Genomic DNA, 72,089 nt, shown 5'->3' with positions numbered 1-72,089 from the left:
CTGGATGGCCGCTGCAGAGGGAGCTATACCGAGCACCGGACTTTAACGAACTAAAGCGGATCGTGCAGCCGCCGCAGCCATGTGAACCTCTAATTCAGTCACATGTTCAATAAAAGGACAAACCAGAAAGAGACGTGGCATTGCAAATTGGATTTTAAACTTGCTAGGTGCCGCCTGCCCCTGGAAAAAAACGAGGTTAATTCCTGCAAAAATGCGTGTGGGCGTGCATGCGCGCACGTGCGTGTTGTGTTGAGGGGGCAGTGCTTATTTGATTTCTGAGCTGGTGACCCCAACGACAAATAACTGTACTATTCATGCAGTGGTCACGTGATGTTTTGGTCATACCTGGTGGCGTTACGTATTCTTAACAGGGATGATTCAAAGGTTTTAGTTTACAGTAGCCTACCCAACGTCTTTTTGTTTAATGTTTTAACAACTATGTCATCTTTTTAATTAAGATAGTTAATTGATTTTAGGACTTCAAATTAGCAATATTTGAGCTGCACATAGGATTTTATAACAATTCACACATTATTATTATTATTACTATTATGCTATTTGCTGTTACTAAGCTAGTTATTCGGCTCTAGATGATTTATTTATAAAACCAGTCATATCTTATTTTAGAAGGGAATGTTTATAGTAACTTAAAGCGCTGCATTGCACTGCCATCTGGCGGTAAGAAACGGCGCAGCACACATAAGAAGCACTGAGGCTTAGTGACTGCTAATACCTCATAAAAAAACAATGCTAATAGTATCATTGTAATCCCATTATGAACTGAATATAGGGACGCAAGAGGAATGGTCTGGGTTTGGTTATCTGCTATGCCTCAGTTTGGTTAGATAAGTATGCCATTAGCAAGGCTGTGTCACGGTGACCAGTGGACCCGTTTCTTGACAGGTGTTGTCAGGGGTCAAAGTGCCGCTGATAACAAACCAGACTTGCTTCTTTTTCTCTGATGAAAGGAATAGCGCAAGAGTCAGAGTCTGTTGCTACATGTGATGAAATCATATGCAAACTGTAAGACTTCCATTTGCTCTAATACTGATCCTCATAACTCCCAAGAAGGGATGAGTGGCTGCATGGTCCAAAGAGCAATCTGGACGGATTAGTGAGTAAGCGAGTTGTTAAAAGCAATCTGTGACAGATGCCTTTTACTTTTTGCATCTACTTATCAAATGCCTTGTTAACTTTACATGATGGAAAGTGCTGCAGTTTTCCCAATCAAAAACACATAATTCTTAATGCTTTTACATATTTGAAATAATTAGTATATCTGTTTCTGTTTGTAACAATTGGATCGATGGGATCTGTCACACATTCCACCACACTTTGGATTGTTTTCATCCCACCTGCCTGTTTATGAACTCTCCTGTCATTTTAGCTCCTCCCACAGCATCAGCTCTCATTCCCCTCACCTAGTCCTCCTCCCCATCTTACCTGCAGCACATTCCCTCATCAGTCACTCACTATTTAGGCCCTCCACTCACACCTGTTCACTGCCAGATTGTCTCGTGTGTTTCTGCCAAGTACTCTAGCATTACCCAACTATCTGTATCTGAGTTGCTTATTCTGACCTTGCCTGCCCACTTTGACCTTGGATTTTCTGCCTGGCCCTTTTTGGTTTTGTTTGCCTCAGTGACTAATCTCCTGGTTTTGACTCCGCCTGCATACCAAGTAAACTGAACTATCCTTGTACCTCTGTCTCGTTGTCGTGCTTTTGGGTTCCAGTTTGTACCACTTTTGTGTCAAGGAAGATTACACATTACATATTATTAGGCTGATACATTCACACAGGTGAAATGAGTTTTGGGTGTATTCTCTGGTGTTTCCCCCCCCCCCAGTTTATGACACCTTATGTATTCAACTGGAGTCCTGGGTCAGCCGGTAACCAGCTGACAAAACAGGTTTAGTCTTGCTGTGAAAAAATCTATGTCAAGCGTGGGACGCATACAACTAAACATAAGAATACATAACTACAAAAAATCCATCCAATCATCACTGCTTGTGATAAACTGTTTGTTATGCTGACAACAGAGAGCGGGCTGTCGGCTTACATAGAGTTTAGGCCCAATTTCCTCTTGCTGTCTCACAAAGCTGTTGTCTGCTTATTGAGAACGTCCCTAAGCTATGACCCATTTCTCTCACCAGAAAGCAGAAGTTTACAATGAGATAATGAATGTATAATTTGCACTGTCAGATAAAGCAGCTTTAAATCTAAGCTGACAGTGTGAAAAACAACACACACTGCCGTGATGACATTTTAGTTTATGTATTTATATTTTGCTATGTTTCAGATATTAGACATTTGGCGTACAATCTCAGAGTAACCTACAGTTCAGCAATATAATAGCAGTCATATATGAAAAGAGTAGGTTTGAGCCAAAAAAACAGTAGTCCATGTTACCCTTTTTCATCACAACCCCTAAAGCTATTTTCCTACCAAATTATTAATTTTATGTCAGGTTTCATTCATCTTATTTGCCCCTTTTATTATATCTCGATTATAATATATTATTATAACAATTTCAATGGTGTTAAAGGTTGGAATCAGATGCTAGTTGATGTTTCTCTTTCATCCTTATATCATTTACATTTTAAATAGTTTTGACTCCAAAAGAAGAATTAAATGGATGATGTCCCCACAGTGTTGCATGAAGTGGGAGAATATTGTTGTCACTTCAACTTGACACTGGAGTCTGTTTCTGTTTAAATCTGCAGACATTTTGATGCTCAGATTCCAGGTTATTCTTGTCTCTTTCTGCCCTTTCAATTGTTAGCCTCGTTGAACAATTTTTTTGTTCGATGAAAAAACAAACCCTTCATACTAAATAACACCAATTTGGAAAAAAGACTACAACCTAAAAGCATGAAAGACTATTCAAAAACATAGAGTAGTCCTCTGAGCCATCTGACTGTAATAAATCAAGCTTTTTTGGCAGGCGATTGCAAATATTGAACGGTACTGTAATATACAAAAAAAACTATAAACTAACAGTTGTAAAAACGTTGACGCTGTCCAACAGTAGATATGCTGCGGCCAGAGTCAGCAGCTGGAATACGGTCAGGGCCGTTCTTGGCATGTTTTTCCTCGTGTCCCTTGTGCTTTTGGAGAAAGTAGACAGGTGCTGTGGCTGCATATGAGGAGGGGTGCTGGGCCGCCAGTGATGTCTACCAGCCTCCGAGCTATTACTGTGGAATTTCAGAAGATTGAGGCACTAAGACACGGAAGGAGTGAGGAAAGAGACAAAGAGGAAGGAATAACACATGCCCACACATGCTTTTCCACGCCAAACTTCTGTTTTTAATGTCTTTCAGCAAATCCTCCTCTCTTTTTCACCTCAAACTTTCCCCTCTCCACTTCCTCTACTGCAGCTCTGTGCTTGTAGTATTCAACCTTGTTAGTAGCAACTTCAACATCCTTCGTCAGAGCTTTCACCTATTCCCTCTGACTCCTTGTCTGAGCGCACTCCAGCTGTGCCCCTGAGCCCAAATCATCAATCTGTAACCTCTGCATCGCAGTCCAAGTCACAGAAAATGACACCGACATCTCTTCTAGCCCTACTTTTATAGCTTAACAGTCAATTTCCGGTGTACTGACTTTAAGGATACACGAGCAGATGCTCCTGCTGGACCCTTCACCGCTTTCCAAGCTGACTCTATAAAGCCATTGTCTGTTTTCACTCATCCTAATTAAAGATTGATTGTGTGATTAGGTACCGTCCTAAATGTTCAAAGCACATCAAACTATCTGTTAAAACAAATGAATGTATACACTGCATTTCAAATATGGTATATTGAGTTTAAAGTTATTACAAAAAGTTCTACAGAAATATTCCTCCTCAAGTACATCACACTGACCATCCCATTTTTTGGCCCTCCTTTTGGTGACATCTCCATGATAAGAGACTGGTTTTCTGGCTGGTGCTGGAAGAATAAGGCACTCTGGCTGTGTGAAAGGGCCGAGAGGACTGGAATGTTTGCCACAGGTCAGGAGTGGCGCTTTCTGCTCTTTTGTGTGCAGTCTGCAGAGGAGGTGTGGAATGCAAACTTCATGAGAATAAAAGGGACGAAAGGAAAAGAGTAGCTGGGGGTCGGTGGGCGACTTAAAACCAGAGAGAGAGAGAGAGAGAGCAAATGCTTAGAAAAGAGTGAGCTGGGAAAGTGGTTAAGAGGTTCGGAGGCAGACAGAGAACACAGTTAATTGAGAGAGAGTGTTAAAAAAAAAAGTGGCCCACGAGCTGCAACCGAAAAGAGGAGAGTTAAAACTGTTGCTGCAGCTGCAGACATAGCACAATGAACACGCCACAGAGAGGGCTTTCGAAGCAATGGCACTCTGGAGATCATGATGTGCCATTTCTGAGCACCAGCTAATACCATTCTGAGAAACGGTTACATCTCATCCTCTGACGTCATTCGTACAGTCTCGGGCACATGCCTGTAGGAAAGCATTACTCACAATATAGTGGAATTTAGATTGGACTCAAAACACTCTTTCATGAAGTGAAAGCAATGTTGTTTTGTGGCACAACATTTCTTAATGGGAACAAGCTAAAACATACAGGACATTGCCACTTATCGTTACTTAATTCAAAGAGAAACAACAGCATGCACCAGTTACATCTGATCTTATCCAAACGCTGAACATAGATGGCTTCCCAGGGGCACTGTCCACTTAGCCACTGTGGCACCATGTTGCAAAACCCCTCTGACCTCTTTGCTTACTCTGCATTAAGAGCAAAATCAATTTTATATTGTAGACAAAATGACTGTAATGGATAGGAGTTTCCTCGCATATTTGCAAGAAAGCTGATGTCATGGACGTAGAACTTCTTGTCTTTCACACACAAGGAAAATTCAAAGAAATGCTGCTTTAAACCGTATTTAGATTTTTACCTGAAGTGCCCTTGCAAATAACAGTTTTCAATCTAAATGCCTTGCTATTTAGAGATCAAAACACGATCACTGTGTTTTGTGCTGTAATCTAACAGTGAAGAGGAGGCTACACAGCAGGGTGGGTCGCTGGTTGAGTTTATTTCTTCTATTTGTTTGAGCAGTTCATTGAACAGACATGGTCCTTAGATGTGAATTGGTTTAGTCTCCCGTCATCTGTAAATATCATAATTATCACCAGACTGGCACTTCCCCTTACTGGTCCAGTGCAAAAACAGAACATTTCCACACACTTTCTCATGGTCCGTTCCCTGGTTTGGCAACTTAACAGCAGGGTTGAGCAACTGGCTGTGTGGAGCAATACGTCTGAAAACACGTCTAATGGAAATCTCGTTCCTTTCAACGAGGCTCAACTAATGTTTTTTTTCAAATTCCACATACCATAATTGGTTAAGGGAAGTGCGGTGGAGATTAAATACCAAGCTGCCAATCCTGTCCTGTCTGGTGTGCTCACTCTGTGTCTCCCCCCACTCCCTTTGTACTGCAGGCAGCCAGAATACCTGCTGAAGGATATATTTGTATCGCAGGGTGTGGTTTGTTGTAAGCTCTTTTGTAAGAACACATGCTTTCTGATATATGGAGATACTATCATCAGCAGTCGGTGGGTGGCACAATCACATTTCTCTTGAGGTGCTTTTATATATAGGCGTTCCACCAGCCTCTGACAGGATGACCTTCATTTCCCCCAACAAGCATAATGTACATTTATTCAGCGCCTGGGGTTTCCTGCCTTTATACTTGTACTCTTGATCAGTTAAGGATGTCAGACTGTTCTTCTAGTTTTGAATTCTCCTCCATGTGAATTACTTGTTTTTAGAATGTGCAGAATTTTTTTTCGTTATTTGAAGGCTCATCCATAATTCTGCCATAAATGGTGAAATGATATGACAAGCTGTCAGGCTCCATTCACACACACACACACACACGCACACACGCACGCACGCATGCACGCACAGACATGCACACACACACACACACACACACACATAAATATAAACCATGATACAAGTATCATTCACAGTCATCTTAAAATCCTCATTACATTGACAATATACAACTAAAATATATCAGAAGGCCATTAGGAAGCAGTGGTGTGAGATATTTTTCATGATGACTGCATAGAAAAAATGATTTTCTCTTTGAGCATACTGTACATAACTCAATATTTGGCAAGCTGATAGAGTCAGCTGCCTCTTCCTTTGCAACTTTGCATGCATATTTTTCCCTGGCAGTTGGCCTGTTGCCTTGTTCTGGCATGTTCTTCGACACAAGGAGCAATCATTCTAAATGCTCGTCAGCTCCTTGTGAGGATTAATGGGGCTTCATTTTATCTCACAGGGTCTAAAATGTGGGGAGGACAGATTATTTCCCTTCACCTTCCACCCGCTCAGTGATTCGATGATAAGGAAATCCCACCGTCATTTATCAGCACAGAATGACCTGCAGAGGGAGAGAGAGATACTTCCAATTTGTAACACCATGTTTGTGGGCTAATCTTCAAACTTAAAGACTGAAAGCATCATTTATGTAATTCAGAGGAATAAGAGAATAAATAAATAAAAAGGCAAGAGACTAAAACTGAAATACAGAGACATCTTCAAGCTTTTTTCTTTTCTTTTTCCTTCGACACAATCTGTGATAGATTCATCTCCTGCCAAACGTGATTTTTTATTTATTTTTCAAACAGCATATCGATAAATGTGTCAAAACACAGATGGAGAACAATTTAGTATCTTGGTGTTTCCAAATGATTTGTAGGTGTGAACAAACAAAGTGGCTTGGTTGGATTCTGCTGATTGATTATCAGAATAAAGAGACCGCCAGCATGATCCGATTTTTACTCTCCAGATTGAGCTCGGTTTAGCAACGTTTATGTGTTTACATCAAAAGGAAAATCAATTTAACTTACATCATCATCAGTCAGATTAATGAAACTTTCCTGGTTAATGAATGTTGACAAACTGGCATTAGCCAAACGGATCAACTTTGATTTTAATTGGAATTTTCCCGCACATCGTGTGGAATATTTTTAATATGTGTTAGGTCCCAGGCTCAATCAATGCATGTTTGGTGGCCGTCATGTGGAAACTCCAAAGTCTGGTGTCAGGTCTATTTCTGGATTTCTGGATAAAAAACTAAAACAAATTGGACATTAGAAACCTGAGTTTTTCTTAGTTTTATTGTTTATTGTGTTTTGAAGAGTGCTTGTCTGTACGTTGTCCCCTAGTTGGACAATGGCACACAGCACATGCTGTGGAAATAGTTCTCACCCAGAGCTCAGACTACCCACTGGACTCTTAGTAACTATCTGCTAAAAGCTGTTTGGAATGCAGCCCTGACTCAGGCTGGCTAAGCTGGTACTGGGAGACGGTGGGAGGTCAGGGGTCCATTGTTTACCGACCAGATCAACCGCAATCTGTTCAGTTGGTGTTCCTATCAAACGTCCTTCTGTCACTCACTCCCAAGGCTTTTTATGTTCTGTATAATCACTTTACTGTCTTTGAGGCTGAGGGAATGTATCTTTAATTTTCTTAGAGGGTCCCCTTATTTTGAAGAAGGATTTATTTTTATTACTGAACCAAATGTGTGTTTTTAAATGATCTTTTTACAATGAAGAAACATTCATATGTTTTGAATCTACATCCTGATGTCAATGGTGTTTAATAATGTTCAGCTATGAGATGGATTTGGCTTGGAACAATATGGAACAGTATCTTTGGATAAAAGAGAATTCTGACTTTAAAATGGATGTGTTTCTCCCTCTTCCGTGGTTTGAGACTGAGATCCCTCGAGAAATTACGGTTTGGCTTCTTTTCTCTGAATGTTCTCTGGGACAGCAGTTGCTTTACAAAGGCTTGTTGTAGCTTGGACTCTAGACACGTTATCTTTGGTAATTTTCCAATTAGACAAGGTCCTCACACGTCTTATCTTAGAGCATGTCTCAACTGAATGCCACAGTCTTTCTGGAATTAATTAGGCCTCTGGCAGGGTAATATTCCGCCTTCACAGGTGATCGTCACAGTGTAGGTTTAGGTTTTGGCCGATGATTGGGACAGATGTCACCGGCAGTATTAAGAGGTGAACAATTATTTCAGCTCATTGCTGTCGCAGCGAGCACTATTCCTAAAGACGATTAACTTTATGCAACCTAATGCAAACTCCATTCACATTATGTTAAACCTGTAAAAACAAGTTCATTACAAGATGGTGTAACACCCAATTATGTCTTTTCAATATTTTGATGAGGTTGAACATGCACAAAATAGATGTTTCTGTTGTGTTGAAACAGGAACTCATTATAGTCACACACCTTGTTGTTTTATATAATGAGTTTTAAATGGTTACTGAACTAGAAGTCCACGACCTCTAACCTGAGGTGATTCCGCCTGCAGCCTCACTGTGGTCAAGCACCGGTCTGAACAAGCATCACAGAAACGCTTCAGCAATGTCGGGCTGAGATTAGACTGATGGTGGAGATAACCTGCCCTGGTCTGCAAAGCACCAGGGCAGGTTCACCTCCATGAACTGGCCCGGGGTGTTTTAATATTGACGGGTATTGAGCTAGTGTTGTCAGTGAAGTTCAAAGTTTGGATACATCCTCCAGCTCCAAACCTCTGATCTTCAGTGTGAGGGGAACATCAACAGAATCAAACAACAAGAACTAAATTATGAAGTATCAGAGCATTATCATCACCATCATAATCATCATTAATGTTATGATGCTAGTCATTGTTTATCACTGAGGCATCCTCAACTCTATTTTAATCATAGGCGTGCCTCTTGTTGTAGTCTCTGTGGATAAGATAGCTGATGTAGATCTGCAGAAATCAGAAAACGGACAGGTTGACAGCATTATACTCTCCACACTTCTGTGGGTAATTACCACCCGCAAGAAGTGAGACCCCACGCATTCTTGCGAGTAATAAACGTGATTTAAGACGCAATCTCATCCATGCGTCCTCGGAGCGTCCTATATGGGAGGGAAGAGGCGGAGAGCAGAGGGAGGGAGTGATGGGGAGAGGGAGAAATTGAATGAGAGGGGCAGAGCGATACTGAGAGAAGCCAACACAACAAAACTTCTCCAACAATCAAGCAAGTGCAGACAGTCAAGTACAGACAGGCTTCTCTCCTTTTCTCCCCGCATGGCTGCTGAGTTCCCAACAAATATAACTTCAGTGTAAAGTTCTGCTGGCGGAGGCAGAGGGGGGTCTCCGCGTGGAAAGATGGACCATTTAATAAGGAGCAGGTCGCGCAGGAGAATACAGCTATTTATTGTTATCCTTCTTCACGTAACGACGACACAAGCTGGTAAAGTATAGCTGAATGATGCACTCCCCTTTATCTATACGATTCCGTGACTTTTTTTCTCCAGTCATCTTCATACATCACTTGGTCCTCCGCCAGTAAAGTTATTGGCGCAAAAGCATAATCTTTCCTCCGTCTTTTAAAGGTTCACTTTGGAGAAACCTGCACATGCAAAATAGGCTAAAGTTGTTTTTCTGCATGAATATTAATTATCCGCGTCATTGCGCATTGCACATTCGGATTGATTTAGTGTTTCCTCCTTCAGCGTGCATTTTCATTGACCACATCTCAAAGCTTCTGCATTTGAACGCGTCCTTCCTCCCTGCGTCAAGTGAGCTGGAGGACGTGCGGCGACTTCGGGGAAGAGATGTATGATGTCACGTTTGCGTTTGCTTGTGACCAGCGTCGGTTTACTGTGAACAGGTTTAACGTTGGCTTGAGAAAGAGCTGAATGGCTGCACACTGACCGAGCAGAGTAGATTAAAATTCCTGTCATGGATCCGTTTAATGTGCCCTCTGCTCACATAGGTTCTAAGTGAAGGCGCTTAGCATTAACATGCTTACTGACTTAGTTATAATGATTCTGGCACACTTACATATTTTACATTTTCTGTCGCAGGCTACTAGCTCAGCTCATGTTTCACACACTTCAGTCAGTCATGTCTGATAGGAGAGAAGTACCTGTACTTTTTTTTTTGTATTAATCCACCTGTAAGAAGAGGTCCATTTCTCTGTCAAACACACTGTATGTCTATCCCCGTGCCCTGGTGTCCACATTTGTTGCACTTTCAGGATTGTTCAACAAGTGCTGCACCTATTTCGAGACTTCCCTGTTCCCAAGATAGCCAGTAACAATCATCTTGTGCATACTGTATGTCATTTGGCCCACTGCTATCTGTCACCCACACAGGTCTCAATGCCCTGTGGTCATGTCCCGAGTATCTCCAACTGGCAGCAGACTATTTCATTGCAGGTCTTCGGCTTTAGAGACTCCCTGATGGAGCGACACGCCTCAACAGCAGGAGTTAACCCTGTGGTCACCAGGAGTCTCCTTTTTGCTCGTGGCTTTCCACATGCACCCTCTTTATGGCTGGCGGGATTTGTAAGGAATTGGCTGACATAAAGCGATGGCAGGGGGAAGAGAGCCAACTGACATAATCACATTCAAGTGACACAGCGGCTGTGGTGTCCACTGCTCTCGAATGAGGGCCTGTGAAGTGAGGGGCTGAGATGATTTAAAAGTGCATTGGGACATATGGTGCTGCTGATATGGCAGTCTTAGATACGTGCATGCGCTCGATAATGTGTTTGGTTGCCTGTGTGTGTATGTATTACAGTGCCAGAATGTTTTCCCATGTGCTTTCTGTGTGTGTTCAGCAGAGATGAGAGGACTTTGTAGTCATGTTTGCTTACAGGAAGTGAGAAATTCTTGCACACGTCCACGGCTAGTTTCAGTCAGAATCCTCTGTTCTTTTGTCTCAACACATTTTTGCTGTTTTTTTCTCCTTCTTTTCATTTTTATTTGTTGTTCCTGGGAATAGGCAGTGTTTGTTTTAATTGTATATGCCTTATCTCTTCTTTTACATCATCGTTCTCCTCTTGCTCATGCCCCGCCTCATCCTTGACTGGTTCTATGAGGGGAAATCGTGCATGCAGCCCCCTCACTGTGTCCCGTTTGATCAAGCCTCCTTGCCAATTTTGCACCAGACTCCCAGAGGAGGACAGCAAGCCTTGCTCGCCTTTGATCCAGCAACAAATTAGTGGCAAAGGAAAACAAATGAAAAAGGCAGCCACATTCAGCAGGATAGAGAATAGGAAAAGAGGAATTGTACGCCTGTTACAGCTCTAGCGTTTTCTTCTGCTTTGTGAGTCTGTGTTTCTGTAATGGAAACATTAAACATCAGAAGTGTCAGACATGCTGATGTGTGTCCCTAGTTGCTAATGCTGCAAGTGTCATATCAAACTGCCTCTCAGGTTTTTTGGTGAGGCAAACAGTTTGAAGTTTCCCCAAGTCTTTAATATGTCGAAATTATGCTTAAACATCTCATGGCGTTTGACTGCAGTCTATAGTATCCTACACACATCTGGCTTCCAGAAACTCGGTAACTCCCTTCCCCTCCAGCCTCTATGGCTTTCTGATCCCTGGATGCTTCTAGATGGAGATGCTTCTTGTAGAATGGCAATGAGCAGACATCAGAGGGCCTGACTTCTTTGCAGTGTCTCCTCACATGTCATCTGCCTCTTTATCCCACTGCATGGGCCTCAGAAAAGTTTTAGAATAGTCATCCATCACATGCACTACTGTGGCATACATGCACATTTTAGTAGAGGCCACAGCAGTAAGCTTTCCTTCCAAAGCCATCTGTAGAGTCATTAAACAATATGCTACCCTCTGTGACATTGTGACCTGGCTCATATTTCAACTTCTCTGAACATGCCAAGTGTCCTTCAGATACTAAGCTGCGAACACAGAGAGGCCCACGACTTGTTAAGCATTTCTTTAAAATGTCCCTCAGAAGAACAAAGGAGCATAACTTCTAAAGGAGCTTGTGTATATACCTGTCTGACACATGGTGTGTGTGTAGCATTTAGTGTTACACTTTGATTTTGTCAGCTCTGGCGTTACACACTATAACAGCTGCCTCAATGTTATGATGTCTGAGAGACTAAATGACGGCTTGGGGTTGGAACTTGAATGGGCTTGGTCATGTGTAAGCTTGCATGTTAATCCTCGGTGCATGCAAATGTGCTTTAGAAATTGTGTGAGCGCACTTGTGTTTGTTTTTGTTTTTAGTGGTGTGTTGTGTTGCATATTTATGAGGACCTGATAAAGAAAGATAAAAAAGATGAGAACAAATGTTCCAACATCAGGTCATTTTAAACTCTCCCTGCACCTCTTTAAGTGAGTTTAGTGAGACATAGTTTCAGGCTAGGCTAAGGGCCGAGTCTAGCGTGCAGTGGAGATTACGGTTAGGGAATGGATTTGCTGTTGTCAGAGCAGTAAAAAAAAAAATCCTCACAAGTATAGAAGTACAATGTGTTTGTGGAGGGCCTGTCCAGTTCTGGGCTTTCAGGGGCAGGTGTTTTCTCTATGGGCCAAGCAGCTTTTGGCCCGTCGGCCCACCACGCTGTGAACAAACATGAGCAGAACAAACTGTGGAGATTCAAGAATGTGGTGCTGATGTGAGTTGGAAGGAAATGTGTAACACATGCCACCAGAATCTTGCAGCTTCAACCCCAAAAGTAACAAGACACTGATCCATATTCAGTGGGCATTTCATTCTCACGAGGAAACAGTCAATCAGGGAATCATAGCCTTGCCTTGTGTCACTTCCTGTCGAACAGACAAGAGAACATCATTGTATAAATACCGTATTAATATTAATATTAATGTAGTATTACGCACAATTTGGTATTAGAGACTACATGCTTAAAATGGATTAAAGACCTAATGCGATGCACTGTTGGTCGCTTTCATCATCGCTGTAATCGTCTCTTAATAATATTCGTGACTTCATAACCCCTCAGAAAATGATTTAAGCCGTTCCCAGCAGTCGTCCATATAACCACTGACATGACTTGCTCCTAAACTTTGAGCGATAACTCAAAGCAGACCCAAACCACAAAGCACATTCAGTGCGCTAGCTATCGCTGCCTCTCTGGTTGCATGCTTCCAGCCCAACAAATGTCCTTATGATACAGTAAATATACCTTTGTCATAGGCTATATTCTTTGTTTCAATAACTTATTTTTTTTACAAAGAAAAGAGCAGTGTTTGACAGCTAAAATAATAGAGGGATTCAGAGAGAAATTTTGACTCAGGCAGAGGCCCAAAGTGCTGTTTTTCCCCCTCTGTGGGCGTTATAATTGAGCTAGATATAAACAGCTTGTGAAGGCCGTTTGGTCATAATAGTGCGAATGTGAGTGCAAGCGATCTTATTTCTCAATCTTATTTGACTGTCTTCAGCATGTATTAGCTCCTCACCTCACAGTGTCCACACACAGCAGAGACCCAGACAAAAGGTCACACCCACTGCTAATTAGATTAAGGTCGTTCTTCATGGAGCCCGGGAGGAACTGTGTCTTGATTTATTCAACCACTCCCACTGGATGTGTCACAGATTCTTCATTATTAATCAGCATATGTGTCGCAGCTTGTTGCATTTAAAATGTTTTCTGAAGAAATGCCCACTTACCAGTAGTTTTTTGACAGAGAGTGGGATTTCAGGAGGAATGCTGCTTTTCCTTCCCCTCATCGCAGGGTGTGGCCCAAAAATACTATGGGAAAATGTCATCACCCAGATTCAGTTTGGCTTCATTTCTTGTTAAAATCCCCCAGTTCCCAGGCCCAATGGTTTTTGACAGAGTGGTATTCTGTGTGTGTGCGAGGGGTCTTTTCAGGCTGAGCTGGGAGTGTAGGTGGTATGAGTCATGGAGAATGTCTTCAGAGACATTTGTTTTCGAAACACAGAGCACACATTATGTCCATGTATGACTAAGCGGTGCTGAGTTGTAGGACCGCCGGGCATGGAGAGACCGTGTCAAGTGTCACACAGCCAGAGAAGATTCACAGATGGAGACTGTTTGGTGGCATTTTGGTGACATAGAGCATAATCTGTGAGGTGGAGTGCTTAGCTCTGGTCTGTCAGGAGGACTGTGGGCAGCTCTGTTGCTGGACAGACACGGTTGTCTCATTGAAAAAAGCACAAGAAGAAAAAAAATGCAGAAATGCCAGATGTCTGTGAAATTGCTGGATATTTCAGCTCCTTCCCAGTTCCCATGTACTCTGACCTTTTGGTGTGATTGGAAAACACTCTGAGTCTTTAGTCCTTTGAGATTCTACGATGCTATTTCAAACACGTTGAGCCGTATCTTTAAGCGATGGGTATACCGTGCTGCACGGGACGACAGAATAACCATCAAGGTGGCAGGTTCTGTCAGTGGCCATGCCAAAGTGTTGATTTAATTCACGCTCATCCTCTCATTTCTTTAGAAGTAACATCATTTGACAGGTGAGGTCCTGTAAAGACATGATTAAAGCCGAATGAGATGCAAGCAAAGCATCAGTCAGTGCTGTAGTAGGGGAAAGCTGCAAGCAGCGACTCAACTTAAGGTGACACAAATGGATCCAAAGCAAGGGATAGATGTACTTTATTGATTACTTCATGGATCACCACTTTATATGGCCGCCTGCCACAAGCCAGGGGTTTTCCTCTTGACTCCAGAACCGCCGGTGGTGGTATTGATATGGTGAAATACAGGATACTCCATGGGAACTTGTTTGTATTCTATGTGGGTCATGCATGTACTCAACAAGCTTTTGATGTTGTTGCTTGCAGCAGATGTTGTTGTTTGCACTCTCTGAAGTCCAGCACAGAGTTTTCCCACGTTCTTTGAATCAGCTTTCTTAACTTTCTTCACAACAGTTTATTTTGCACATGGACGTGGGGTGCCTATTATTCGCTGCACGTTTGATGGACAGATCATTGTAAATGCAGTTTATTTTTGGGAGGAAGTTGTGCTGCTTGTCTCAGATTTCTCCCTTTTGGCCTTGTTGCACATCTTGACTGTTCTCTGTTGTCTTGAGAGTGTCAGAGGTCAACCGTCTCCTGACAGATCGTAGCTGGAAAAACTAGGCGATGGTTATTTTTAAAATTCATAGTGGTAGAGGCAGAAATGTACTTCATAAGGTTCATTCATGGGTTGCACTCACATCTCATCTTTGGATCACTTGAAATTAATAAATTCTGATGAAAAGTGAATTGTATTATTTTGTTTCTAGACCATTTTGTCAGATGCTGTTCCGGATGAGCTGACAGAAACCCAAGGATCCTGTATAATTAGACCCATGCTGCTTCAATTTTGAACTATTCAGCCTGTTCCAAACATCACTGCCTTATGACCTCTCTCCTTGTGCATGAGTATGTATGAGGGATAGAGAAAGAACAAGATAGATATTTACTGTAGATAGAGTGAGACTTTTGTTTTATTGGATTCTGACCTTTGACTAAAACATCAACTTTAAACTTTGCTACCCCAAAGGAAATTTATTTGGAGTCAAGGCCACAACAGAGTTACAACAGAGCTCAATTGGAATTAAATACAAATATTAAAGATTAGAACTCAGACATGACGTAAAATGCTAATTAAACTGCTGTGAATAACAAAGCGCTTTGACAGAAAGGCAACAATGTATTTAAAGGTGCTTTATATTAGATTGAGAATATTTCTACTGCCACTCAGAGGCTCTCAAAATAGCGCAAGCTACATCTTTACATCACAAATAGTTGTTTGCTGCTGTATTAATGATATTTACATCGAATTGAACATCTTTCAGCTTTTAGCTACAAGAATAAAAGAGACTGTGGCGGGGCAATCAAGCATGCAGCTGGCCTTTTTATGACTTTCTTGAGGTACATGTAATTTGTTTGTTGTAACCAAAACAACTGCATTAGTCAACTTAACCAGAATTGTCAATTTATTTTATTTCATCAGACTAAAAGCCTTGATGTGAACGTTAGAATGTGAAATCAGAAACAATGTCAGTGTCGCGATTTAAGTGTGGGTGACTTGTCTGTGACCTTTTAAAGTCAATACCTTATTCCTTGACATTTCGGTCTTTGTTCACTGTCACAATGGCAAGAGCAGAATAGAAAATGATCCCAAAAGACTGTGTGTGGCCGGGTTATTGGTGCCACTTGCACATGTAACTGCCTGAGGCTTCTGTTGTTAGAAGCCAGCAACTTCTGTAATTATTTAATTTATACTGCTTATTTATTAATATATATATAACTATGACTACAACATTCCCCAAATCCAAACCCCAAGGTCTTAAATAACTTTAGATCTGGACCTAATGTTTTCCCTTGTTGGAGCCTGGCTTAACGTATTTACAACCCTGTTGCCATGCTAGGGGACCGCAAGGGCGAGCTCTCAAAGCTGCTTGGAATAAATGGCCTGTGCTATGCAAATACATAATGCCATAAAATGTAACGTGGTGTTTTTCAGCAAGCAACGTCTGGGCATCGGTGTACTCTCTCCACATGTTTAATTAACAAGGAGAATAAAAAGCCAGCTCTGTATGACCGGCAAGAGCAGGAGGCAATTTGGGTTTAGGATCCTCATTTCAGATGCCTGGAATGCTAAGTACTGAGTTGCCCTGAACCGGCTCTCACTAGCAGCTGGTAGGAGTCTGGCAGCACACACAACTCTGATCCTGGCTAATGCTCACTTTATCAAGAGGACATCTGATAACATGACCAGCAGACTGCAAATTAAGCTCAGGCTCATTGTAATGAGGGACCCAATACTGGGAGAAACCTCATATCTATGGAGGCATTTGTTGATCAAATAAATCGCTATCTTAACACATCATGGAAGCTGTTCTCCTGTTTGTAATTAAAGCCAACTTGTCTCAAGAGTTTTCATGAGAATACTATACTCCTGATAGTATTGCACCAATTGGCCGTGTCCTGTCTTGTTTCCAGATATGTACATGCACTTTTGGAAAACGCTTGAAACAAAGGGAATTGCATGGAGAACAAATAAAACAATATTGGCAGAAATGTTTCTTCTATTTTTGAGGAAATTAAGCTTTGAAGGTTTACTGCCGAACTAAAGCTGAATTGTTCGAACAGATGTTTTAGCAGCGAGACTATTTTAATCACTGAAGTGCTTATTTGTGCCAGTGAAGTGTTCAAATTGTAATGAATGCGATGCGGACATATTGTTGCTCGCTGGTGCAGGTGTCAGCTGTCAGGTGTGCTGCAGTAGGATTATGGGTTAGACTGTGTACCACCCCTATCCTATAATAACACTCACAGAAGCCTGGCCACCTGCCGCCACATCTCATAGGAGCCCGTCTCTTCCGACTCCTAGGAAGCAGGAAGCCTCCAGCCACACTAAACCCTGCTCTTCAGCTCGGTAACAACCAGTACTTAACTGAGCCAGACAACACACTGCTGTCACATTGGCAGAGTTTAAGTGTTACACTGACATAACAAAAAAAGATGCTGCCGCAATCTGCCACAAGTTTCACCCCATCATATGTCATTTTTATAGTTTTTCATATAATGCTAGAAACAAAAATAAAAAGGAAGCAGGACATCCGCTTTATAAAAAATAATCAATTACTTATTTAAAGCGACATATTTAGCTGCAGTCTGTGAGCATGAAATAAAACGCACCACCATGTTTCTTCTATCTGCTCTATAAAAATGTGCACATTTTTACATTTTTGTTCTCCCTTTTTTTCCATTTCCAGCTGATCCCATTGATGTTCTGCAAGTGCTGGAGCTGTCAGAGAACATGGAGGGGGTGTCCTTGGAGGCTGGTCTCTGCACCAGCAGGATGGGCTTTGAGGAGCCGGACCGGGCCTACAAGATAGACAAAAAGATTCAGCTGAGTGCTCCAACCCGGCAACTTTTCCCTGGTAGTGGACTTATTTTTCCAATGAGGATTTCTAATAATGGAAAAAAAGCCCTGAAATGTGTCACTTTTAAAAGGGATCCTTCCCTCTGTAAAAAATTAGGAGATTTGACTTTGCCCCTCCTCGTGGGGACTCACTGCTTTCATGGGCAATCGTATTATCTTTACTAAGGTCTCGCTGGCAGCGGGTGGCGCCTGCATGTTATATAATGCCTGCCCCCTGCTGTTCTCTCTCTTGTAACAGCTCCTGTCCTCTCCTCTCCTTCCAGATTCAACCATATTTCCTAAGAATTTCTCTGTGATGGCGACAGTGCGAGCTAAAAGGGGCTCCAAGTTCTTCCTACTTTCAGTGTATGATAACCGGGGGGTGCAGCAGCTGGGCCTCCAAGTGGGCCGTTCACCCGTCTTCCTGTATGAGGACCAACATGGACAGCCCACACCAGAAATGTATCCCATCTTCAAAAAGATCAACCTGGCTGATGGAAAGTGGGTAGTTTGAGGGCCTGTAACGTCTCCATTAGATCAGATATGAATTACATCTCTGCCTTTCTGTTGATTTGACGGCACATTGTATCTGCGGTGTGTGTTCAATAGATCAGGTCTACCAGCACTGTGTAATTTATACTAACTGTTCAAGTATAACTTTCCTAAGCGGGCTGATTGATAAAGCTCACTTCATCTGCTTGACCTTGAGTGACCTGAAGGGAATGAGATGCTTGTGAAGCACTTGCGATATGCGACTTGTGATTTGACTTGATCATAGGAGTGAAGGACATCAATCCTTCACACTCTCAAGCTCAAAGGCACTTCTGATTTGCTGGACTTGAAACATCTCTTTGCAATGCTGATTCTGCAAATATCTGTGTGGTTTCAGTTGGCACAGGATAGCCTACAGTGTGCAGGACAAGTCTGTGACCCTCTACCTGGACTGTCAGTGGAAACAGACCCTGGATCTACCGCGAGGGGACAACGCTGTAGTCAGCACAGAGGGTGTCACGGTGTTTGGGACACGGCTGCTGGACGAAGATGCATTTGAGGTAGGACCTTATTTAAGTATGGGAGCCTCTGAAGGCAAGTGACTTACTTTGGTGTACATACTTTTAAATGTTGATTCATTGTAGTTAGTTACTAAGAGGAGCAACACATTTTAACACATTTTAACGCATTTCTGCATTTATGTAAGGAAAATTGAATATATGAGGAGACTTCACTACACAATATGTAATGCATATTGTTCTGACAAGGCACATCCTGATGACCTTGTTTTCATTTGTACGACTTTTATTCTTTATCACGCTTACACATTGTAACATTGAATCAATTCAGTGCATTTATCCCCACTGCTGCTGACTTGAACATTTCTATAGCCTTTACAAAAAAACAGATAAGGATTTGGATAATGTATTGCTCCGATTAGATAACCCCTTCATGCTGCAGCAATTGTTTGGCATTGCTCATATCCATATTTTAAACTCTTGTCAAGATCTTAAAAATACCAGAAATGTGAGTCAAACATGTTGGAGAAATGTGTATAAAAAACTGTCCGTTCACCGAGGAGACTGCTGAGCTTGTCCTTATACTTTTGTTGCCTCAGCATAACCAAGTGGTAGTTTTGAGGTGCCTTTGTTTTGTGTTAGTCTACTCTAAGCCAAACCATGACGTAGTTTTGTAGCATTTTTTGTTTTATCTTGTTTCAATTTATGCTACATTAACTTAACCACATGTTTCACATGTTGGGGACAGGCTGTTCAGACATGCCCAGCCTCTTAATTTCTATTGCAAAGCTGAGAAATGACAAATTCTCTTTGCTTTTTTGACAAAAAAGACCTGTTTCTTGTACACATTTTTTTAGCACATAGTAGCAGGAGAAGTGTATAACAGATTACGTTACTGCCGAATCTACCGGAAAAATGTCAGAATTTTCTCCTTTTAAAATGTTGACATACACATCTTCAGCATTAGACCATGTTTAGCAGTATGCTGGGAAAACATGGAGGAGCAAGACGCTCCAACTAAGCTCAACTCCTTTTCTCAGCAGTAACCTTTATCGTCATAAGTCGTTCTCTGTGCTGCCCATGACAATATGCAAGCCCTGCTCCATTGTCATTCCCAATGAGGCTCCACTCTAAATCTCTCGCCCACAGCATGAAATAGAGATCAGCTCAAGCCCCTTCCCCTGCCTTGCCCTCGGGGTCTGTCTGCTCAGCAAAGGAAAGATTGGCCGAGGCATAAGGTACAACCCCTTCATGCTGCAGTCAAGTTTCACCGTCCCCTCAGTGTCCAGAGAGCACAGCACAGTTTGCAAAAGGTACTAATAAACTTCAAGAGAGTAGAGAGGGAGGGTTGTGATCACTCCCTATTTGCCTAATAGAGAGAAACCACAGCCTTCCTCACTTTCAACAGGAGAAAACCAGAGTTCTTGGCCCTGACAAGTAAACACCTACTGCTTTTGGCATTTGCGTGTGTAGTCAATAACTACTTTCCAAACCCCACCTTCCCTATGACCTAACCTAACCTCAGCTGCCCATCCCTTTAAGTTTTTATGCTTTAAGTTATACTCTCAACTCCCTTCCCACCCTTCCCACTTCAGTTAAGAAATGTGTCTCCTCGTGGGCTCTATAAATTTTCTCTTTTCAGAAGCAATAGAGCTTGTTTAATTTTTGGCCTCGCTTCAAAAACTCTCCCATATCCTTATTCAGCGTCCAATGTGTCGAGATATGATGATGATATATTATTTCTGGTGATGACTTGAAAAGCCTTCAGATCCATCTGTTAGTCCAATCAATTGTGGTTATGGTTTTCATGTGTATCGAAGTTTGCACTTAATATGATCTAAAATGAATTCTTAATATCTTGCTTTCTGTAGAGTAAGTGAAAAATCCTCAAATGAACCGTCGGTTTGAGATTTTTAATTGATACATGTGATATTAAACATGAGTTTCAGTGTGTGCAGTCAGAGCTACGTATATCTAAGCATCCGGGTGCATCTCGGGTGAAGCTGGTACCAGGGGAGGAGAGAACAATCAGGCTGACCTCTGGGCCTCTGTTCCCAGGCCCTGGTTCCGGGGGAGGAGGCTGGTGTTCCGGCCCAGTTCTCCCCGCATGGGAGCTCAGCGTGGGAGCATGGGGACCATGTAATGTCTCTATTGCTTCCAGATTGCACTACAAATAACGACACAAGCTTGGAGTTCAAACCTAACACTTTGCTTGCATTTGCAAACCTCAAGCTGTCCGCAAGCCTGGTTGTGCTCCTTGGCAGCTGTGTGCTCTTTGTATGTGCCTCCAACACGGCGACTGTTCAGATAAGATCCAGCCCGGCGTTTATTTGTTGGGAAATTCCGACCCTTTCCATCTCGATGAGGACTTGAAATGAGAGGCTTTTACCTCACTGTTACATGCATGTTGAAGCCAAGACCTTTCACGCATCTCAATATAGCGCAGCTTTATTTGAAGATTTAGCAATCCCATTGTTTTGTCTGTTCAAGTCGTCATATTTTATAAATACTCATGTCTGATTGTGGTCAGATGTTCGGTTAGTCATGATCATCTGTTGCTCTTTCCGCAAATGAGAAGCTTTGAAAATTCGGTTTGATTACGGTGAGCTAGCTGCTCCTTCTTCACCCACAGCCGGTCGTGACTCACACAAGAGCGTAGTTATTCTTTGCCACCAGCACCATGTGGGACCTCATGCAGGATGTTTGGAGCCATCAGACATTTATGGATTCAGCTGAGGTGTTTTCCTTTTCAGCACATCCTCACATGTCCTCTTCAGATGTCCTTGCCTCATCCTGAATGTAGAACGGCAGAGCATGCATGATTTTGAGCAGCATTTAACTCGCTGTGTGTTTCTAGAGGAGAGAGCCCCTGCTAGGCAAGAAAAACAGGAAAACGTCTCTGTGAAAGTGTTGCCTTTGATCTCAAATTGAGATTGGATTAGATGTGATTAACTCCCCTTTGCCTTTCTGTCTCACTCCTTCTATCTGTCTCTCACCTTAGAGTGCAATAATTTCCCTTGCTTGGCACTGGCTTTTGGCTAAAACAGTAAGAAAAAAAGGATAAGTGGATAACAACTCCTTTCATGTTTAATATCATAAATTAAAGCACGGTCATTCCTTTACAGTTTTCTGTATCGTGATCCAGACTTTACTTAGACTTCTATTGCTGATGATAAGGCATGAGCTGTATTAGAAGAAATATGAGCTACTTGTGGATAACGGAGAAGCGATATGTTTTGATTTATTTCACCTCTGGCCACTAAAGCCTTATTAAAGAGATTACAATGAGACTATAATCACCACAACATCAAGCAGTTAATCTGACTTGATTTACTGCAAATGGCCGCCCAGCTGTCCCCAGATAACATTTCACCAGGCAATATGTTTGCAATGGCCTGTCAGTTACATAGATTCTTATCGTTAATGTAATCTAAACGTTGTCAAACATCGTGCCATGGGGCCGCCTGCATTTTGTTTTTATTGAATTACTTTCTGACTTGCGTCTCCGAGACTAAGCACTGCAGCTACAGGGATTTCCACGATCAATTGATCGTGACAATGTTGGGCTTTAATACATCAATTGATAATACATTGACTAGTTATCTCAGCACCACCAAGCATTATGTCATAATGTAATGTGTACAGAAGACGAGAGTGATGCTGAGATGAGTGTAAGGCCATTAAAGCAAACATGGGCTCAGAGCCGCCGGGCCCAGCAGTGCTGTCTCTGTGCACGTTATTGTATATACACTAGCCCCGCTCCGGGGCGGGATGGGAAGTGAAAGGTCCCGACAGGGAGGTGAGAGAGAGCTCTTTCACTGTTTTGTGTACACAATCAAGTCCCATGGAGTTACATAAACACAAAAAAAAAAACAATAGTCAGTAGCGATTGTACTAGTACTGGTTGTTCTCATAGTGTCTTTAGTCACACACGTTCAGTTGTCTGGTCATTGAAATAGCTCTTCACTGGGCTGTATAGCAGCGGCTGTATGTTTCTGTCAGTGCTCCATTGACATGCCTCCCCTGTCTGCTGTTATATGCTACACTTGCCTATCATTTCTGTCTGCTTTCTGGTTTATTTCAGGGAGATATTCAGCAACTACTGATTCTGGAGGACCCGCAGGCTGCTGCTGACTACTGTGTAAACTACATACCAGACTGTGACTCTGCTTTGCCCTACAACAGCAAATCCCCGGTCCTGCAGGAGGTCAGTACTGCCACCAACAGGAGGCAACTCCTCCTGGTAAAAACCCATGCAAAATCTTCGAACAGTTCTACAGACAGCTGATAGAATGAAGTATAGCTTTAGGTCACCTTAATTAGTTGCAGGCACAAAGTTCCGGATCTCTCAATTAATTCTAATTTTAGAGGCCCTGTGTTTTTTAATACGTTTTAAGAAATATGATGAGCTGAAGTGAACTTGCAGAAGCCCTTGCTTCACAGCCAGCTGGTAAAAGGAGCTCAAGCATGCGCATCAATAGAGCTATGTGTCCCTAAGACTATGATTTGCAAGCGGCCAACAGATCCAGCCAAGGAGAGGTCTGAGTACAGTGCAAATGACTGAGTGTTTGCAAAAAGAGACTTGAGAGATTAAGACAGAATAGCCCATCCGTCAAAGAATAAGTGCCTTCTATTCAAATGCAGCCAGCAGTGGAGCGTTCTTAAGATCAGGTGTGCTCTCTCTTTTACACACACACACACACACACACACACACACACACACACACACACACACACACACACACACACACACACACACACACACACACACACACACACACACACAAACATACAGCCAGGTGGCTGTAACTCAAACATGATATAATAGCTCTTCCCCTCCTCTACGGCATGCATAAAAAACTAAATAAATCATGGATATAAATTACTGTGTATTTCTTTGGTGGTGGGAAAAGATGGAGATAAGGAGGACGGGGCCGCCAGAGGAAAGGAGGCAATGTGTGTGTGGCTGGGCTTCAAGGAATACACAGTTTTAGCCACATGCATACACTCACGTGCAAACTCATGTGACTGCATTAGTGTCTGCACGCACATGTGTGCGCCTGGTCATTGATTATCGTCCAGAGACGGCTCTGTAATGGTGGTTAGGCCATGTCAATAATCATCCAGCTGGCTTTTAAGAACGGCAGCTGAGCAATGAGCTCTGAATTCAGAACATGTCAACATCTGTCACCTCACTGACCTACTTCCCATCATTCTCCGTTACACACTGACCTTGTTTACAAGTGGATCTAAATCACGCCTCTGATGTATTTCTCAGACTCGGCCTTCAGCAACATTTGCCGGCCATATAGTATATCACTGACATGCAATGGACATCGCTCTGGAGGATGACACAACTATGTTTGCTCACTTGCTAGAGCAAACTAAGAATTAGCACCTCTTTAGGATCGTAGACACGGTGACCCCTGACCACTAAAGAAAATATGTGTTCTGCATGGCATTGAGAGGAAACAACTTGTTTGTTCCTTCCCATTTCATGTTTGCTTTAGGTTTTTGCCAGCTAAATGGGACTCACAGTAGGTGTTTGGCCCTCTAAGGTTGTCACAGGACCTGTATGCATCATTTTACTGTCCTTTATGGTTTCCCTCATTGTATTTTCATTTGTTTGTTTTTCTTTCCCCATCCTCCACCTGGTCCCTCAACTTGCATTCCCTTTTTCATAAAAGAACTCCCAACTCAGGTCTGATTTCCTGATGCAAAGTAACCAGCTTGATGAACCAAAGGAGCACTCTAAAAAGGACGGCAAAGGTAAAAAGAAGAGGGACAAGGGCTCCAAAGGCAAAGGCAAAGGCAAAGGCAAAGGCAAAGGCAAACGCAAAGGCAAGGGCAAGGGCAAGAAGGGATCCAGAAAGAGAAAACATCAAGAGGAAGGTCTCGAGGATGGCTTCCTCAGAGTGTCCACTACAGTGCCGGAATATATATCCCAAGAACCTTTTCAGCCCACCGATTTGCCAGAAATTAAGAGCACTCCGGAAACGGTCATCCCCACTAAAGTGCTCGACAAGACCCTCATGGAGTTGGCCACACATGAACCTGACTCTACAGCTGAGGCCCCCACTGTGGTGCCCAGCGCTTTGCCTGAACCAAAGGTTACTGAGGAGGTAGACCAGTTTACTTGTCGATGCCCTCCACCCCAACCCCCACCTGCTATTTGCAGTTCTAACCGATCACATCCCTAATACCTCCTAACCATAGAGAGCACCTTTTCCCTCTCCAGTTGCTCACCACCACCACTAACCAGCACCATCATAATCTTCACCTCTACATACTACATCCCTTCCAGAAAACATGGAGAATGCATCCTAAATGAGACATTTTTGATGGTCTCGCTGTATGACTTGTGTGTGCTTTTTGTAGAACATGCTGTCGTACATGCATACCATATATCCCAAAGGCATGGTATGTATGGTGCATGCAGTTGGCTATATATCTTCCTGTATGAGGAACATACAGAATGAGTATCGGGTTGACAGTTCATTTAACGTGAATATATGCTCAGAGACCACATTTCTCGACATGTACCAAACATACAGAGGAATTGAAAACACATTTCTAAAGACTAAAATACATGCATAAAATACAGACAACATTTGAGACAAGATATATATATATATATATATATATATATATATATATATATATATATATATATATATATATATATATGTATACCACTGCAACAGACACGTATTGTTTGTGTATGCCTCCTTCATGTTTATTATTTTCCAAGTGAACAAATGTTTCATGCTCACGCTGTTTCTGTAGCTGTTGCCATCTCTGCCATAATGCCTCAAGAATCTGATATAATCCATCAGCTAATTACACTTTGTAATCAACTGCACACCTGTATGCCGGAAAATGAACTAATTTTCCCGGAAAACCCACCTGTTTTGCATATCATGCGTTACAAAATGGGCCTTTCCTTGGAAGTGCTGGGCGCTAATGAGAAGAGCTCAGTGTCCCCTGGTTCATCTTTGCTGTGACTCATTTGAGCCCATGTGCTGGCCTGCAGGAGGACAAGCCGGTGAAGAAGCCAGTTATAGAGGAGCATGGAGATGACCTTTATGGAGACCTCTATGATGATCCTTCAGTTTCCACGGTAACAGTAGGCCCGAATGTTACTGATTATGAGGTAGGTTAAATGCATTATGCAAAACATGCCTTCAGCTCAGAACAAACACACTGGGAGCTTATTTTGGTTTTCACTACACCTGAAATGGAGTTTTTCTATTTTTTTTCCTACAGATTCTTGAATATGAAGATTACAAGAATGACACAGAGTCAGAGTATGAAGAGTACGAGGTATATGCAGACGGCTTTGGATTTGCAGAGCGGGAAAGAGCAGAGACGTGGGATGGAGAGGTAAATTTCATATATCAAGTGAGTGGTCACGTCTTAAATTGTCTGTGTCAAGTGATTTCTAACCTTCCACATCTATTCATCTATTTCTCTTCCTCAGGTCAACCTCAGAGCAGAGAAGGGCCAGAAGGGAGAGCCAGCTATTATTGAGCCAGTGAGCTTTTACTGACATTTCATGAATAGCCTAGTAGCCTTAGTTATGAGCATGGGAATGAGTTGATTCTCTCCTAATGTACATTTCATTCCATCTGTGCTTCTTTCTAGGGTACATTAGTGGAAGGACCCCCAGGTCTACCAGGGCCACAGGTAAGCCTATTTAGTCTGAACACAGATACAAATTGTGTGTCTGTGATTATACAGGATGTGGCAAAATGTTACATGAGCAGGAATGATCCAGATGTGCTTCAAAATGTAGATCATTTTAGATTCTAGCCATCAGGATGCAATGTGATGTTTTAGGAATAGAAAACAGGGTTTTCTGGGGTGACCACAATACCAATACACCCCTGCACTGTAATGCAATGCAAGATGGCTATACACACATCATGAGGTGATTGATTTGATTCAAAAATAAAAAGGGATTATTGTCAAGCATTTGGGGGGGTTGGAATATTATGTAGAAGATTAGAATGTCTTTAAAAACTAAGCCCCAATGTTCTTCAATGATTGTTTGAGTGCTGTGAATGCTTCCTTCACAGGGCCTCACTGGCCCAGCTGGACCAACAGGCCCTCCAGGACCCAGGGGAGATCCTGGTGAATTGGTGAGTGTGGCTTAACCCTGGACTTGAGCCCATTGGGTTAGTTTCCCGCCAGTCTGACCCCTTCGCCCGTGGGACAGAGCTGTGGGTTCAACTGTGACCTCAAATTGAAACATGTCCGGTCTTGAACTGAACATTCTGGCTTCAGGGACTGATGTTGACTCACACATGTGGGACCTGATTTTCTTTTGTGTGTGTGATTGGTCAAATACGTGCATTTGTCCGTGATTCATCACGATGGAACTCACACACGCTGTTTAACACACGTGCGCCTGTCCACCAGTGATTGATATTAGATTAGATATTCCTTTATTAGTCCTGCAGTGGGGACATTTCAGGATTACAGCAGCAAACAGAGTAATATGAATTAGCTCATACATTTAATGATGTATGTCATACTTATAGGGAAATCATATAGATATCCAATGCTTCAGGTAGAACATCATCTACGTCTACTCCATGATTTACTAGATTTTGTGCATTTTTGAGATCATTATATATACGTTCTTAAAGTCAAATAAAAAGGTTCACCGACGAGACGAGATAATTAAACAGATTATTTTAACCACTTCTGCTTTACTTGTCCCGAGAAACAAATGTCAGTTATTCGACAACAGGCAGTACCTGTTAAGTAAGAAAAATACACTTGATCTCCATAAAGATATTCTATCAGTAGAGGATTGTATTTTACACACGCACACACACACACACACACACACACACACACACACACACACACACACACACACACACACACACACACACACACACACACACACACACACACGCACACCACCACCACCATAGGAACAGGAGCTGACATTTATCCCTTTCCTCAACCTTCCTTTTCAGGGTCCCCCAGGACGTCCTGGTCTTGCTGGGGTTGATGGGATTCCAGGTCCTCCAGGAACCCTGTTGATGCTACCAGTAAGATCTTACAGCGCACTCATGCATGCTCATGCTCACACAACAAACACACACACACACACACACAGAGCACACCTTATTCCCAATGTGGTGTAGTGGCATGACCACAAGGGGGGGCTGTGTGATTGAACTTCATTTACATTTGGGGAATCCTGTAGTGGGAACTGATCCCTCTTTTTCATTGCCTCCAGTTCCAGTATGGAGGTGATTCCCAGAAGGGACCAGTGGTGTCTCCCCAGGAGGCACAAGCTCAGGCTATACTGCAACAGACCCAGGTACAGTTCCCAGAAACACGCACTTTGGTGTCATTATGCAATATCACAAAGTCACACCAGTGACTGTTGACATTGCTATTCCATACTGTATGAAGACCAATTCATCGCATATTAAAAGTCAAAGGTACCTTGCGCAGTGTACATAAACCACCCGGTTGTTGTTTTCTTCCAGCTGTCATTGAAGGGACCCCCAGGTCCACTGGGTCTAACAGGACGATCAGGCCCACTGGTAAGGCACTCCTCTGACCTTGACCAATTTGCATCATCCCTTAAGGGCTCCTGCGACCTTTAACCTCAACTTCACATTCTGCCTGACCAGGCACAAGCTCTACTCTCTTCCTCCCACCCTATGCTCATCATTATGCATGCTCAAATTACATGTGAAATCATTGCAGGGTTGCAAAAATAATCAGATGATTAAGATTGAAGAACATTTGTTCTCAGCTTATTTGTATTTTCTTTGTTTGGTGCTTGCATTGCAGAGTTAAAATGCTCCTGTGCATCATGCAATGCTTAAATGAATGCTTGCTTTTATTTTACAGGGACTACCAGGTTCCACTGGGTTCAAAGGGGACAGAGGAGAAAGTGGCCCTCCTGTAAGAGCAGACATTATTTTGATCCCTAGTTTCTTTGACACTATTCATCTCCTTTTGTCCTCCTGCCTTCTATTTTTATTTTTTACACATCTTTCCATTTGTCTTCTTCTCTTCCTTTCTTATATAGGGGCCACATGGGTTGCAAGGCCTTCCAGGAATGAATGGAAAGCTAGGAAAGAGGGTGAGCTATTTTGAGTATTGCAGGTTTCCACACTGAAAATGTATCTGCATAGTGTGTTAAATGCATATCTGGTGTACTATAAATCGTACTTGGAGTACTATAAAGCAAAATCTATTCTAACTGGATTGTGTATCTCGTAGGGCCGTGCGGGAATGGACGGAGGTCGTGGAGCTCCAGGAGAAACAGGATCGAAGGTAAGATCTGCCTTACAGGGGTGATAATATCAACAAATTGAGCATCACAGCAAGTATTTATGTCCTTTTTGCTTATTTGGATATTAGTCGAGGTTCAAAGCTGTGTGAATGCCACATTGCCAGTTTTTAGACCATATTGCTTATGTTTGGTGTTCAGTTTCCATGAATTAAATTCCCTGTTTCCATGAACATGACAATACCACACGTGTTTCGGCAGCAAGGTCTTGTACGATAACAGACTCTCCCTACTTGCAAGTGCTTACACTATAAGGTAGCTCCCAGCTTATTTTATGTATTGACAACAAGGCAACTCAATACTTAACAGCTGCAGGAAGAGCTTAGCAAATAAATCAGGCTCCCTTGATGCCGGGTCTGACAGAACAGCAGAGTCTTTATCAGTCAAAGCAGCATTTTAGCAGACCTCCAGCTAATCTGAAAACTCCCTCTCCCCAACACATACTCAGAGCAGATGGGAGACTCTGCCAGGGGAGACTTTCAGAACAATTCTGCAAATGTTTACACATTACCGTGTGCGTGTGGTTTTCAGGGTTTAATGCACTTGCTTACTTTTCAGGGTGACGGGGGCTTTGACGGCCTGCCAGGTCTCCCAGGAGACAAGGGACACAGAGTGAGTCAGATTTGGTAACTTAAAAAGCATTGTCACTGTATTTATTTAGTCACTTGGGTTCTAGCGCGCTAACACAGTATGCATCAACACCTTACACGTCATATGGCAGAGGGTTGTTTGCACATTATGATCATGATTATTGTGATTTCTATGATGATGGCTTACACTAAAAAGCATCTGCTAGAGTCTGCTCTGCTATAAACAGAACACTCCCGAATATCTCGAGGCTTGTGGCTAATGCTTTTATCTTGTAGGGGGACAGAGGAAAGCTGGGTCCTCATGGGCCTGATGGAGAGCCAGGAGAAAAGGTGAGTACATGGTACTTTGCAAAATTTATTTGCAACAAACAAAGCCTGAAAAACACATCCTGCAGCAGGGCTTTGTTTTTCTTAATTTTTCCATCACCCAAGGTTAATTGGGAAAAACCTTTCCAGATCAGTGAATTAATTCTACAAACCGTTTTTAGATGGTAAAGCACCACAGATCAAAGCAGGCTTTAATGAAATTAAGTCCTAAACTCTTGAATATAATTATGATACATTGGCCATAGTTCATTCAGTTTTGAGGTTTGCAAAAAAACATGAAAGCTACGCAGTGTATCCTGACTTAGAATTGAAAATATGAAAGATAGAAGCGCTGTCGAGATGGTATCAAACCATTCAGGCAGGTGGGGGAAATGTGAGAAAGTGCTCTATTAGTCTTTGCTTGAAGATAGTTGAGCCTTATCTGTCAGGCAGTGAATTTCTTTAATGAGCTATTTTCCCAGATTATGTCCACGGGGATATAAATGTATCCACTGCTGAGGTGGATTTAGACAGGTGCATGAGATTTATGTGTTGAATCTGTTTCCATCTTTGTTAATTCAGGGATCTGATGGACCTTTGGGGCCAAGAGGGCAACCAGGCGAACCCGTGAGTAACACTATCTGGAACGACAAAATGCAATATTTAATAGTCATTGATTCTCTACACAGAAAATACTTAATGTAGTGGATGTATTTATCAAGTCCATGCTTTGGGTTCTCAGAAATAAACTCACACAAAAGCCCTTTTCTTTAGTGCAGAATCACAGAAATGGATGATTTCTACCACAAACCACGAGGGGATTGTTGGAGATCACTAGATTTATGCTCCAGCATCAGTTTCAGCCAAAGTCGTACAGAAGAACTTACACAAGCACAACATCTACTGCTCATACTTTACATGAAGAGAACTTTAAAAACCCTCCGCACACAATATTCAAACCGTATTAATGCAGTACTGACACAATATTCAAGAGAGAAAGGTCACTGGGAAAGACGTGCAGCTTGGACACAATAATATGTAATGGCATAGCATGCATAACATGTGTTCTTCTTCCAGCAAAGTCACTTTGGATCGTAGAGAACCCACAACAATGTTTAGAGCACTGTTGCAGAAACTGTCATTTCTTTTCTGTGTAGCTCTGCGGCGGACACTGGTTGATTGGTTGTGACTCACACTCTATCTTCCTCCCAGTAGGTGAGGCTGTGGCTCAGTGGGGTTCTATCCCTCCAAATGGATCACCCAGTTCAGGGAGAAATAAAGTTCCATAAGACATATTAGTAAAGCTGTGTTAAACTACAAAGATACAAGAAAGGAGAGGAGTTAGCTGTTTTGATGAAAGAGAGGAGGGAGCGATGGGAAAAGCGAGGCAGCGAGAGACAAACGCGAGGCAGACATTCGGTTGGTGGTGAAAGAGATAAGAGGGAGAGAGTCGGAAAGGGAAGAGATAAAAATCCTGGCCTGAATGATTATATTTCCATATCAATCACTTCCCTGGAGATCACAGATGTGTCTTTGGAACAGGTGGCTTGGCCAGCCTACAAAGAGGAAGACTGACAAAAACAGAGCGCACAAACACTCTTGCAAACACAGGCTAGTGCAGTCTCCGTAGCTAGCACATGTAAAACAAGATGCGCCCACAGACAAACACACACACACAGACACACAAATATATTATTTGTTTCTCCCTGTTTTTCTATCTCCATCCCCTCTCTCCCTCCTTAGTTCAGATTCATGGTTTAGTATTCCACACTGAACCCATCTCATCATGAATGCAGGTTGGCTCCTGACTATTTGCTATGTTTTGTCTCCAGGGTTCTCGGGGTCTTGTTGGGCCGAGGGGGCCACCTGGCCCACCTGGTCAGCCGGTAAGTCAACATCGCCTTGATTGCTGAAGATTAGAAGCCATTCAGTCTCTTCATATAAAGGGAACTCTGTTGCCTGGAATCATCAATATGCTATTGAAGATAACAAGGAGGTGATTGAACTGTGTCTCTTTTTTTGGCATTTCATCCATTGTTTTTCTCACATCTTGTATTTGTCAGGGTATTCGTGGAACTGATGGAGTACAAGGGTCAAAGGGCAACCTGGTCAGTCCTTCTACCTTTATTGCCTACTGTTATATATGTACAAATAGTTATATTAAAAATGAATGAGCATGATGGTAACAGTTTTTTCAAAGTGATCTCAGCTACTGAAAGTGGATTAGTGTGGCCTTCTAATGAACCTGTTACCCAGTCATGTGATAATGAGCTTATGACAAAGTTCATGTGGAAGCAGAGTGTGTGACTATTTGTTGTTGTCAGGGTCCCTCTGGAGAGACAGGGCCCTCAGGACAACAGGGAAATCCAGGAGCCCAGGTACTGTACAGCAGAAGGTTAATGAGAGTTAATCCACTCATTACACATCCAATGCATGTATTCAAGTCATATAGACATGCTTCAAATATGCACCATTACTTGCAAGTGATGCACAAAAACATCCACTTTAAGTTCCATGTTTACTTCAAACTAAAGGTTTAATTGCTCTTCTCAAGGGGTAGACAAATATCTGGCCTTTTGGGCACATCAATTCAATCCCATTCCATGACACTAAAATGTAGTCAGTATGCAAGGCTGTCTTTATTACCTCATTTGAAAAAACGTTTTTGGAGATACAAGGTTTTCACCCCACAGCAATAAAATGTCATTTTAAAATGTCGTCAGAGACGTTACAGTCATAAAAAAGATTTAATCATATTTTTTTAGTTTACCAACATGTCTACAATCGTTCCAGCGACCAGCACACACAAGGACATACACACATTCTGCTCATGACTGTTACATACACACATACCATAAGCACACATATACACAGACTCAAGCAAAACCTCAACTCTCCTCATCTTGTGACACTTAACCTGATTGATGCTTTGTTCCGGTCCAGGGCTTGTCTGGTCCTCAGGGTCCCATTGGATTGCCAGGAGAGAAGGTATGTAGCATGTCTCTCACTTAATTTCAAAATTAAAGCTGCGACCTCGTGACCCCTGTCGTCACATACCCAGGGGAGGCGGGTGGAGCTAGAGAGTAGGACCCAACCACTTCTGGCTCCCATTCAGACGAGACAGGGCTAGACAGGAAATCAATACACAAGAAACACACACAGGCAAAACAGACACTAGGGATGGCCTTGCCCAGTGCGCATCATGAGGCTAGACTGATAAAAGAAATAAAAAGTGGACTTCGTCATGAATACAATATTTTTGGTCGAGGAGCAGCAAAGTGGGAATATGTGGTCTTTTAGGCACAAGTACACTTTAATATCTGAAGCTCGTCTCAGTATTCATGCCTCTCTCTGTCCGACGCAGGGTGCCCAGGGGAAACAAGGCATGCTAGGCATACCAGGCATTGATGGCCCAACCGTAAGTACACACACAATGTATAACTGCATGCATTAGTTCAAACGCATAAACATGCATGTATGCATGCTTATACCATTGTACATCCAGTATCTATGTACATATTAATAGAGAGCCGTTATCAGTCAACTCTGTGCTCCAGTGTCACTGCTCCACAACATCAACTGATTTATTAGAAGAGTGCACATTTGGCTCACGTTGGTAATACATTTCTTTAATTATTTTTCTTTTATAGGGTAAAAACATACGCATAACTATACACAAGCAAAAACCTATATATATATATCAAATAATAACTAGACCCAGACGACCATTCCTCGGATGCTACACAGGAGGCATTTCTGGAATTAATCCAAAGCAGTATGACATTTAAAAAAGAACGAACAAATCTTCTAATAGCAAGGCTCTCCTCATCTCTAAGAATGAATCTCTTTAGATTGCAGTCGGACACATTTGAATGAGCTTCACTTGATGCTCCCTGTATTGTTCTGCAAAGCATTGTGACACACAATGATGTTTTTATGGTGCTTCACTCTGAGTGCCGCTGGCATTTCCTCTCTTTCACTGGTTGGTTGCAGTCGAATAATTCCATGAAGGAGTGATACAGTAAGGATGTACTTGCAGTGGTGCTAAGTCAATCTGATTCCTGTGTTTCTGTTTCAGGGTCATCCAGGAAGAGAGGGCCCCGCGGGAGAGAAAGGCATCCAAGTGGGTAACTGCCTATCTGCGGCTTGTCTCCTGTAGTGCCATAGAAAGATATTATAAGTGCAATAACATGGTGTTTCTTGCAATCTATTGTAACTCACTAACATTGAGTGGTAATAACTCTTATCAATATAACCACTGTGTTCCTACAATGTTGCAAGACGATAAGCTCATTAGAGTCAGCGGCATGCACTCATCTGCAACATCAATGCTTATTGACAATTAGGGATAGGATACAATGACTGAGTGCAATGTTTATTCAAATGTTGTGAGATGAATGCATCGTTGCTGTCTAAGACTAAAGCATACCGTTTGCTTTTTTATGAAGGGTTTACCAGGCGCTCAGGGGCCCTTCGGGTACCCAGGGACCCGTGGAGTCAAGGTGAGACGTAAATGCATCACGATCTCATGAGTATTGCCCGCTGAGATGTTTATTCCTTGCAACATTTCATTTTGCTAGTATGTTTACCATGTGACGGACAAGCTGTTTGAGTCTGTGACTGACAGCTGGCAGGTGGAGGGAAAGCTCCTCGGTTCTGAATGGGACTGCTAACAACGGAGTGGGGGAACATTTGATGGATGGGAGAGATGTCAGACTCAGATAGAGCAGAAATGTGTGCGGTGGTGTGGGCGCAGTCCATTTTCACTGAGTGTGCTTTTGAAATTGAGGAATTCAAGTGGGGCTGTCATGAAATTGCATCCTGCTTGGTGTTTGTTTTTGTCACAGTTACACATCTGCTGGTATCTTATCTGGTCGCTTAGCTCAACATCCTTCAGGGGAAGCCTGACCTGGTTGGAAATCATCAGTATGAAATTAATATAAGGTCAATAACTACTCAATACAAAGCAATGTTTGGTCAAGAGACAATCAATACACACTTATATATCAGTTCAGTGTTTTAAGATGGGGTATTTGTACAGTGTTTTTCCAATGTGATGTTCACAGTCTTTTCTTCAGAGCAGATTTGTGAGTGATGTTAGATTCTTGTTAAATTAAGTGTTTTTCCTCCTTTTTTTTCACAGGGAGGAGATGGAGTTCGGGGTCTAAAGGGAAGCCAAGGAGAGAAGGTGAGTGAAACAGATAGTGAGTCTTTATTCTGTTGTCAAACTGTGGATAGTGACTGGTCGGACACTTGATGAGTTACAATGCTGCCATTTATCACCTCTCGTCATCGCATCACAGGGGGAAGATGGCTTCCCTGGGTTCAAAGGTGATATGGGCATCAAAGGAGACAGGGTGAGAGCGGCCAACAAATCACAAGCCTCAGTATCATTTTTTCTGTTATTCGCCATCGGAGTGGAAATAAAATTGTCACTTCCCGTGTACAAACATTTTTGACTTTAGGGTGATAACGGAGCTTCTGGTGCTCAGGGAGAGGATGGACCAGAGGGGCCAAAGGGCCAAATAGGACTCATGGGAGATTCAGGACCTCTTGGGATAGCTGGCGAGAAGGTACATTTTTTTTAAAGATTCATTTTACAAGACAGGGTTAGGACACAAAAGGGGATAGAGAGATCAAAAAGCTGCCAAACTATAAGAAAACTCACTACACTACCACTACAGCTGAGTAATAACATGTAGTAGTGGGGTAATCATTTGATAATAAAGAGTTCATAATTATATAATAATGTGCAATTCCAAATTCAGATAAACTTACAATAAAATAAATATATTTATCAGTGTAACACCTCAAAAATCACATGGACATTATTATTATTAATATTAAGTCGAAATTGGTATGCTCCATATGATAATGCTGAAATTCATCCTCCCTTATGTTTCAAATTTTCTCTTTTGATTCAAAGTGACATGTTGCATGTAAACACATCTTTCTATTTAATTTGATTACGTGATATTAGATTAAACTAAACATCAAAAGGCATCATGATAACCTGGAAATACTTGTGTAAACAGGTAGTATTTTACAGCCCTGATTCTTATTACACAGAAACTACCACAAGTGTTTCCAGGTAAAAAATCCCAGCATTAAACATATCATTTGCACAGTATGAAAGTGAAACAAAAGAGGGTGATGGAATGTGAAACGTGAACACATCAAGCTCTATTACCTCATTATTATCAGGTTAATATCCCATTAATATTACCACATTGTCAAAGTATGACCCGATTATTACTAATCTGAGAAGATTTATGTAAAGTGCAACCAAAAACTCTTATCTAAACCTGCGTTGTGCTCTTACCGTTATAATGTGAAGTAGTAGAGTTGCATTTCTTTAGCTCAGCTGTGCCAAAACTTTATTATAACATAAGTGTCTTAAAATGACTGAAATACTGAACATATGGCTTTTAATACCCGTACATTTATTACAGCTAGTTACAGCCCATTCCTTGGGCAAAGCTGCCACTGAACCAGTGTGCATTATTTAAGCATTTCATCTTTCTGTCATCACTTTAGATGCATTGATTTAAAGACATCCTGCTGTATTTGGTGCATGCATTGTCAGCAATATGTCATACACATCTAAATCACATGGTTTTCTTAATACTTCTCTGGTTTCTTTCTTCCTACCCTCTTATTCTGCCGATCGCTCTGCAGGGTAAACTTGGTGTGCCTGGATTGCCAGGATACCCTGGAAGACAAGGTTCTAAGGTGATTTAGCATGGACAAGCTATTCTGATCAGTTAATGTGTCCTCTGGTTCCTTTATCGAAGCCTTAACCAGCAAGATGTGTCTTTGGCCGGACTGTTTCCTGTCTGATTAAAAATAAAGGATGATAAATGGCTTATTAAAAAAGTCTATTTTATTAATAGTTCATTAGTGACATCAATTCATTACGTGTTGATGAATGGCGTCTTTATGGCTGTATTGGGCTCATGGATTAGATTTGCTTTAATTTGATACAGTAGTTAATTATACGATAATGAGGCATCAGGGGTGACGTGTGATAAATGGATGGCTGAGGCTGATTAACCTCTACGTTTGTCTCCAGGGAATACTTGGCTTCCCTGGTGGGAACGGGGTCTCAGGAGAGAAAGGACGAAGGGTGAGGACTGTGGTGGCATTTTTCTTTTTCACATTCTGGCTGCTTCAGAATATGTAAACTTTTCTGTGTGGGAGCTGATGAATAATTGTTGACCTTTACAATACAGGGTCCTGCTGGTCAGTCAGGGGCCGGGGGCCAAAGAGGTCCTAATGTGAGTACATCTATAGGTACCAAGCCTACAACAACTGATTTGTTTCTCTCTATATGAAGCTGTATTTGCTCTAATTAGATACCATCGGTTCACCACAACTTGTGGGAGGCACTCTGTTGCATCACTGCAGTGTTTTCAACAGACGTTTATCTTTCCACCTCCAGATGAGTTAAGCATGAGCTAATCAGACTGCCGTTTGTTTTCCAATAGGGAGCCCGGGGAGGAAGAGGAGCAAATGGGCCCACTGGAAAGCCCGGAGAAAAGGTGAGCTTAGAGTGACACACACACACATGCACACACTGTTATAAAGAAAAACATATGCAGAAACATTTACAGTCAAATAAACACACACCTGGCTGTCTCATAAAGTATGGATGAATGCGCCCGACTGAGCTGGAAGATGATGTTGCTGTTCACGTCTAGATGACAGGCCATCTGGTGCAGTGAGAAGCGACTGTCTGGCAGGGGATGCCTCAGCTTTCACTTTCACCCTCAAAGACCATCTTGGGAAAGCTTAAGATTTGTTGGCGTGCAGAAAACTAGAAATGCTTGAGTGGCTCATGTTTTTGTGTCTTCATGTCTTCTGCCCTGTCCAACTGGTAGGGTTCTGCTGGACAAGACGGTTCTCTAGGATCCCCCGGAGAACAGGTAATATTTTGCCTCATGGAGAATATATTGTACATACAGTGTCTAATTAAGACCATAGAAGCCTGAAATCTTGAGATCTTGGATTGTGTAGGACAAGCAGCAGAAACTACAATCGGGGGTTTTAGACAATCTGTGTTATGGTTTCCTAGGGTCCCCATGGACCACAGGGACGGAATGGTGAATCAGGACCTAGAGGGCCCAATGTGAGTGGACTAAGATGTACTGTATTGTGATTGCCCTGTGATTTACCATCAGTCATTTTTACCACATGCTCAAGTTTGAATATGTTCAGTGACAATGACAATGATGTAAGAAAAGGCTTTTCTTTCAGGGTCCACCCGGAAAAGATGGATTACCAGGTCATCCAGGCCAGAGAGGGGAACCAGTGAGTCATTTTTTATCTCAATAAGAGACATATCCAGTATTTTTTATCAGCATTCACTTGTCAGAGAGCTGACAGTCAACATGATATACTGCAGGTGTCAACGCAGCAAACACGTCAAAAGCTATGACTTCAAAATGTAATTGCTTTAGTCAGAGAGTTGGGAGGCATCTTCTAACATTACCGGCCCTGTGTGCATCCTAATGGCTCTGTTTCAACTCTCTGAGACTCACTTATCTTATTATTTAGGGATTCCAAGGCAAAAATGGACCCCCCGGACCCTTAGGTGTTGTAGGACCACAGGTGAGAGGATCAGCCAATGGTATATTAGTTGATTGTTATGCACACAGCTGTTTATTTAAATAACTGTTATGTGATATGTGTCATGTAACTTGTTTGTTTTCAGGGCAAATCTGGTGAGACGGGTCCAACTGGAGACAGAGGCCATCCAGGATCACCAGGACCACCGGGCGAGCATGGTTTACCGGGATCTGCCGGAAAGGAGGGTGCCAAGGTGAATAGTTTTCATCATAATGTCAGGATCATAATCACTTACCAGCAACACCTTATTACTGTGATATTAGATAAAGCCCAAGGACTCTCTCAGCAGTGCCTATTGCATATCTTATCTCCCAGGTCTCATCCCACCCTCTAATTTGCTAATAAATAACTGAGGAAACCTCGCAGTGTTGAGTGTATTATGGCTCATAAAAGATAAATGGTGCTTCTTGGTGTGACTTGCTGGTTGGTGTGATTTATGACTGCATAAGGGCCTGCTGTCTGCTTTCTAGTTGCCTTTTATCCAATTGCATGTATGTTTGTGTGTGGTCTCCAGGGAGACCCAGGTCCATCAGGAGCCTCAGGAAAAGGTGGCCCTGCTGGGCTGCAAGGCTTCAGAGGGAGCCGAGGGACCCATGGTGCAATGGTAGCGTCATCTATTTTTATACATCTCACATCCTCACCATCTCTCACTGTCAACCAGGAGGTTTATTACCTCAGTAAACATTGTAAACATGAGTTTATGGTCTCAATTGCTAGTTCCAACTCTTCTTCAATGCAGCATGATGTTTATTTAGTAAATTAAAGTCCCATTTAGAGTTAAATAGGCAATAAAGCAGGGTATGCTTCAGGGATTGACTTCTTTGTGATTGACAGGTCACTACCACGGAGTTGTCGTGTCTGGGAGTTGTCTGTGTTTTAGTCTTACAACTTTAACCCTTTCACTGTGGTATTTTAATACATGAAAGCTAATTGTAACATTTTGTTTGCCTAAAATGTCATATTCAGCATTCGGTAGTACTTTGCTCCATCTTCTGGTTGCAAAAAAAACCAAGATGGCGACGGCCAAAATACCAAACTCTAAGCTTAAAAAATGTAGTCCACAAATGAATGGGTGATGTCACGGTGACTACGTCCACTTCTTACAATCTATGCTCTCAACACAAGATCCTTTGAAATGTGCAGCTTTCATTAGATCACAGTTTAAGGTAAAATCTTGCCAGTTACACAAGAGTTTTGCAAATGGAAACTTACTTCGCTGATGGTAAATCTTGTAATGCATGATTGTGAAGGCTGTTTATGTGAATCTCCAGGGTCCTGCAGGTCTGAAGGGAGGAGAGGGTCTACCTGGTGTCGCAGGACTTATTGTAAGTCTGATTTTGTAAAATTGCTTTCCATCCCATCCCCTGCTCCCTGCCAGCGACTATGTTCTATAAAATGCTAGGACATATGAAGCAGGAGGCTGTTTCCATGGTGATCACTGATCGTGACCACCACATTAAATCAAAGAGTGCATCATGCAACATGCTCACCTCATCTCTCTATCACCTCTTATTTCCAGGGTGCCACTGGAGAGAGGGGCCCTGCTGGGCCGGCAGGCGCTATTGGCCAGCCAGGACGGCCCGGCGGCGTGGGCCCTGCTGGGCCGATGGGAGAGAAAGGCGAGCCAGTAAGATTTGGAACATTGCTAATTTTGTTTCATAGGCAACAATGTCCATTAACACATACTGTCCCATCACCTCCCACCATCGGGTAATAAATAACATGTGCTCTCGCCTTGAAATGTGTCATTATGCGACAGAGAGCAGGAGGGAGGCAAAGGAGGCTGAGAGAGAGAAAAGCAGGGACAAAATATGAATGTGATCAAGCTTGCAAGTTTCCTTCCTGGTTTGATACATTAATCAATGTGTCATGCTGCTATATGAGGATAATAAGTATTATAGCATTTGCTAGATGTGTGCTGTTTTCCCATCTGTTCCCTAGGGAGAGAAGGGGCCTGTGGGGCCTGCTGGGCATGATGGGGAACTAGGACCGTCAGGGCTGCCAGGGGCTGCGGGATCTCCTGGGCCTCCAGGAGAGGACGGAGACAAGGTAGTTATAGTGGACACATGGGCGGTTTACGAGACAATGGTCCCTGGTCACCTCTCCTACATAGGAGCAAGACACACACCTTTTTGTTTAGCCTCTTTTACTATTTCTATTTGTAGGTGTTGTGCATCTCTTTCTGGTTTGATATGCCTTTGTGGACATTTTGTTGTCTTTTTTTATCTTCAAGTATCTTTGTGTTGGTTTTGCCCCTTTTTGCAGTTATTTTGAGTATCTATGCAGTTGTGTTGCATCTCTTTGTAGCTATTTTGCATCTATTTGTGGTTGGTACATGTCTATGCAAGTGACATTGCGCAGGTTGCGCAGTGAGCAAGGGGGGGCCCCTGACACTTTGGCCCCTGAGCCTGTGCCTGGTAGGCCTGTTAAGTAATCCTTCCACAATTGGACAGCCAACCTGGACGGCAGCACTGCTGTTAAGTGTTTGCTGATTTTTGGACTCATCGTTGTTTGTGCATTTGTCTCCATAGGGAGAAACAGGAGGACCAGGCCAGAAGGGCGGTAAAGGAGACAAAGGAGAATTTGTGAGTATGAGTTTGATATGAATAGTCCTAACAGCACACCATGACCTGGCATCACCAGGAGGTAGAGGACAAACTGACTTGGCTGGCTGCAATTCATTATGATAAATGTTTGCCTGGACTCTGTATCATCTGTCGGATTGTTTTCATCATGCCATTCCTTTAGGGAGTGTGCACTGAACTGTCCTTCTGCTTCTCTAGGGACCCTCAGGACCTGTTGGAAGTCAAGGACCAGTGGGCCAACCAGGACTGCCAGTATGTTACAAAAACTCTGAATACATCATGTGGAAACATACCATTGTATGAGAAGTTGGTTTAGGTTGTGCAGTGTTAAAAGTGGTGACCTGTATTTGTATATTCCAGGGTGCAGATGGTGAGCCAGGTCCTCGAGGGCAGCAGGGCATGAACGGGGCGAAAGGAGATGAAGGACTCAGAGGCTTTAAGGGAGCATCCGGTCCTACTGGACTACAGGTCAGAATCACTGTCAATAAAAAAAAACAGACTGTATCTGCATTTGTTCATCCCTCATTTTACATTTATACTTTAGTTTATTTCTGTCTTCATTTCATGCCTGAGACTGCGCTGCTCACCATATCTTAATTTGTAGGGAATGCCGGGACCACCAGGGGAGAAGGGAGACAGCGGGCATGTTGGCTCGATGGTGAGTACTATTCAGCAATCTCAGCACATATAACACTCATCTCAAGTGTACTGCTGTGGTCCAGTGTCAGTCTCAAGTCTGTTATCAACACCACTTTACTGATATCTCACAGTGAGCTTCATGATTGGTATGACTTTGACTTGTCTTGTCTGATATTGGATACCGACTTGACTTTTCTTTGCTTTCCAAAAACCTTGAAACCTCCAAACCTTCAAAAAATGTGTTTCTCCACTTTTCTTCATTTTCTCTCCAGTATCAAAGCAGTTTAATGGATCTTTTTCAAGCTCAACCACCCATTTACATGCATGCATTCATGAGTATAACAACAATGAATTATTTACAAGGACTATTTAGGGTGTAATGCAGAGCTTGTGCAAGCACTGTATTTCTGTGTTTGATTTGGAAACACCTTTATATTGGTAGAACAAAGGCCTTTAGTCTGAGGGAACTAATCTGTCAGAGGTAATTACTGAGCTCAGTGTTTTCTGTTACCTGTACGATGTTTCTGTGTTATCAATACTCTATCAAGGTGCAAGTTTAAGTCATGCATTATTTCATGTGATAGCTTTATCCAAGAAGCAGAAAAAAGACCACCCCCTTTCTTTCGAAAAAATGACATGATGCACACAATTTGGCAAGATCAGGAGGATGCAGGACTCTAAAATAGTGCATACACCAATATTTGAATGACACCCCTTTAATAACACATTGAGTATGTGTGTGTTACTAGATGTAATCACTTGACTCGGTGCTTGTAGATAATGCAGCCCAGAAACTATCAGGTCACTGCCTTCAAATAATAAAAGGAATTTCATGGATGATTATTATTTCGTTAGATGAGGAAATGTAAGCGTAGTATTTTAAAGGTTCAGGGTATCAGCAGTTTAGGAGCTATAGCTGGGACTCAGACAAGCTCCCTCTTTAAACTTTCATTAGTGCTCCATGTTTTGTTTGTTTTGTTTTTCTGCTGATCCTGCTGCTGTGTGTCAAACTTGTGAATCAACCTATTTTCTCTGCCTATTCTCCACCGCCCTAAAACTACAGGCAGAGGTATTGAGTGGGGCTCAGTTTGTTCTGATCTGATTAGTCTCAATATCATCGAGACTCTGGTTGTGCAAAAAGGTGTTGACAGAACTTTAGAGTAAAGTGAGTCATGGCCATAGTCCAGTGTGAGACACAAACATAAAGATCGATGCTCACAGATTACTAAGAGCTGTGTTTCCATTGTAATAGCCTCGACAACTCTCATCACCTAACAATCAAATCAGCCTCATCTGTTGAGGAACTGAGGAAAATATCTAAATCTGGGGTTTCCAAAGCTACTCAACCATATGACCATCATATATAACTATTGTGTTATTAGAGAATACAGCTGTGTTTGGAAAACACACAGTTCGGTCAATTGCTCTTTAACTCTGTTCCTCATGTCCGTTGGCCTTGGTTATAAATGATACCCACAGTAATGATGGCAAAAGAAACCTGAACACCTATAACAATCTCAACTCGTCTCATCAATGGGTGATAGATCTTCAAGGCCGAGTGTAACGTTGGTGACTTAATGGGCAGGAGAGACAAGCCCACAGGATGAAGAGGTGTTCCTCTATATGTAAAATGAAGAAAATGATCAAAAAGAAAAGAGAGAGAGAGAGAGTCACAGAGAGGACGCAGTAAAGCAATGGAGTGGAAGGAAGAGGCGGAGCACTGATTGTGAGCAGGAAGACGGTGTGACAGCTGCTAATCAGATTAGCCTCAGCCTTGGCTGTCTAATGAGCATCCTCCTTTGTGACAGTCATCTCACAACGCTGTCAACCATGAACACACGCTCAACAAGATTCTCTATAGCCCCTCTTCTCCACAACCAGATTAGGGAGGGAATCAGAATGGAACCAAAACAAAAAGAGAGAAAGAGAGAGAGAGAGAGAGAGAGAGAGAGAGATAGAAAGCGAGAGAGAGAGAGAGAGAGAGAGAGAGAGAGAGAGAGAGAGAGAGAGAGGCTGAAGACTCAGTGGGGAAGTTTCATTCATGTGTGAGCGTTGCGGATCACAGGATTCTCCCCTCTAATGCTCGAATATCTCTCCGCCAGAAGGATATATGTTTCCTCTAGTCCCACACAGTCTCTCTCTGGGCAGATTGTCTGTCTTTCTGTCTCAGTGTCTTCACAACACAAGGCTCCCTCCAAGACTTCAGAGTGATTCAAAGCACAGTTCAACATCTACTCAACTGAAACTGAAGCCGAGCACAGTTAGGATTAATTGCTTCCCGCTCTCTCTTGAGCGGCACAGACGAGTCAAATCACATGATGTTACTGTGGCTCAGAGAATGTGGTCTTGCACATCACAGACTAGATGTTTCTTATTAATAAGAGAGATGGGAGGGGAGGGAGGAATCAGAGTATGTGTCATATTGAGGGTAATGACCTGTCTGGATGTCTTCATCATGTCACTACGATAATGATCATGGATACTGGGGCCATTGCGTAAGCAATCCTCCATGGCCTGACCTCTAACACTCACTTCATTTAAGAGACACCGGCCATGCTCACATTCAGTATGTATTTCTCTGTGCGTTTTATAGATGCAGTATATCTTTATTGTCTGCACTGATATCCTAATGAGACATTTCATTTATCTCTCCACAGGGGCCTCCAGGACAGCATGGCCCACGAGGCCCTCAGGGGTCCACTGGTGGAGAGGTAGAGTACAGCATGACTTTTAAAAATTACATATTTGATTTTCAACGTGAGCGTGACTATGGTGGTGTTACATAGATATTCCCATTGAGCAAAGAAAGAAGAGAACACAAATACAAATACAGGTACTTTAAAGCAGGTGAAAAGAGAATTACCATGTGAGGAATGAATTATATCAACAAGCTGTTCATATCCATCTTCAAAACAAAAACTGTAAATATTTATAGGAAAAAAACATTTAAATTCTGATGTCCTTGCCTTTTTAGGATAATTCATATTTATTATTTGTTCATGATTTTTTTTAAATGTATCATTGAGGTTAAATCATTATTTTTGTTGATTTCATTGAAAGGAACCAGGTTGATTGTTTAGAGGGATCTATTGGCAGAAGTGAATATATTAAATATGTTTTCATAACCTTAGAATGAACGGTTTGTATTTACATACAAAGTGGGGTGCTCTTTACTGAGGCCGCCATATTTCTACAGTAGCCCAGAACGGACAAACCAGACACTGGCACCAGATAGGGTCATTCACGTTTTGGTGCCAGTCACCATAGTTCTCCATACATGCTTCACACATGGGAGAAAGTTTCATTTGGCTGCGACCTTCAGCCTCACCACTAGATATTGCCAAATCATGCACAGTGCACCTTTAATCTGAATCATTGCATTTCTGATTTGCAATTCTGAAGTTACATAAACCCTGTGCCAGTATTGGAGTTCTGATATTTTCAAGTGATGGTGGCAGCATGCCTTTGTGATACATACAGAAAACATGAGGGTGTATCAGTTTTGGAATAAAGAAGACATCCATTCAATACAGAGCATTATGTAATTTTCAAACTAAACAATAGCTTATCCTTACACACAACATATATGTTATATTTTCCAGCCTCTCATCTTCATATACTGTCTCTTTATTTGAACACTTCATGCCACAGATCATCCGCTGCTTTTGAAACTTGAATTATTAAACAGTATTAGGATATAATCCCTGGGAGAGAGTTATATTTACTGCTTTATGAATCATTAAGAAGTATTAGACTATCATCCCTGAGAGGCAGTTATATTTACCTCTCGTAATGGCCGTCTCTCTGCAGCCTCTCGCACAGGTCAATTATTCAGCAGCAAGCTGCAGAAATCTGTGTGAGCCATGCTACTGCTTCATCACAGGAAGCATGGAAATACAGCGCTGCAGAGAGGATGGGATCCATAAATGGAATGATTATGATTGTGGAAAAGAGTGAAATGGTGGCTGGACGGCATGCAAAGAAACAAAGCATGCAAAAGCAGCAGTGCTGTAGTAGTGCGTGGCTGCACTACTACAGCTCTCATGTTTGTGCACTCTACCGAAGACGTGCTTTTACTGGCTTTGTCTCAAGACAAAGCACAATGACAGACGTGTGTGCACGCGAACACGCATGCACACACACAAGTGAAACACACCGAGCGAGAGGGGGAAATAACATCCCCTCTATGCGACTCAGACACTATAGCAAGCCTGACACAGTATTTCTCCTTGTGTTGTGATAATTCTGTTCCATTTTCAGCATTCTGTGAGCAGAAGTGCTCACAAGCCGCAACAAAAAGATACTGCACCAAGAACTTGATTTTCAAAAATCAAATGAATATTTCAAACTTGCCCCTGTATGATTTTTCGGTTCAAGCTGTTCTCTCTTCTCCTGCCACAGGGCCCACCTGGAATGACTGGTGGAGTTGGTCAGCAGGGGATTGTTGGAGAGAAGGTCAGCGTTTCCCATTAGCAAAGACACAGCATGCGCCTGTGTACATACAGTAGATTAGCGGTGATTTGGGTGTGTGCATCAGTGTGTTGTGTGATTTTTATCTTGTACTTTCCTTCTCTACCAGGGTGAGGATGGAGAAACTGGAAACCCTGGGTCAGTCGGAGAGCCTGGCACTGCTGTAAGTCACGTTGATTCCATCTTTTATTCTTGTCTTGCTCAACATCATCCTTTCTTTGCCCTTTCATTGATTGCACTTTTAAATGCCGGTGTCTCAGGGTACTACAGGCGATGTGGGGGAAAAGGGTGAATCTGGCCCTCCCGGTGCAGCCGGGCCTCCAGGACCCAGAGGAACACCAGGAGAGGACGGATCCAAAGGCAACCTTGTGAGTCTTTGTCTCTCTTGAACAGTAACTACTCTGTCTTGCCCTAGTTGTCAGTTCAGATATTACTATTGCTATGCTATGTACTGTAAATGATGGTTCTCACTGTTTGTCCCCACAGGGCCCTATTGGATTCCCCGGAGATTCAGGACCTCCCGGAGAAGCTGGCGACAATGTGAGTGTTATTGTTAACAAGGTCCTGCTCACACCTAACACGATCGGCTGTCCAACCAATCCCGGAGGGAGTAGTAGTGTCCCTCACAGCCTTCAGCCTTTTATCTCACCCCGTAGTCTAATCGTTAGGATTTCGGAAGTATTGCCTTCCCGAGAGTGTTTCACAGCTACTATGCTCTAGGCCTTCTCGCTCGGATGTAACTCTAACAACCAGTATTTAGTGATTTCGTAGAACGTCTATACCTTACCACTGCCTCTTTGATTTTTCTCACCGTTATGACTAACACTGCCAAGCCTTCACCCAGTGAATTTACCTTAAGCTCCTCTGGTAGAGTTGGTCGTCACCTCTGTATCACCCGTTTTGTATGGATAGGGGAAGAAGGTTAGACTATTGTAAAGAACTGGAGTCTTTAGATTGGGTCTCAGACACTTGGTTTTATTTTATTTTTCATTTTTTCTCATCAAGTCACTTACAACAATTTAAATTCAATGAAACAGTTACAGTGATCCATGCAAGCAGTCCTAATTGCTCAGGATTCTTCTAAGTCAGCTTTCACCGATTTAAGTTTCGTCCTCTGAAATAGCCGAAGCTTTTTGTCCCGTATAAATGAGCTGACAGATCTGTTGTCTAATCTCTAAGAGTTGGACGCTCTTGTCCAGCCCCTAAAGGCTGGGATATCTGATTGTTCTCCTCTGTGCTGCGGTTCATGTACTACAGAGAGAGCTCCCTCCTCCTTTTTGCCTTATAAGGTAATATTAGCTGATGGATCCTATTACACAGGAATGATTATATAATACTTGAGTGACATATTGCATCTATGCAAGTTATATTTAAAGAGTATAATTTAATGCTTTCATATTTTTCTAGGATCTTCCATGAACTCATTGTTTGATTATTCCTTCTATAACATTTTTGTATCCAGGGAGTAGATGGTGGGCCGGGGCCGAAAGGAGACAATGGAGAATCTGGCAAAGCAGTAAGCATTGATTTTTTTCCTACTTCTTGAATATGTTGACAGCACTAGTAGCTTAGCTTAGCTGAAGTCTGTATTCTCTGTGACGTATTGAGGTTTTGCTTCTTCATCTTTATGGCTAGACGTTCTTCTCAGTTTTATGTTTCTGTTTTAACTTACGTCCTTTTTTATTTTCACAAAAGGGACCTGCAGGAGCCTCTGGAGAACCAGGTCCTTCAGGACCTCCTGGACGGAGGGTGAGCTCAGCATATTGTATATGTTTGTGCGCCTAAATGTATGTGTAGCTACTATATATGTGTTTGTTTGCGGTGAGTAGCTTTTGTCGTCATGGCAATCAACATTGTCTTTCTCAACCCCAGGGTCATATAGGTGCTGCAGGAAAAGAAGGGAAGCAAGGCATGAAGGGAGGCAAGGTAAGGATTACAGCTGGCACTGAGCTTCGTGGTTGTGTTTGGTGACTTCTAGCAAAGCCCTTCTGGTCATAACGCCTGGCTGTCTGTGTCTGTCGCTCTGATCTGTAGGGGACAATAGGGACCGAGGGTCCAGTGGGGAAGACAGGCCCAGTGGGACCCCAAGGACATCCAGGGAGGTCTGGCCCGGAAGGTCTTCGAGGCATCCCAGGTCCAGCGGTCAGTACACAATGTAAAATGCCTTGTTTACATTAGCCTGATCAATGACAATCATCAGAACATGAAGTCCCATTACTAGTTGCGTTTAATCATTGCTTCAGCATACTTACATACATATACTAATCTCTAATTATTGTGTTTCTTCTCAAGGGTGAGCAAGGGTTAAATGGGCCACTAGGACAAACTGGACCACCAGGACCAATAGTAAGACCCTTATAGTTGCCAGTTAATAATGGAGAGCAAAATTCTTATGAATAAATCAGGATTCAAACCCAACCCGACCCAATATCATATTCCATGTGCATTGGCCTACTAATGCATCTTCCATTATTAACAGGGGCCACCAGGACTTCCAGGATTAAAAGGAGACCCTGGATACAAGGGAGACAAAGTGGGTGTTTAGCTCTTGACAGAGAGAGGACTCTGCACCAGTTTAAATCCTGGGAAACAATGCTGATGAACTATGTCTCGGTCTGCAGGGTCATGGTGGGTTGATCGGTCTAATCGGCCCCCCAGGAGAATATGGCGAGAAGGGAGACAGAGGACTTCCTGGGATTCAGGGTACACATGGGCCTAAAGGAGATGAGGTGCAGTAGGTTGCAAAACGAGGCATCTGTTATACTTCTACACAACAGGATGTTCAGTTCACTAACATGGCTTGCTTGTCTTTATATATAGGGTACACACGGCACACCTGGTCCCACTGGCCCTTTGGGACCACCTGGACTGTCAGTAAGTCACATAGCTCTTAATATATACTTTTATAAGATCAGTGTATGATTTCAGAAACAATTTATGTAAAAGCTGCCGATCAAAATTGTTTATAATATAACCCAACCGTATTTTGAAGTACTAATTGTTGAGGTGAACCACATGAAGTTCATACCTGTGGTCTGCTGGATCTTGTTAATACACAAGTATTTTGCAAAGATCTTGCAGGTATAAAACAAACAGAACACACATGTTACGAGAAGAACATAGAGGCAATACACATTCACAATATGATGTAAAGGTCGTAGATTTAGCAGCTGATTCCATCTGCAAAACGCTAAATAAGAACCCTTTTGTCCAGAGAACATACAGTCTTGTTATTATAATTGAGTAATCATTTTGACCCTCACCTGCCCTGTTGCTAGGCAGGTGCCTGGTTTTCCAGTGAGTAGCTGACAGTACTTTGCAGTGCTTACTTAATTAATACTTAAGTAATTAAATAGTTTTAAGTGTATGTACTTTTATTTATGTTTTTACTGCTTACTTACCCCTCCTCTCCACTCTTAGGGTTCAGCTGGCGAGAAGGGATCGAAGGGAGAAATAGTGAGTTCAGTCATCTGTCTTGTTTATACATTGCCACCGCTGTACTCACCCCTCAGCTTGGTTAGCAGCTGCTGGGAACATATGGCAAGGAAGAGAGAAAAAGTGTGTTGTTGGCTTAAATGTACCATGCTCCACAACCATAATGCTCTACTGTGTTTACTGCATGTCTTTGGAACTAAAAGCACGCTGTACAGCCATGCTTGCCTTGTGAATTTTCTTCATCGCGCCCTTTTAATAGGATTTGATTCTGTTGTGTGTGATGCTATGAAAACCACTATAGTGTGTCTTGAGAGCCAAGGCTTTGACCACAAAGTGCTGAGGCACACAGCTGGATAATCCTATAAAGCAGCCATATCTGCCTGGATAAAGCTGGGATTTAGCCAAGTGGTGCGAGAAAGGCTCCAGGTGAGACATGCTTGACACAAAGTTTTGTCCTCTCTTATTCTCCAGGGTTTTGTTGGTCCCAGAGGAGATCGAGGCCCTGCTGGACTCCCAGGTCCCCCAGTCAGTACCGCAAGTGTTCCACATAATGGCCCTCTCAGTGCCAGCTTTACCCTCTTTCTTGCCCTGTCACCTCTTGCTCACCTCTCTCTGCTACATCCAGGGACCCCCTGCGACAATGATTGAGCCTCTGCCTATCAGAGAGGCCAGGCGGAAGAGACATAGGCACTCCGATGGGGCAGGAGGAGCCGCTCCATCCAGGGAGGAGGTGGATCTGGAGTACCTCCAGGGAGATCAGCCTCTGGTGGACCCCGAGGGAATGGAAGAAGTCTTTGCCACCCTATCGTCCATGAAAACAGAAGTAGAGATGATGAGGAGGCCCTTGGGATCTTTTGAGAGCCCTGCCCGGACTTGCAAAGAGCTCATGATGGTCCAACCGGACTACAAAGACGGTGAGCAAAGACAATGCTTCCTGATTGATGTCCATTTCAACACCTTAAATGTTTTATCCAAGACAATTTCCAGTAAAAAAATGCACACAATCTCTAGCAAACCTCCTTTTTAAGTCAAAATGCTCTTTATCATATCACCAACTGTATGTAATCATCGCGCAACCCTCGATTTGTTCTTTATATCAACATCAGGTGCTTGATCGATGTCCTTTCTTTGTCCATTTTGTAGGAGACTACTGGATTGATCCTAACCAGGGCTGTCACCGAGACTCCATCAAGGTCTACTGTAACTTCACAGCTGATGGAGAGACATGTCTCTACCCTGACAAGAGGATTGAGAATGTAAGTCTCCAATCTCTTGCCGTCAGCCTTTACAAAGCCGACCTCGTCAAATAACATCAGAACAAAAATCACTCCCTATATCCCTTGAGCCTAAAATTGACTCAACATCACCTCTCTCTCTCTCTCTCTCTTTCTCTCTCTCTTTCTTTCTGTCTCTCTCTGCCTCTCTCTTTCTCCCTATATCCTTCTCTCTCTCTCTCTCTCTCTTTCTCTCTCTGTGTGTGTGTGTGTGTGTGTGTGTGTGTGTGTGTGTGTGTGTGTGTGTGTGTGTGTGTGTGTGTGTGTGTGTGTGTGTGTGCGTGCGCTTCTAGGTGAAATTAGCAGCTTGGAACAAAGAGAAGCCAGGAAGCTGGTACAGCCAATACAGGAAAGGCAAGCAGGTACAACAACAATGTCTAACCTCCTCCCATTAATCTCAGCTGGCTCCAAATGCCAGGCAGTCTCTTTCAGCTAAATTACTCATCCTAATTGAGAATGCTTGAATGATATTAATGCATATGATTGAGGTGCAAGCATTTGTTGAGTGAGTTCACATGAATCTGTCAGCTTGCATCCGTGTGTCCATCCATGTGCTTTTAGTTCATTATTTGTATATTTGCACTTTGTATAATTTGGTATCAATTTATTAGACCATGATGTGCAATGAGACAGCTGATTTGATATTTCCAGCAGTTGAATTCAGCTTTCTGGATGACTCACAAAGCGACATTGTCAACTCTCTCATTGACTAGCATGCAGGGCAGCACGCTCAGAGCACTGGCCTTTCATGTGCACCTGATCAGAAGTCTCATAACACTTTCAGATAATCATAGAACTGCCAGCACAATTGCAATTCACTGACTTTCCCCGAGTACTTGGATCTGCTGAAGTTTTTTTTTCTTTCCTTAATTTCCCGACTTCTAACTTTCCCTTTATGTTCGGATTTAAGAAGAAGAGAAGCTGCTGTAACTTTTTTTTACCCTTGATGACGTAAACACCTTCATCAGCACAGGGTGGTAGGTTTGCAATGTCAGGGGTATAATTCAAATTATAACTCATATTTGTCTAAGATTATTGGCTCAGACAGGTTTATCTGTGGATTTGTCTCTTTTAGAGAAAACATTTTAATCATTCTGGGATTTTATGTAATTTAAATGCAATGCTGTTTTAATTTCTGGGTTTATAGTACATAATATATCCACCTTTGTCCAACACTAATGTATCTGTATCTGTGTCATCCAGTTCTCCTACAGTGACAGGGATGAGAACCCTGTGCATGTAGTTCAGCTGACCTTCCTGAAACTACTGAGTGCCACGGCCAGGCAGAGCTTCACCTACACCTGCCAGAACTCGGCAGGCTGGTTTGACGGCACCTCTCGTTCCTATGAGCGTGCCCTCCGCTTTCGGGGCAGCAATGACGAGGAGCTGACACAAGCCAAAAGCCCCTTCATCAATGCAGTGCATGATGGATGCCAGGTCAGTGCAGTGCACATGCCAGGGGAAGGGACTAGCTGAACAAATAAGAATTAGCCTGGATGGAACTAATGTGTTTATCAATTGTGCTGCTGTGGTAGCCATCAAACCACTGACGTATACAGGGATTTAGGCCAGAGAGTGGGGGGGAGCTAGTTAGTCCTATTAAGCCAAGAAAATTCTAATAATGGCTTTAATTTTTCTCTTTCAGTTCCGCAAAGGTCAGGAAAGGACTGAACTAGAGATTGACTCTCCCTCGGCAGAGCTGCTTCCTATTATAGATATGGCTCCAGCAGACTTTGGCAGCAGCAACCAGAAGTTCGGATTCCAAGTTGGACGAGTATGCTTCAACGGTTAACATCTTGCCAACAACAACAATAACAAAAAAGAGAGACCTGCACAAAGTTTTCACTTAAAGAAACTGGACTTTTACCGCTGCCCCCGAGCAATATTTATTATATCATGTTCCTGTACGTGGTGGGTTGGTGGTATACAGTGTAAGACTATTCAACAGCCAATGCGATTGGTTCTATGGCTTTACAACAATAAGAAGAATGGCGAGAACGAGGACGTGCACCAGTGGGAACAAAGCACATTTACCAAAGGGAAATATTCCAGTTAAATATATTTAATTTTCAGTGTTTTTGTCTTCTTTTCTCTCTCACTGTTTGAGTAAATGAGCCTCTAGAATTATGAGGACAGCACCACTTGACGATGACCACTTGGCACCACTTGACATAAAAAGGACAGATCTGTATGTTCCCGGAGAGGAGCCGTCTGTCATTCTGTGGTATGGGTCGGTTAAGTGGGACTTTTCAGACCTTGAATGAACTAGTTGCTACCAAATGTTTAACAAAGACTGCGGCTGAATACATCTGAAAAGTTATCATACTCATTTGCATGCTCAGATTTCACTGACAATTGCAGAGCAGTTGTGAACTAGCCCAGCATATTAATTCCACACAAGCACCATAATTAATTTCCTGTGTGCAGGAATTATGTATTGTCCTTTTTACCCTTCAACTGCAGTTTGCTCAGTGAATTACATTGATTAGTATTCAATAGGCGTAGCTAGTTATTGAACCCGACACTTACTTGAACGGATAAGGTTGTTTCCTTTATTGGACTGCTTCCCTCTATGGGCTTGATAATATGCTTTTTGAGCCCTCCATCTTTTCAAGGACTACAGTAATGTTGATGTCAGACTAACACCCTTTTTATTGTGGTATACACTTGCTATGACATTCCTCAGCAACTATTGGGGATATTTCAGGGCAAGAATTAAGAGCATGCTGATTAAAATAGTCTTAACTGCATTAGTTCTTTAAACCAAGAGACCCATCTTTTGAAAGCATTGCTGACATTTTTTCACTTTTCTCACCTACTCAAAGGTTTTCATTTTCCTGGGTTCTTGTTCATATGTTGAAATTTTGCCAGAATATGGTGCTGTTCATTTGATATGATTTGCTATTTAGTGGTGCTAAAGATGATACTGTTATTTTTGTGTCACTGTGTTTTTGTGTCTCTGTGGGCAGGATTATAGGACTAGAGAGAGAGAGAGAGTTATTGCTCTTTCAGCAGCACGAAACGCCCTCAGAGGCCGGGGACTAGTCTACTGAATTTTTTGCACATCTTCTGGCGGATGGTGCCAATTTCACAGGGCCAGTGAAAAGAGGTTAGGGACAGTTCAGAGCGTGGTTGAGCGCTTTAAAGGGAAAATCCATCTTAAACGAATACAGACAACTGTCGACCTAAACTAAAAATTACAGCATCAAGACTGGAGGTAATGGTGTCATCATGTAACATTTTGGGAATTATATCCATCACAAATCCTTTCAGGTTACCTTTGAAATTAGTTGAGCTGTGAATCCGAAATTGTCCTCACCTCCCAGTAGAATTACCACAGGTGCGATTATAGCTATTTCATTATTCACAGCCTGTGCAGCGGATTTGTGTTTAGATGACATTATTACTACAGTCTGTCTCTGTGTGTCGGCTTAAACAGAGACTTCTTCAAATTATTAAATGGGAGCCGTGAAATATTACAGACAGGACATATGGATGTGAATTCTATTTTACGGATGATTTTCCCTTTAGTAAATGAAATCGTAATGCTCCGTCTACCTCCTCCTACTCAAACAGGAGACTGTGTGCCCAACGTGTGTAATTTAGCAATTCACTCCCGCTGTTCTATTTGTTTTATGGCGTTTAAACATTCTCGTAATTAACTCTCCTCCTGTCCCATCTCGCACTGCCCATCCTATGTATAGTGTTTGGTGTACTCATTTTATATACTGTACAGTTATTCTGAGGCCTGAATGAAAAACAAATGTATTTTGTCAAAAATTAATGTGCGAATAAAAACAAACAAGAAATTGCTCTGTGATGTTTGTCCTCTTCAGACCCTACAGGCAGGTTGGAACAATATCCATGAGAGCATGGGGCTGCCTGCAACGTCCAGTCAGAGTGTAATATACAAACAAGGCTCTTCATTACTGACTGGTTCTGCAACATTCCCTCAACAAGCTCGCAATCAGCCGATGTAATCAACTCTGATTTTCTCCCCAGTTCATTTATTTCAATTAGCTCCGTTTTAATCCTCAAGAGGGAAAGCTGGGAGGAGACTGAAGCGAGGGAAGGGTGTGTGGCGAGAACAAGAGAACAGGTCCATAATGAAATGGCTGAGGATAAGAAATGCACCCAAGAGATTTAGTCAGGTGGAGGTACAGGATACATGTGAGACGGACAAAGAGAAGAAACGGTAAAGTAGTCCCAATGGCTAATTTATTTCCAACCAGTCTGAATTTCTTGGTACCTTTTTTACTTTTTCACTTTCTCTCTCTCTCTCTCTCTCTCTCTCTCTCTCTCTCTCTCTCTCTCTCTCTCTCTCTCTCTCTCTCTTTCTCTCTCTCTCTCTGACGGCCTACTTATCTCGGGTGCAATACTACAAGCATACATGCAATAATTGCTTTTTGCTCCATTCACACAGACTTTTGCGCATGCTCAACACTCACACACACACACACACACACACACACACACACACACACACACACACACACACACACACACACACACACACACACACACACACACACACACACACACACTAACTCTGAGCCTATTCTCTCATACATAAAAGTACAAGGCGCTCATCCCCTTTGGGGCCCACTGTTCAAGGTTAGCGTCAATGGCAGAATAAAAAGGTTACTATGTTTTTTTTTTTCTCCTTTCATGCTGCCTTCCACTCAATCGAATTTTAACCACACTAAGTTCTTGACCAGGAAAGGTCATCTGTTGCCACTAACTCAGAATAATGATCTAGCAGAAGAGCAGTGTGACTGTCAATATGGTATTTCCACAGCACTATGCCCTTTTCCCTTGCTCACAACCCACTCTCCAGTTCCAACAATTCCTTTGACATTGGGTATCCAAAGTCGAACATTTCCTCTGCTGAGAGCGGAGCCTTTTCAGATAGCTTCACGGTGCTATACGTTTAATTCCTCTATTGAGAGCTGAACATCTTTGCGATAGACTAATTAATATACAAGAATAAACTCTCAGAATTGAGTTGTCAAACATATCAAACAAACCATTGACTTACAGTCTCTCTAATGTGTAGTGGTAAACCAGATTTAGTGAAGCACTGAGAAGAGTTCTTCATCCAGCTGATCCTGTAGCTCAGCTGTGTGAGAGCCTGTGGAAATCCCAGGCAAATTCAGTCCCATGTGAGGACAATTTATTTGTTATGCACACAAATACAAACGTATATAAAACAATGCAGAAAATGTGTACTATTCCTTTCTTTCAGGGGTCTATAAGCTGTTTCATGTTACGGTTGTTGTGGAGTTGACTGTAGAAAACAGAAAGCTTGTCAAGTAAGCAGAGCTTCCGCCAGGAAAGTTATTAAGAGTGGTGGCAAGTATAATTTGACAAGAGCCAGGGGTCCTGGCGTGGGCCGGGACAGACTAATGGCAGCATTATAGGGCCACTATAACAGAATCACAGACAGCATCATGGAATTGATCATTTAAAAGAACTATAACACAGCGCATCAGTTAAAGACACACATTTTGACAGGTAAATGGTAAGAAATGTATTCGTCAGTCATGACACAAGCAGAACGTGTTAAATGAATGAATGAATAATGAATGAATGAATGAATGAATATATACTTTATTAATCCCCAAGGGGAAATTTAGTGTCGCATAGCAGCCATTTACACAGAAAATAAGATAAGATATAAAAACAACAGGGATGAAAGCTATATGCAATAGTAACACTAATAGAATAAAGATAAAAATAACAACAACACTAAAATAGCTGTATGAAAGAAAGAATAACAGAGTATTAATTTAGGAATTAAATTAACTTAAACTTAAACAGTAGAAGAGCAAGAGTGCAAGTATGTATGTGCATATTAAGGTGTAAATAAAAATAAAATAAAAATAAAAAAGCTTTGTGTAAGAGAAGAGAGAGGGTGAGGAGTCCATGTGAGGAGGCCGAGGAGTCCATGTCTGTACTAAGGGAGAGACAGAGGCAGCCGATCTTCATATCTGATATTTTGTCTCAATCTCTGCTAAAGATGCTTCTCCAGTTCTTATGGTTATGAAAGCACAATTTATATAATTGCAGTTACCATATTGGTTCATTGCGACATTCGTAATTGCAATATTAACAGTTTATATAACAAAAGATCGATACTTGTTGTAGGTGTATTGAGACAATATGGCTACGCAAAACATTGCTATACTATGTGGTATACATTTTTTTTACACTTTTTTTACACTGATCATGTTAGTCCTACAATAATTTAATCTTGGAAAAAACTTTGTTTATGCTGAATAGTTTACACTTTAGCTAAGCAGCTGCAAAAACCTCAAATGTGAGACTACACATCAATAGATGTTACAGAGTAATGCAGACTTATGCATGGATCTTTACATGTTTAAAGGTATACCATTCAGATTGTTCCCATTACATAGCATAAGCTCCTATTGAAATAATTTTACTTAGTCCCTGCATATGGATCATTTGTAGTGTAGACCAGCCGTCTCTTTTCACCAGCACGTGAGGAACTTCCCTACTCATAACATGTGCAGATGTTACCGTTATATATCAGATTCATATTATATTACTTATTCATAATTTACTAATGATTTGTTAATGGTTATTACGGTGTATATACGACTTACAACAAGTATTCATAATTTCCTAACATGTTTAAATGTTTGATGATTAGTTATTTAAAGGCATATACATAATGTATGACTGATCCTTATTAGTAAGTTTTACCAGATCTTTTTTCTTCTATTATTTTATGATTCCTTCCATACTTAAAAAGAAACTTCCATTTCAATAGATGGTTTTGAATCTTTAAACTTAGGCAAGTGAAGCCCACAGAAGTAAATTTCTGGACTGTATTATTGATTGGGAGTGTGATCTCCTAAAGACACCGCCCCTGTAGATTATTTTAAAGCAATATAGACAGGATCGTTGTAATATCTTCCTTTTATCTCTCCGTCTCTATCTAGAGGGTAACACAACAAACCTGATGCCCTCTGATCTTTAAACATGATTTGTTTCAGAGATACAGAATGTCCACCTTGTAATGTTCACTGTACAGACGTGAACATGTGAGGTCTACTCTTGTGCTAAGCTCTGCATTACTGCCCACTGCAATTCCATCAAGGATTTGAGCAGATCTGTAGGTCTAGTTGGCATTAATGAGCTACTTTTAGGCCCAGGAGTACATTAGTGTAACCCACAGGCAGGAGGATCCGTAGTTGCTGCATTTTGGAAACAAGATTGTCTCTCTTATTCCATCTCCCGTATCTCTGTGCTCACCCTCTATCTCTTTCTCTCTCTTGCTCGTCTCACATCACTGTCTCATTATTCTGGAGTTGAAAATGTTAGAGACGTTTCTTTGTTGTTTGTTGGACTGTCTACTCTCCCTTCTATGCGCTCTCTCTCCCGCCTGCCCTCAGTTCCTCTCCTGTGACATTGATTCTAACGAGGCTGAACGTGTCACAAAGTCGCAGTGAGAAATGTACAAATTAAACAGACGTTCATTAAACAGAGAGAGGGAGAGACTCAACGGCAATATCTACACATCCGGGTGAACAGGGACACTCCCTTGGTCTCAGCACTTCCACACAAATGTGGATGCTGTGTCACAGTCGATAACAGCAGACATTATTTTCCACGCCACTGATGTGTGTATAAGTGTGCATGCTGCTCTCGGTTTAGCATCTTGTACTGCACAAGTGGCATTCCAAGTGGGAATAACTCGGATCATCTCCAGCTTGTGCTGAACATGCTCCTTGACGTGTAAGCCATACGGATGTTTCTGCGTGGGTATGTAAAATCATAAGCACTAGCCGCGAAGCAGGGGGACACTTATTAGTGTGCATGCAAGCGCCTCTCCTGCCATGTTCCATCCACAGCTCCTTTATCACAGGAAGGTTGGGGTGAATCACTTCCACAGATGCCTTTTTTCCATCAAAAGCGCTTATCGACAAAGCTAACATTAGTAAAGCAGTTAGAAAAAAAATGACTTGAAGGAGAGTGGACAAAGAGTGCCGTGATGGTCCGGAGACCCAAGGCCCCGTGCGTCTGAGAGAGTCTTCAGATGATTATCTGGCAGATAGAGAGCCCAGATTTACACACACAGCTTGAGAACACCCCCGCCACCTACGACACACACACACGCACACACATCCTACTTCTAATTTGCCATCTGCTGCAGATCTCCGGGTCCATCGCCACGTCCAGACTGCTGTGCCATTGTCCCTTAACTAAGTCCCAAGTAAAAGGAGGACACAGTTATGTGCAAGCTCCCCAAGACAGTCAAAGTAATCAGTGGTGTCTTATTTACCACAATGGGAAAGGGACACACAGATGAATTGATGCATGATGAGAATGAGAGAGCAGGAAGAGAGAGAAAGAGAGCCGTAGTCACTTGACAGGACAATGTGTTGTATGAATCACTCAGGCCAATTTAAACACGCACAGCTGTTCATAAATCCAAGGCAATGTGTTAATGAACAAACTTAGCCCTGATCGGGAAAACAGGGGGTATAGTCACAGGGGATCTGTGTTCGGCTTTGGGTGTGTGTGTGTGTCTTTGATTTGTTAGTGAGTGAGAGTAAGCGAGAGTGAGTGATAACTGCATGACCCCATTGCTCAATAGAGATGATTTTTTTCCATAAATCAGACGAGGCAGCCGAGGAAAGAGTGCAAGAGAGACAGAGACTGAGTGATTATGCTGTGGGAGTACATTGGCTCAGACCTCAGTTGAAAAGCCAGGGAAACTAATCGTTTCCATTCACCTCGATGAGTCTGGCTGCTCGTCTGTGGTCCTGAATGCAAAGAAATCCTTATCTTCTCTCCTCCTCTCACTCCGTCATCCCCCAACCCGTTTTCCTTCACTGTCCCTCCCCTTTTCCTCCCTTTCCTTCTTCAGTTCCTGTAGCGACACTAACACGGTTCTTATTCTATCACAGTGAATCAGATGTGGCAGCATTTCATGGGTACCTGGACACTTTTCATAAATACTGCAAAGGCAAGGGTGAGCTGTCGAGGAAGCAGTGCTTGTGGCGTGACATATTTAGCCTAAAGAGAGATATAAGATACCTGTGTGAGGCAACAGAAACTCAGTTATTAGAGACAGCAATGTGTTTTCTGTCACCTGTACAAAATCAACATTGTCTCGTAATCTCTGCACCTATGCAAGCAAAATGGAAAAGGCTAGTAATCAATACACCTGCAGAGCGGATAAAATTCAGCGCTTTGTCCCCACTCGTCTGTGCAACTGGCAACGTTTGAATTATGCTTTCATATGTTTCACAGTAATGAGTACAATTGGGCCTGACTCTGCTGCTATTGAATAATTTAGAACCAACCTGAGACATGAAGCAATATTCTGAATCTGCAAATCGGGAATTATTGCTGCAATCACTTGTTTTTCTATGTCTGTCTGAATATAACAAATATAGTGTGTATATTAAATATATATATATATATATATATATATATATATATATATATATATATATATATATATATATATATATATATATATATATTATTTAATTATAGATAAACTACCCAGCAGTATATAAAGTAAATCAAAAAGAGCACCACACATGAATGCATCAATGATAATAATCAAGTGATATAACTTATGATTCTGAAATGGGCCAGTATACAAAATGAATACTTTTCACTTTAAGTACATTTTAATGCGAATACTTTTGTACTTTTACTTATTTAATATTTTGAATGCTGGATATGTTCTTGTCACAGAGCATTCTTGCACTGTTGTATAGAATATATTTATAGTAAAAGATACTTCATACGTCTTCCACCACTGTAAACTATAAATATGGTCAACATCTTTATCTCACTCATGACACACTCATAGTACGGTGACACATAACGTGTATTGGTGGCCTTGAAGGTGGATTTACTTGGCGCAGAGGTAATCAGAGCGTTGTGAACTCTGTAATCAAGGCTGCATTCGATTATCACTTTGCAATCAACAGAACACCTTATGTTTAAGAAGGATGATAACTATCTGCTAATGCCTTCTCTAAATCTCAAATAAATACAGAAGGCTCTTGAACAGTGTATTTGACCATGTAACGATAGAAGAGCCAGTCTCGCTGATAAGTGCTGACCTGTTTCTTTGGGGTATAATAGATGCGTATAAAGGCAGAGCAAGCAGGCCAACGTAACATAAAGACACTATCATTGACAGAAGTCTACTTGCTGGTGTTTCATTTTCTTTGAAACACGCCATCCAGTGCCGTTCAAACAGAGGGTTTGAGTTAAACCCCAGTTCTCGATCTATTTCCTCTAGGACACATCAAACAGCCATTTCTAATCAAGTCCCATATGCACGCCTGTTTCAGAATCAGATGAAAGTTCAGCGATGTACTGATTGAATCCTTTGCTGTCTGAATGAACCAGAACCTAATCCGTTAAACCACAATGCTTAAATTTGAATTCTATCCAATGGCGCTCTGTGTGCTTTTTTAACATCTTTACATGCGTGTACGAGTATTACGGTCATGTTGTACATTTAATGTATGCTTAAAGACACTAGTGTGCGGATGTGTGTACCTATTCTGCCACAGTGCTAATGAGAGACTAGGGGTTTCAGGTTTTCAGGTGCTGGTGTTTTGAGAGAGGAGGTGAGTGACGGGGCTCATGAATAGTGATGGCCGACAGCTGCTCATTAACCAGGAGACTCTCTGTCAGCCAGCAGACTGAAACAGCAGCCCTTCCTCTATGTGTACACACGGTTGCACATTAACACACACACAAGCATGAAAATACATACACATATGCACAACCCCATGCAGATGTGCCCACGACCAGCGCACACATGCACACACATGCACACACACACACACACACACACACACCAACACCCACATAGGGTTCTATCTCCTTCATCTGGGTCCCCTGAGCATCCCGTGGAGCGGAGGCCAATCCTGCCCGACCCCCTGACAGCATGAGCCGAGTTTGCCTACTAGCTATGTGCTAACACCACTCCCACTGGGGCAAGCTCCTCACTGAATATGGAAACACCTGCCATATGTAACCTCAGAATGAGGCCCAGAGTGCAAAAGGTTCAAAAGACTATAGTGCCCACAGAAGAAATGTTATTCACTTTGTAAATGTGTTTAAACTCATTGTTGAAGAAACATCTGATGACCTTCTTTGTCTTCCTCACTTTCACTATGACAATCTTTAAAGAACATTCCAACACAAGGTGACCTAGATCCTGTACAAATGAATGTTTGTTTCTTTGATTTAATAATTGTGTCACGTTTCTCTTGAAAATAAAACTTTAAAATGTCTCAAAGACAGTAACAAAAACTCTGCAAGCCAGTGCTGGTCACATTGCCTTAGCAAAATATCACACTGTTAAACAGGTGTTTAATTAAAACCAACTAGGAATATAGTTGAGCAGGCCAGAGCGTGACCTGGGGCGGGTTATCAGTACTAAACCAGTACCAAGTTGTATAAAAACCTCTCCAGTCAAACAACACCTGCATTCGATCTTTTTTGTGCAAAGATATGGAACAAAAATTACTATTTGTGGGTTTGTTCTTGCGGCACATCACCACAAGATGTCTACAATTGAATGCGTTGGTTGATTGGCCTACTACTGGAGCAGCTACAACCCAGCCAGCTCTGAACACAGAGATGTCTTTAACCAGCGGCTCGCAGCTCAAGTTTCTAACAGCGCAAACAACTATAACAGTGCTGACAGAGCCAACACCTGACCTCGTGTCCTTGTTTCAGCGACAACAAGGACACGACACCATGGGGTCGAGATTATCAGCGGTAACCGCTGTATGAGCGCTGTGCCGTGCAGCGGCGATTGTGTGTTATATGTCGTCAATTTTCCTCCTATATTTAGGTAAATAGCAAAAAGCAGGACAACATATGTCTTTAATTCAAGTCCCTGATACTGAATTTCCTCTTCTTTTGTTTTACAAACACCAGGAATGCACCTTTAGTCCAGAAAAACCATCCACCACCCACACAAACCCAAGGCTTTTCATCAAAAGTCAGACATTTAAGCTTAAATATGTAGCTCTCCCATTTTATCACCCTCTGTTTATAGTAAAGATGACATTTGGTGTTGATTGTGTAAAAGTCTGTTGTTTACTTAACTCTACTGCATGACTGTGATTATGTTTGAAGCTTGATGTTTGATGTGTAAAACATGTAGAGTGAAATGTGTTGATTTCAATGTGCTGGCTTCATTTTGATACCAATTTATTGGCATTGTCAACCAAGACAGTTGCAACTCAACAAGCATGTCCCAATTACAGCCATAGTTAATGTGAATTTGACAAATGTGCACCATACGCAGATCTACAGTACTGACAATGTGTGAATCAATTAACACTAGAGCTACCCATTATAATAGAAAATATGTCTATATGTTACAGCAATGTGCTTACATTTGCATTAGATGCTGCTGACACCTCTGACAAACGCCTCACTTTTAAAACCAAAACTATTTAAAAGTCCAAAGTAAAAACGTCATTAAAATCATTTAGCATATCTTTTTTCAGGGCTCAAATGCCACTGATCATTGGCATTGCATCTCAGAGGAGGCTAGAGAGAGAGGATCAATAGGATGCCCATCTTGCTCTCTTTCATTTGGATGTCTATGTGTCGCAGTGAATGGCAACAGGACACACGCTGGATTAAAATCCTCACAAAGGACTTGGCAGGACAGCTTACCAAGCAGTTTACTGAGAACAATCACCAAAAGCATGTTTTTTAACGTCAGCGGGAGTCAGGTAAAGCAAGCAAACCCGAAGGGCTGAGAAGGCAGGAAGTTTGAGGTACCGTAAGCAACATACAAATGTTGCCGACTCGGAAACAGGTTTCAGATCGGATAATAAAAAACTGATTATCTGGCTTAGAAAACCTGTGAATTACAGTCAATTTACCAGTTTGCCATCATGCTATTTAATAACTTCATGATACTGATATACACCCTAAAACCCCAAAATATGTTCTTCTCTCAAATTACTTGAATTTGCCCGCTGACGGAATTATCATGTTAGAATTTCACAATTCACTTTTTTAACTGCTCATAGACGATCACTATCACCGGACGCTGATGAAGTTTCCAAACGAGGATAAGTGAAAACTGGAGCTGTTAACAACTGGTGAGAGCTTTGGTGAGTTTGCTCCCAAATAAATGAACAAGTCCAATACTGTGTTCCTCTCCCTGCTTGTCTGATCTGCAGACATCTCATGATCGTGCTTTATATACACAGCAGAGTACTGTCTCCACCTAAAATCAGTCAGGGATATAACTAAAATATTCATATGCAAATTAGCATACGATATCATCTGAAGACTTTTGCAGCAGCCAGTTAATGCTGGAGGAGAAAATGGTCTGACTGCTCATTCTAATTCCACTTTAATTCTAAATATCTATTTGGGCGGGGAGCATCCATTTTTTCAAAAACACTCCCTCACTATTCTTAAAGTCCCTTTTCTTGGGAGACTTAAAGCACGATAACAATGTGCCAGGATACTATGGATGGCAATGCATGCAGCAGCTGGTTAAAAGCCTCTGATGGAATGCTCCTTTTGTTTATAATCGATTGAGAGAGAAAGGCATCTGCCGTGTAATTGTAGCCTCATTTGATCTCAAATAAACCATGCTGCCCTACACAAGGCGGGAGAAAGCAGAAAAAAAAGCTGGAAACACCTTCATTACACCAAACACACACTCCAGCACACTTACTTCCTTGGCCTGACTCTTGCATGCACACACACACACACACACACACACACACACACACACACACACACACACACACACACACACGCGCACACATACACACTCATTCATTTGCACACTCTTTTTCAATTATATCGCCCTCCCTCTGCTGGTGTGTCTTTTTTCTCCAATCTCTTTCTGTTTCTTGTCTTCAATCATACTCAACAAACAACTTTTCACACACTGTGCACACGAACACACTGTGCACACGCACACACAAACACGCATTCACTCTCTCAGCCTATCTCGGAATGAGCCTGGGATTGATTCTAGAGTGGGGCGAAATGAGCAGTCACTCTGAATAGGCAATGGCGTCAAATAATACAGATATGAACGTCAGAGGAATAATTGAAGAAAGTGTTTTATATGTAAAAGACAGGGGGAAGATGGAGTGGAATTGAATCTCAGAGAAAATGAGGAGCGGGTTGTGTCCCAGGGGACCGACTCACAATGCCTGAGCCTCGTTTGAAGAAAATAGAGGATAATTAGAGTGGTCAGTGGCTTCCACAGGGCCCAACACCGCTCAGCCTCACACTTCCTTTATCTGTCCTTCATTCCCCCTCTCTCTCTCTCTCTCTCTCTCTCTCTCTCTCTCTCTCTCTCTCTCTCTCTCTCTCTCTCTCTCTGTCTCTCTCTCTCTCTCTCTCCCTCTCTCTCTCTCTCTCCATTTTAAGCCTCCTTTATTCAGCATCTCTCACTCAATTGTAAGTCTATGTTCATATACCCCATGTCCCTGTTTTCTTTCCATCTCTTGTTCTTTCTTGCATCTCACCCATGGCTTTTCTATTTGTACTCTGCAAGCCTCGTTTTTTTCCCCCCCTCACTGCCTCCCTCCATCCTTCCATCTCTCCTCAAGCAGGCGGAGAGCTACATCAGTGGAGTTGATCAGATATTCCAGGCACACGTGGACAGCACTGACAGGCATAACTCATGAGTATTTTTGAAGTGCCCATGCAGCGCTCTTCAGACTGCTTATGGTGAGCAGGAACAGCTCTGTGGAACCAGTGCAGTACATCATTCTCTTCTACCTCTAGTATCATGCCAAATGTCTTTCTCTTACTTTTCTTCACAAAGTGACAACTTCTGCCACTGCAGGCTTCCCCACTTTTACTCCCTCTCTCATGCTGTGTCTTTCATCCTGAGCCAACTCAATATATGTTAATACTAATGCATCCTCCAAACCCTCCCTGTCTGAGCACTGTGCACTCACAGCCTGAGAGGTGACTGATTTTCAAAGGAACTGCCACCTTACTACTCCACAGCAAAGTTCTGAGCACATCTGTGGTCTAATCCCTTGTTTCTTTTTTCGCATTACATACTGGCCAGCTTGTCGGCATTACAAAAACATGTCTCTATGGCAACAGACTGGCCAACAGCTGGATTACTGCATGTTTGGACATGTAGCGTTGCCTCAAGCTTTCCCTGCATGGGTCGCTTTGTGGCAGGTATGTACATTACCATATTTCTTTCTGAGCCAGAAGGAAACATAAAAACCTGCTCTCCGTAGACACAAACCACCAGATTACCAGAGCGCCAGACAGGCATCCTATAGGCCTCAAGGTACTTGGGTATATAACATCACACTGAGTTTGAGTAACGTTTCGAAAACAAAATAAAAAATAAAGCTTCCCAATAACTCCCAGGCTTTCATTGCTCTGTTTTCCAATTTCAATCATATGTGAGTGTCATCATAAACTAAGATTACTTCAAGCTAGTCAATATTGTACAGAGATGAAAATCATTACAAAATCAATTGACGTGCTCCATAATCACGGAGGAGATTCCTGGAGCTTCCCATAAGCATTTGTTTCTCTGTGTGTGGCCACAGACCGGCAAGCAGCACAAATAAATCTTCACGCTCTGCTATATCCTTGCGCTCTCCCGCCCTCCGCCTCTCTCCAGATGACTTGTCCTCTGTCTCGCTCTCTCGCTCCAAGTCCCTGGATATTGATTGGGACCCTACTGGAAGGAGCAAGAATAAGATAAATAAGGAGTCAGTGGCCATGAAGAGTTCTCTCACTCGGCCTAACATGAGGGGAAGGATAATCATCTGCCAGACCTGAGAAGCGGGTAATGTATTTCTCGGGTCACTTTCAATGAAAACTTACCTCACCAATTACCTAAACCACAGGGACATTTTTGATGGTTTAAGCTGAAGAGCAATTCCATCCACTGATTTATAGTTCTTAAATGACACCACCTGTAAAACATCGCATCATCAAACCAGAACTAAAATGTGGTACAGCTGCAAACATCACAGGCACTTAACAGAAGCTTGGTTGCATAGCGCCTCCTCAACTGTGCAGCGAAAAATTAAAACCATTTAAGCAGGTGCCTGCCTGTTTTCAGGATAATTATCTTTGTAGTTCCCCTACACTGGCTGTAACGCACAATGTCACACTAGGCCTGTATCAATCAAGACAGATTTCGCTGAAATGCAATAAGGAACATCACTGATTGATTGTCACACGCCACCATGTATTGTACAGCCAAACGCTGCTATCCGCACACGAGTACACAGCACACAGGCATGCGTGAAGTCATCTGTAAAGACGAGCACACACAGTGGGGTAAATAACTGCCGGTATCTTTTGCAGCGTCGGGAGCAGTGGCGCGAGGCTTCCCCTCAGATTTTGAAAGCCCTATCTGTATCAGGAACAGCAAACCGAAAAAGCAATTTGCTTTGTCACACAGAGACATGCTTGACTACACTGAATAATTGCACTGCAGCTCTGGAAAGAGCTGTTTTCCTTTTATCTAATGAATGCCTTCAGGGGACAGAGCGTGGGGATGTGTGTTTTCTAGCTATCTATCGTGATGTGTGTGTGTGCTTTGTGTGCATGTGCTATGCAATATACGTGTCTCAGGACTTCTGCATGTACGCGTCGACATGTATAAGATAAGCAATGGAGGCATAAAGAAGACTTTCGCTGCCCTGTCGCTATCTGATCCATTGTCCCTTTGCTGCTTGCTTTCCTTTCACACCGTTCCACCGCAATATATTGATTCATCAAATCTGCATGTTGCCTCTCGGCTGTGTCCAGTTTCAGGTTTGAGGCAGTCCCCTGATTCAATAATGCAGAAGCAGGCTGGAGAATAAAAAGCCCCTGTGCCTTTCTTCAGACACTAGCTCCTGAGAAAGTGCTGAGTCCACACTCTGCTGCCTGCCGGCCTGCCTCTGTGGGCTTTGGCAGAGCCGAGGAGAAGCTGGAGGGACGACTACAGCCTCCAACCCCAACATAACTAAACAGTACAGCACTAAAGTTGTCACCATTATATACATTTACTTACTGTTTTACAACCTGTTTAAATATATATTATCTGTATTATTCTTTTTGCAATCAGTGTAAACCTGTCTCACACAAATATATCATATCTTTATCGAGTTCATCTATATTCTCTCTATCTATACTTCTGCATTATTCTCCGTCTTAGATTTTAAACTTTTACTTGCATGCTTTTCTTTTTATACATATTTAATTAGCATTGTTGGAGGAGCCTGCGATCCAAGATTTTCTTTGCCAACAACTGCTTCTCTGTAATTGTTGTGCACATGACTATAAATAACTTAAACTTGAGTACAGAGGACTGGGAGAGGCCCATTTGGAGAGTGAAGTTAAAAACAAGCACTTTCTTTTTTATTATTGGTCGCATCAGAATTCAGAATCCAGAGGCAAATGAGAAAGTCCTGTTTGATCACCGGGGCCTAAAGGAGAAGGGCAAGCCGATGGGGACAGTGCAATGGAGACAAAGAGACAAGAGACGTGAGGGAAGGATGGCGCCACCTTCTCTGGTGACTGCTTGTGTGTTCAGGAGAAGGTTTGTGAATTGCCGTAATGACTCTTAAGCATTTGTTCCACTGTGGAACTGTAATTAAGCCATCAGCCACAGTTTGGAGTCTTTACCTTCATAATGAGGCTGAATGTGCACAGTTCGTGCTCTGTGGATAAGCTGCTGTAATCACTTCTATCTGCTTAATTATGTAAAACCATTATTTTATCCGAGCAGTGTCTCACTCTGTATCTCTTTCTCTCTCCCTCTCGGTCTCTGTCACGGGCTCGTCTTTTGAATGTAACTGGTACCATTAAAGCATCGGGACACTAGTAATGAACACACGTGATGGGAGCCATCAGCCTTAGCTGGGAATTGTCAGTCCAAATCGCTAGTGGGAGATAAAGTACAGTGAGAACTGAGTGTTCACAAAGGGCACAATGTGAAGGAAGAGGTGCAGCGACTGTAAGAATAGGCACAAAGCTCTCACCACTCTGAGGAGTGTTTTATTTCCTTTCACCGTGCCCACTTTAGTATCCGTCAGAGGGACGTTACAGCTTAGATCTGGGTATTGCGCAAGACATTTTGCTTTCTTCTCCCGCTTTCTTTCAAACTCACATCTTCATTTGCACGTTTCCTGAATTCCAAGAGGACTATTATTATCATTAGTGGTCCTGCTGTAGCGTGACGGATGCTGCAGGTTATTTGCAATGGAAGTAAACACCTGCATGTCCCTAATGGAGGGAACCTGGTTGCACTCTTGATAGATAGACCGGCATCAAAGCTCCCCTTCGACAGTACTTCAGAGATCACCCTGCCGCTACATGCTACACACACACAAACCCAACTCACCCACACGTACACTCACTCTCGTGGCAGTGGAGAGTGAAATCTTGTGATGCTCGGTAACTTTACATCACAGATAGGCTGCAATGGAGGAAATGAAAGCCCTTAAGTGCATGAAAAAACACAAAGCTGCCGCTGTTTCAATGGAGCAGAAAAAAAACCAGGAGAGAAAAATGTCAACAACAAATAGCTGCTGGTTTCTATTGCTGCAGGCGACATGGACTTCAGCTCCCTCGTGTTTCTTTCCTTCCACATTATGCATCATGTTTTCATCCAATTAAACACTAACACAGGCCGCGGAGAACAATTCAGGGAGCATCTTCGTGACGAATAGAGGAGGGATGGGCGGTCGAAGGCTGAGACGTTTGAGATCAAGCGATGTGCAGGCGTGATTGTGTTTGTGTGTGTGTGTGTGTGTGTGTGTGTGTGTGTGTGTGTGTGTGTGTGTGTTAAAAGATGGACTTCTTGGCAGAAATCTCTGTCTCACCTCATATCTTCACGTTGCTGTGAGTCTGTGGAGGGTGACGCTTTGGTGTTGTGTTGTTTTGAGACAAGAGCAGACTACCATGCTGTTCATCTCGATAGTGATTGATGATGTTTGCCGACGTGAAGCATGGCGGTTCCTCCTCGCCGAAAAAACCCCCAAACTAGACCTGAGATGTCCTTGCCCCGGTTGCCTTGGCTACGAGCAGGTAGTAAAGTGAGACAGGCCAAGAGAGGGTGTGAAAAGCAATGTTTAATTCCATCTTCAAGCAGCCATTGAGGATTTCACACCTTTCCCTGCGGGCACTTTGGTGAGCATTGCTATGGCAACTGAGCACTCTTAACCTTTTGACCCGACCTTCTCACCGTCGCTAACTGTTCTGTGTTATTCCAGTTCAGGATACACACGGCGTTGCCTCATCTGTACGGACGGACGGAGGTGATTTAGAGAGCTGTCTTTGTCTTAACACTGATCTGACAGAAAGAGCGTTGAAAAATTGACAGTTTAATTGTAAGAATAACAGCTTTTTAATAAATCCTGTCATAAACGGAGGTCCACATTGACCACGTCCAGCAAGCCTTTGCCTGAAATAATGGGATCCCATATTTTAAAATGTAATGCCTCAGACTTTTGATACATTAGTGAAGTGGAAATAAAAACCCAGCAGGTGGGTGAGAGTGCGCTGTGGCAGTCCATTTGGCGGTACGAAGGCATTGCACGTTTGGGACTGCTGAATGAGGCGTTTCATGCACGTTTCTAATGCACGTTGATAACACATGCATTAGAACGCATGACTTTCAAATGAGAGACGCATTGCTGTTGTAATGTTTGCAGCAGACTTTCGTGTTGGCTTAGACATCAGCGCTATGTTTGCAGGAGCTTCAGGGTTAACACTTCTCCATCTGTGTGTTTATTCACATGTTGATGTTGTATTGAAGTATGTTTGTGCGAGATAGATTGTCTGTGTGTGTGTGTGTGTGTGTGTGTGTGTGTGTGTGTGTGTGTATTAATCTGTATTAAATTTAAGCCAAAAACAGTGAGCACTATTGGCTAAACATGATCCTGTATGCACATTGAACTACTTAGACTCAACATTCTGGATATAGTTTCAGGAAGCACATGGCCTTTCAATCCTATTGCGTAATAACTCTGCAGCACGGGCAGCAGCAGTCGCATTATGAACGTCAATAACAACCAGAGTGATCTGTTATTGGACAGACTACAATGTTTGCTAAATGGATAGAGCAACTCATGTTCTCTAACTTCACAAAATCAAATTAGACTGTCTGTGTATGTCTGTGTGATGATCTACAATATAGTCACTCACCTTTCCGCCTGTCTAATATTCACTGTAACCATGAAAAAAACACCAAGCTCCTCATTCTCCGCCTCTGCTCTGCCGCAACTCATTCACAGAGTGTGTTTAAAACTCGCCTTGTTTTCCAGTTATTTGACGAGAATCAACTCCTGGAAATTGAAAATCTATATAATGATAGGCTTGGCAACAACTGTGGCTCAGTACAAATAGTCCCATCCAAACAGCTGTGTTTTTAGCGCTGATGAACCATACTTTGTGACAGGCAGAGTGCCTGTAGGCAGTCAGAGACAGACACTACTGCATACACACACACACACACACACACACACACACACACACACACACACACACACACACACACACACACACACACACACACACACACACTCTCTCTCACACACACACACACACACACTACTGGTGGTTGTTATATTTAGTCCTCAGGCCATATGTAGCATTGCCTCAAATATTTTAGAAACACGCTCACACAGAGAAACACAGAGAGAAATTCCATGATTAAGTCATAAACCATGAAACGCAATAAAATGACTACTCACAAACTAACGTAAACACAGAGGGTAACCATGAGAAGGTGAGCAGTGAAATAGAGAGAAACAGAGTTGATGAGTTCAGAGGCAGAAAAAAATGATAAAAATGTTTTCGTGCCACAACAACCTAACAATGTGAGGTTACAGGAAGAGAGAGAGAGAGAGAGAGAGAGAGAGAGAGAGAGAGAGAGAGAGAGAGAGAGAGAATGCCTCTCTGAGAGTACACGCACTAGCCCTGAAGGTCTATTTTCCCCCCTTCTCTCAGCCTTCTTGGACTGATCGAGGTTAAAAATGTTGCATCGTTGACAAATGGGTTATGCTTTGTTTGCATTTACCTCGGAAACATTTCTCCCTCAAGCCTCTAAACTGTAACTGTAGGGGATGGAGATGCAAATGGAGGAGAGCAACCAGGAGAAGGGAGGA

The 72,089-nt window shown here is 42.4% G+C and overlaps 2 protein-coding genes across 3 annotated transcripts in view; one reads left to right on the top strand and one right to left on the bottom strand.

Moving 5' to 3' along the window:
* Positions 1-14, bottom strand: part of rdh8a (retinol dehydrogenase 8a) — a 6,307-nt gene extending 6,293 nt beyond the window's left edge. For both annotated transcript variants that reach the window (XM_079232542.1, XM_079232543.1), the window contains exon 1: positions 1-14. This exon is cut by the window's left edge and continues 150 nt beyond it. The gene's annotated coding sequence lies outside the window, so the exon portion shown is untranslated.
* Positions 15-17,038: 17,024 nt separating this feature from the next.
* col5a3a (collagen, type V, alpha 3a) lies at positions 17,039-54,730 on the top strand (the record flags this gene model as incomplete). Its single annotated transcript, XM_079233587.1, has 67 exons — positions 17,039-17,042; positions 17,525-17,692; positions 17,958-18,174; positions 18,563-18,725; positions 22,768-22,890; positions 24,371-24,805; positions 25,717-25,836; positions 25,950-26,066; positions 26,164-26,217; positions 26,328-26,369; positions 26,762-26,824; positions 27,674-27,748; positions 27,940-28,023; positions 28,196-28,252; positions 28,566-28,619; positions 28,747-28,800; positions 28,941-28,994; positions 29,569-29,622; positions 29,877-29,930; positions 30,489-30,533; positions 31,739-31,792; positions 31,970-32,014; positions 32,231-32,284; positions 32,850-32,894; positions 33,271-33,324; positions 33,985-34,029; positions 34,355-34,408; positions 35,050-35,094; positions 35,210-35,263; positions 35,372-35,479; positions 36,585-36,638; positions 36,979-37,032; positions 37,139-37,183; positions 37,394-37,447; positions 37,787-37,831; positions 37,981-38,034; positions 38,163-38,216; positions 38,463-38,516; positions 38,620-38,727; positions 39,049-39,138; positions 39,806-39,859; positions 40,054-40,161; positions 40,476-40,583; positions 41,066-41,119; positions 41,318-41,371; positions 41,480-41,587; positions 41,724-41,777; positions 44,416-44,469; positions 46,160-46,213; positions 46,338-46,391; positions 46,489-46,596; positions 46,715-46,768; positions 47,691-47,744; positions 47,924-47,977; positions 48,101-48,154; positions 48,263-48,370; positions 48,521-48,574; positions 48,708-48,761; positions 48,850-48,957; positions 49,049-49,102; positions 49,649-49,684; positions 50,135-50,188; positions 50,289-50,577; positions 50,807-50,919; positions 51,231-51,299; positions 52,141-52,374; positions 52,583-54,730. 67 exons carry the CDS (start codon positions 17,039-17,041, stop codon positions 52,727-52,729), a joined length of 5,553 nt encoding a protein of 1,850 aa, XP_079089713.1. The 3' UTR covers positions 52,730-54,730.
* Between the last annotated feature and the right edge of the window lie 17,359 nt (positions 54,731-72,089).

This window comes from Taurulus bubalis (assembly GCF_910589615.1).
Source record: "Taurulus bubalis genome assembly, chromosome: 17".
NCBI classification, from domain to species: Eukaryota; Metazoa; Chordata; class Actinopteri; order Perciformes; family Cottidae; genus Taurulus; species Taurulus bubalis.
Note: the sequence above shows the minus strand (reverse complement) of the source record. Positions and strands in the feature narration are given on the sequence as shown.